Source organism: Coregonus lavaretus (genome assembly GCF_964263955.1).
Source record: "Coregonus lavaretus genome assembly, chromosome: 28".
Classification (NCBI taxonomy): Eukaryota; Metazoa; Chordata; class Actinopteri; order Salmoniformes; family Salmonidae; genus Coregonus; species Coregonus lavaretus.
In genome coordinates, this window is record NC_140015.1 from 26,522,457 (window position 1) to 26,593,205 (window position 70,749).

Below are 70,749 nucleotides of genomic sequence, written 5' to 3' on the forward strand. Positions count from 1 at the left end.
GTTTTTACTTGAAATCAGGACATCTGTTACAATGACAGCATTTGTCTTTGTTACAAAAGACTGTAAAAGAGATGAGAGCTGTGATTGAATATACTGCAGTCGTTGAGATATCAGTCTCTTGAAGAATATTGTGTTACAGGCTATTTGCTCCTAACCTTGTAATAGTTGTGTGCCACGAACACCACCATGTAATAGAACAAAATACTTAACAGATTTTAGCAATACTTGAGTGTCCATGTTGGATGAGGTGTTACTACCTGTGTAGTATGATAGAACATGACGCAGCTAAACATGCCTCTTATTCCAAACACTAACTAACCGTAGAAGTTTAGATTGCGAGATGACATCATTTTACTTAAAACTAAAGCCGATCACTTAACATGTTTGAAGTAATGGATGATGTGCACTTACTGACCACTCAGGTTCACACACATTGATATTATGTGCCTTGTGGAAGCCCTGTGTGTGTCCTGAAACGATTGGGGTGGTATGCTTAACCTGACTAAGGAACTCCAATACAGAAGAAAGAACATTATTTAAACAATATCTTGACAATCTGTCAGTAAGTCAGCGATCATGTGTGCCCTATTATGTAATAAAGCATTTTCTCAGAGTAATATTGTAGATATAATTGATTGTGAACATTATTCTAGCTCTCCATTTCCATACATTTGTTTAGGTGTAACTCAAAAATAAAGGTTTGTAAAAGACACCAGTGTTATGTTGTGATTCAGAACAGAGTTATAAGGGCTCTGGCATTCTAGGACAAACTTGGGGGCTGCTAACTAGTTTCTACCTATTTCAAGACTTGGTACTTTTCAAGTCAACATGTACACTGACTGTACAAAACATTAGGAATGCCTACTCTTTCCATGACAGACTGACCAGATGAATCCAGGTGAAAGCTGAGATGCCTTATTTATGTCACCTGTTAAATCCACTTCAATCAGTGTATATGAAGGGGAGGAGACAGGTTAAAGAAGGATTTTTAAGCCTTGAAACAATTGAGACAAGTATTGTGTATGTGTGCCATTCAGATGGTGAATGGGCAAGACAAAATATGTAAGTGCCTTTGAATGGGGTATGGTAGTAGGTGTGTTTAGAACGGTGACGCTGCTGGGTTTCACACGCTCAACAGTTTCCCATGTGTATCAAGAATGGTCCACCACCCAAAGGACATCCAGCCAACTTGACCCAACTGTGGGATACATTGGATTCAACATGGGCCAGCATCCCTGTGGAATGCTTTCTACACTTTGTGGAGTCCATGCCTTGACGAATTGAGGCTGTTCTGAGGGCAAAAGTGGTTCAAATCAATATTAGGAAGATGTTCCTAATGTTTGGTATACTCTGTGTATATCTTCTGTAGACACATAATACTCACAAACATATGACCATTACATGCTTTATTCCAGACTGTCCCTTCCAAGTGATCAGCCTTTATCTTCTAGGACTAGGTAGTAAACACAACTAGATTGATATCTGTAAGTAACTGAGCCTCCATGGAGCTCTCTAGTGCTCCACATCAGCAGACAACCTGACGGGCAGCAGTCTCAGTGGGTGTTCCTTACAGGCCGTGCAGAAGTAAGGGAACACCCGGGGTGAGATGAGGTCTGTAAACGTATAGAGGGGCGTCCTCTCCCTGGGGTCAAAGAAGGTCACCTTGCCCCTGTCCATGTCCAACACCACCCTGATGACCTGTGGCTCCTTGCTCATCATGGTCAAGGGCGCCCACGGTGCTGTGCACGCCTTGTGCTCGCCGTTGCGGAAGCGTATAGTCCAGAAGCCCTCGGCTGGTGTCAGCACGTTCTTGCCCTTCCTGTTGATGGACTCGCTGGCCACGCCTATCACCCAGTATGTGTTATCCTTTACCTCCACCTCCCAGCTGTGGCGGCCAGAGCAGAACCCCTCAGAGCCCAGTAACTCAGCGCTGATGTCAAACCTCTCAGGGTTGTTGGGGAGCTTGAAGACCTGGGAGCAGCACTGGACCACGGTTAGATCCTCAGACAGGATGAAGCAGCTAGCGGCTGTGTTGGGGTCCAGAGTCACAGGAGCTGGGGAGAGAGGAGAAGAGATGAGCCTCAAATGGAAGAGAGAGGTGATCGAAAGGGCAGAACTGAGATTAAATTAAATATATGGAATAACTTTATTTCCTGTGAGGGAACAGTACAGTCACTTCTACCTACTCATATTTGATTAATACTCACTATATTGAATGATGCTCTTCATCTTGTCCCAGATGTTGAACTTTACAGAACCCAGGTGCTTTGCCACATCAATCAGAGTTCCAGGAATCATCTTTGGATCCAGCGGCATACGCCAGGTTCTGGAATGATGACATTCAGTGATGAGTCATATGTCTATTATACCAGAGAAAAAATATATATTATTTTACCATGAAATGTATGTATTGTATCATATTCATTGCTATTTTGTGTAAAAGTAAAGTTCATTTGAACATAATTATCTGTTTTTATTAAAGGTAGACACAGTAAAATGACTTTGCCACGAGCAGCACCGCAGATATTGCGATGAGTGAGATGCAAGACTTCGCTCTCACACAGTCATACGTGTGCATGGGTTCACGCTGAGAAGTTTAGCCTCGCGCTTCAACTCTCTTAGTTATATGCTGTTTACTTTGTACACCTACGTCATATCGCTGAGTCTACCTTTAAGGGCTCTATTCAATCAGATCCACTTTAGCCAACATCCACATAGCGGTTGTTTTAGCGGTGTCGGAGGTGGAACTGTGTTAGAGCTGTCAAATCCACAAGCGGCTCCTGGCATTATACCTAAAGCGGACATTGCTATTGACTGCTTGAGTCGCCTTGTTTACAATTTCGAACACTGGAGTTTGAGATGTAATCTACACCTCAATTAGGCTGATACAAATGCTCATTATTTAGTTTTATGATTTTCTATTTGAGCGTCATTATTTCTATATTGCCTAAACTTTCTCGTTCTAAACTTTTAACGCGAGTGGGAGGGTGTGGCTTTCTGACTATGATCAAGAGCATCTGCTCACCGCCAGAACATCAGCTATGCAGGTATTGGCTATCGCCGGTTAACGCTTGATCTGATTGATTCTAGGCCTAAGTTAAGGTAATAGTTGAATCTGAAAACACACGTGAGCCTTAGATGTGTCTGCCACATTCACTAGCTAGATCACTGTTTTCATGAGTATATTATGGGCACATGATAGTGAGGCAGTATGGGTCTCTGTCTATTTTTGTATTTTGCCTCTGTTAGCTCATGACATCAACCCATGGGTCAAACCGACGGCTATTCCTGACTCCACTTACCTCTTGATGATATCCTTGTAGTTCTGAAAAGCAAATAAATGTATCGCTTTTAGATGGACAGCCACACTATTCCACATGCATGTTATGTTTTTATATTTTGTTTTGGGAATTCCCTTTGTACTGTAAGTAGGGTTTCACTTCACTTCATACTGTGTATACCTGTAAGAATGGGATGTCCTGAGACCTCATCTCTTGCTCTACGGTTCTGATGGTGTTTGAGAGGGACATCAGTTCGTTGGACATCTCCTCAATCTTCTCCTTTATAAGCAGACTCTTCTGATCCTCCTCTGCCTTCAGAGCATGCAATCTGGCTGCCTCCTCATCTCTCAGGAACTGGCGAAGGGTTTCAAACTCATCCTTTATCTGCCTTTCAGTATGCTCAACCTGGTTCTGGAATTAGACATGTTTAGAAATGAAAGACCTGAAACACTCAATGACCCCAGGTTACATTACTGATGATGTGTTCCATGAGCATTATAAGATGTATTCATCCAAAATGGACACCATCAAAATCTTTCTAAAGCGCTAGAAATACAATACCCTACCTTGATGTGCTCTGCCGTTTGATCACAGATGATCATAGCCTTCTTGTACAGCTGCAGCTTCTCCTTCAATGGCGTCAGTGCAGTCTTAAGTTCCTCCTGGAATGGAATGGCAAGATATTAACACTTTAACACATACTACAGGGTCAGGCTGGCCTCGAGCACAATGTGTTGCTTTCAACTGCCAGGTACCACCGCACTGCAGCCCCATCACAGCATTCAGCTGCATGTGTGAAAGGTCACAATACCTCCTTGACTGGAAGGTCCAGCTCAATTGATAGCTGGACCTAGCTAATGCCACGGCAACATTAACAGAGTTTGGATCATGTGATTGAGTGACAGAGAGGGTGGAGATGATGATGATGAAACAAAATGGCTACACACAGATTCATAAAGTCAACGTGCCAGAGAAAGACATGTAGAAAGTTTGGACATTGAGGTTTCTGCATTGTGAGGCACACTCAAGCTCATGATTCATGCTCTGTTGATGTTGTCTTTGAGTATTACATTCTAAGATTAAAAATGTGTCTTGGTGAAAGCTGCCTTGTCCCTAGAACTGGGTCAAAGACAGATGGTGGGACAGGGGAGGAGTGGAATGTAGAGGGGCACACTTGAGAAGCCTTCTGGGATCTAGTTTCATTCCTCCCAGGGGCCCAAGCAGTGACCAACCCAAAATATGAATCTATTAATAGAGTGATAATAAACTCTTCCAAACCCCCTATTAACCATCCCATTATGTCAAAGGTGATTTCTATAACAAAGGTTTTTACAACACAAAACTGTAAAAAACAAAGTAAAATATGTTACTTTTCATGATGATAGAAGTGCTGCTGGTTTAGCAACTTGTGAAAGTTTTGGGCTAGAAATAAGTAGTTATTTGACAATGCGGGCGGTAAAGGATGACAGCCGGAGGTTAGATGAGACTGAACATACAGATGAAAGTGAGTTTCCCTCTGACAAGCAACGTTAAGAGCAAGGGTATTGATGATGAGAGACACATTCAGTGACAGTGACACTGACAGCACAATGAAGACAACTAAGGTTGTGCTCGCCTACCTTACAGTCGTGTGCACCTTCCCCAATGGGGTAGAGCCTGTGCCCCTTGTGTACCGCCGACGTCTGGCACGCAACACAGATGGGCTGCAGATCGTCCAGACAGAAGAGTGTGAGTATCTCTCCATGTTCCTTACACGCCATAGGGTTATTCCTGCTGCTCATCTCCTTCCTGAAGGACTCGCAGGCCTTCTCCAGAATGGTGTTCACCACAATCTCATTCATGGAGGAACGTCTCCAGCACAGAGGGCAGAAGTGGCAGTCGTCCTCACCTTCCTGGGTACTCCAGCTGTCCTGAAGGCATGTTTTACAGAACCTGTGTCTGCAGGAGAGCACCACGGGCTGGTTGAAGATAATTCCACAGATGGGGCAGGAGAGATCGTCTTCACGGTGCCTGGACGCCATTCTGCCTTTCAGGTTTTTAAGAGCAGCAGCAGGGTCAGATAAGGTTACTATGCTCCTCCCACCCCTGTTGCCGGGGTTCTCTGGGGTCTACCTCAGTTCAACTTTAATACTTAAAGGAAATTAATATGTCCATAGGGCTTCCATCGGCTTGAATAGTGGATATGCAAATAAACACCTCCCACTGCATAATAAAACACAGCTATCCACCAAATATCTTTGAAGGAAGGCCAGAGTGAGTGATAGTCCCACTTCTTTGACGCAGTGTTCTGAGATCAGTGTTGTTGGAGAGGGGGGAAGATTGGCACGTCAGAGTGATGATGCCAGGGGGTCTGCCTTAAACAGCCAATAACATTTTGATGATGGTGATGTAATAATCATTTGATAATTTAATAAGTCACAAGACAAGACTGGTGGGGGCAGCATATTGCATAAGAATGATATGGTCCATCAGAGTCTGGGAAGAAACACAATAACCAAGAAAAGATGGGAAGACGGTGAGTATTAATAGGTGGGGAGAATGTATTAGGTGGGAGGGAGGAGAGTAAGAAAATACCCCTCCACTGACCCCTGAAACATTTTCCAAAGTCCAACTTAGCCTTGACTAAGTGCTGGGTCTAACATTTGACAAACCCCTGTCCTGAAAGCGCCCCATGGTCCAAGATGTCTTAAAACACTAAATTGTTGTGCAAACGGGCCATAATTTACTATTTTTGTATTTTGTCCTAAAGAAGTCAATTTAAGTCACTGTAAATTATTAACCTGCATTTGTTGGTAACACTTTACCCAAAGCCTACAGGTATAATGCATGATGATGTGGTTGTAATGCATTTGGAAGACTTGTCATAAGCAAATATGATGCCCCTATAATGTCTTAAAGGTATAGTTTTTTTAATGTTTTTAAGTTTAGCTCATTTTCGACCTAGGGTGTTGTTGTTTCTGGATGTTACTAAATAACCAGCGAGCTCATTTAAAAACGGTTTGGTGGAAACAACAACACCCTAGGGAAGTTGAAAATATGCCAAACTTTTACAAAACTATCCCTTTAATGTATTAATTGTTTTGTTCTGTCCAGCTTTCTGGTGCCTGACACTCTCATTCAAATCAGAATAATGGGTTTTATAAGAGGAACATCAAAACAACTAATATTTTTGCCACACGTAGGGACTATTTATTGGGGGACAAAGTTGTTAAAGTTTAGTGGCATTTAGCTGAACGTGCATTCTGGTTGCCGAAGCTATTATTATAGTAACCCAATAGTTTGGGTAGTGGGAGTTAGCCCACAAGGATCAAATCCTGCACTGGGAATAGATTTAAACACTAAATAGATTTACTGTCGCAGCTTACCTTGCAGTCCACCACTGCTTCAGCTATTGGGTACACTTTGTGATCCTTATGGTCAACTGACCAATGATAATCACAGATAGGCTGCAGGTCCGTGACACAGAAGATCTTCAGTTTGTCCCTGTGTTCCTCACACGTTCTCTGAGGACCTCTAGCGTAGTCGATGATGCACAAAGGACATATTGCAGAACCCTGCTGCTTCCAGAACTCATCCAGACAGGGATTGCAGAAGCTACAGCCACAGGTATGGCAGCTGAGAACCACAGGAACAGAGAAGACCTCTCTACATACAGCACAGGAGAGATCATCATCCTCCAGGATAGAGGAAGCTTTGGCCTCCATTCTCCCACAGAGCTAGAGCTGGACTCCTGTATGCATCTATAACAGGCCGCAGTGGCTCAGATATGGTTACGCTGGCCTGTGAGCCTTCGCCCCTCTGACATTTATTTTACTCTAAGCTTTGTAAATCAAGAGTGAACTTTATAGTGACATTGAATAGCGGCACAAGTCAATATCTAATTTGTGCCAAAAGAGAATCTGAACAGGAAAATTATTATAATTTGTGATTATAATTAACTACCTTTTGAGAAGAATATTATCACCTCACAGAAGAATTAGAAATCAACTGAGAATCATTTCCCTGACCGATCCTTCTGAAGAGCAACATGAAGTACAGTTGAAGTCGGAGGTTTACATACACTTAGGTTGGAGTCATTTAAAACTTGTTTTTCAACCACTCCACAAATTTCTTGTTAACAAACTATAGTTTTGGCAAGTCGGTTAGGACATCTACTTTGTGCATGACACAAGTAATTTTTCCAACAATTGTTTACAGACAGATTATTTCATTTATAATTCACTGTATCACAATTCCAGTGGGTCAGAAGTTTACATACACTAAGTTGACCGTGCCTTTAAACAGCTTAGAAAATTCCAGAAAATGATGTCATAGCTTTAGAAGCTTCTGATAGGCTAATTGACATAATTTGAGTAAATTATAGGTGTACCTGTGGATGTATTTCAAGGCCTACCTTCAAACTCAGTGCCTCTTTGCTTGACATCATGGGAAAATCAAAAGAAATCAGCCAAGACCTCAGAAAACAAAATGTAGACCTCCACAAGTCTGGTTCGTCCTTGGGAGCAATTTCCAAATGCCTGAAGGTACCACGTTCATCTGTACAAACAATAGAACGCAAGTATAAACACCATGGGACCACGCAGCCGTCATACCGCTCAGGAAGGAGACGCGTTCTGTCTCCTTGAGATGAACGTACTTTGGTGCGAAAAGTGCAAATCAATCCCAGAACAACAGCAAGGGACCTTGTGAAGATGCTGGAGGAAACAGGTACAAAAGTATCTATATCCACAGTAAAACGAGTCCTATATCGACATAACCTTAAAGGCTGCTGAGCAAGGAAGAAGCCACTGCTCCAAAACTCCCATAAAAAAAAGCCAGACTACGGTTTGCAACTGCACATGGGGACAAAGATCTTACTTTTTGGAGAATTGTCCTCTGGTCTGATGAAACAAAAATAGAACTGTTTGGCCATAATGACCATCATTATGTTTGGAGGAAAAAGGGGGACGCTTGCAAGCCGAAGAACACCATCCCAACCGTGAAGCACGGGGTGGCAGCATCATGCTGTGGGGGTGCTTTGCTGCAGGAGGGACTGGTGCACTTCACAAAATAGATGGCATCATGAGGAAAGAAAATTATGTGCATATATTGAAGCCACATCTCAAGACATCAGTCAGGAAGTTAAAGCTTGGTCGCAAGTGGGTCTTCCAAATGGACAATGACCCCAAGCATACTTCCAAAGTTATGGCAAATGACCTCAATCCTATAGAACATTTGTGGGCAGAACTGAAAAAGCGTCAATATATCCACCTAATTTTCTTTCCTCATGATGCCATCTATTTTGTGAAGTGCACCAGTCCCTCCTGCAGCAAAGCACCCCCACAGCATGATGCTGCCACCCCCTTGCTTCATGGTTGGGATGGTGTTCTTCGGCTTGCAAGCACCCCCTTTTTCCTCCAAATATAACAATGGTCATTATATATGGCCAAACAGTTCTATTTTTGTTTCATCAGACCAGAGGACATTTCTCCAAAAAGAACGATCTTTGTCCCCATGTAGTCTGGCTTTTTTATGGTGGTTTTGGAACAGTGGCTTCTTCCTTGCTGGGCGGCCTTTCAGGTTATTTCCATATAGGACTCGTTTTACTGTGGATATAGATACTGTTATGATAAGTTTCTCGGGTATCAAGTAATTCAGGATGCAAGAATATACTTAAACAATTATATGGAGAGTTCATACAAATATTTAATATTGCTCTGCCTCTTGTCATCCGAACTACTGAACAAAGGAAATCTCTTAGTTTATATACTTCCTGTTACACATTTCTTCAACAACATCTGTTAACCCTCAGGTGGCACTCCCTTCTTCGATGGTATTATCTTGTACCCCAAGTCAGTATATTACATCTATCAATCATTCTAAGATAAACCTCAGTAAGCTCCCTCGACATACTGGAATCCAGACTCTGTGGCACCAAGAATTACCTATCTACTAAATGTAACCTTGTTCCCACAACACTGTGAAAAGACATCATAACAGATACTTGTGTACCTGTTTCCTCCAGCATCTTCACATGGTCCTTTGCTGTTGTTCTGGGATTAATTTGCACTTTTCGCACCAAAGTACGTTAATCTCCAGGAGACGGAACGCGTCTCCTTCCTGAGCGGTATGACGGCTGCGTGGTCCCATGGTGTTTATACTTGCGTACTATTGTTTGTACAGATGAACGTGGTACCTTCAGGCGTTTGGAAATTGCTCCCAAGGATGAACCAGACTTGTGGAGTTCTACAATTCTTTTTCTGAGGTCTTGGCTGATTTCTTTTGATTTTCCCATGATGTCAAGCAAAGAGGCACTGAGTTTGAAGGTAGGCCTTGAAATACATCCACAGGTACACCTCCAATTGACTTAAATTATGTCAATTAGCCTATCAGAAGCTTCTAAAGCCATGACATAATTTTCTGAAATTTTCCAAGCTGTTTAAAGGCACCGTCAACTTAGTGTATGTAAACCTCCGACTTCAACTGTAGATTGCAAAATAGTTGGGAAGAGATTTTTGACGTACCGATTCCATGGCATAGTGTTTATGAACTGATACGCAAAACGACGCCAGATTCAAAACTTATAATTTTTCAATTTAAATTTTTATACAAAATTCTTGCTACCAATAGAATTTTATTTATATACAATCTTCCCAGCTCTGCAGATTTTGCTGCGAAGAGACAGAATCATTAGATCAATTGTTTTGGTACTGTCCATTTGTAGCTTGTTTTTGGCCACAGGTCCAGGAATGGCTGAAGGATTGCAATATTTACCTGGAGCTAACCCTGCAGATAGCACTGCTGGGTGATCTGAAAAGTCATAGTCAATCGATCAATAATATAATAATACTTTTAGCAAAATGTTTATTTTCAATTTACAATCTGTAGAAACAATGAGAATAGAAAGGTTCAGAACTTTTGTGAAACATCACAGTACAGTTGAAATATATATGGTAAATAGAAATCCAATGTGGATGGTGTTAAGAGATAGATGGGACGTGTTGAATGGAGCTGAAGGATGGGACTAATAACAACTAACAAAAACTAATAATAACTAATAACTACAAGATAACTAATGTAAAGCATACTGTGTCCATAATAAGTATATAGGTTATAGGTTGAGAGCTTTTGTGAAAGAGCACAGTTCGAAAGATATGGCATATAGAAGCAAACCGAATGGACATCATGAAAATTATCGGAGAGTTTGATGGTAGAGGAAGTTCAGGAGTAAAAACAAACAAAATAGAATTATTGTAAAATTGACTGTGTCCATAAAATGTATATAGTATGTATAAGATGGAAATAGAGGCCTAAGCGTTGTTGTTCACTAGTTTACTACAATTAGGGAAGGGGTGGTGGGGTTGGAAAGTAATAAAGGGAAATATATTTTTAAAAAGGATATGTGTATATATATATGTATGTATATGTATTTATATGTATGTATGTGTATGTATATGTATGTATATATATATATATATATATATATATATATATATATATATATATATATATATATGTGAGAAAAAAAACCATATGGGGGATTGGAAGTGATGCAGACAATTACATTGATGGAAGTTACAATCTATCTGCAATATTAAAGCTGATCTACCCCCCAAAACAAATAAAAAATAAATAAATTATGGAGTTAATTTCATTTGATTTGACTTTGAAATTTAGAAAAACACTCCCATCTAGCGGTGGCTCAAGTTTGAACCATAGATTGTGGTTTCTCTAGGCCCATATACTACTTTCAGGTTAAGGAACCATTTAACATTAAGTTGTAAAATACTGAACTTATCCTTTAAGGTTATGCAGACTTCTGTGAAACAGACCACAACAAACTACTCCTTTAAGCATACCTTGCAGTCCTCCAGAGCCTCTTTAATGGGGTACACCCTGTGGTCCACATGCTGCCCTGTGAGAGGACACTCAGAACAGATAGGCTGCAGGTCCGTGACACAGAAGAGCGACAGTTTGATCCAATGTTCCTCACACTTTCTCTGTGGAGGTTTCTGAGGAGGTCTTTTGATGATGCACATAGGACATACTTCAGAGCCCTTCTGCTCCCAGAACTCATCCAGACAGGGTATGCAGAAGCTACAGCCACAGGTCGGGCAGCTGAGGTCCAATGGGACAGTGAAGATCTCACTACATACAGCACAGCAGGAGAACTTGTGTGCCAGGAGAGTTTTAGCCTCCATTCTACCTCAGAGCTGGAGTTATATGTGCAGCTCTTTACTGCATGCATGTGTCTATAACAGGCTGCAGTTGCCTCAGATATGGTTACAGTGACCTGACACTATGGCCTGTAAGGTCTTCCCCCTCTGACATATATTTTTCTCCAAATATTTGTAAATCCAGTGTTATTTTTATCTCTCTCTCACACAAAAATACACAGACATACAGACAGACAGACAGACAGAAACACACACACACACCCATCCAATAACAGAGACTGAAGAGACCAACTTTAAAGTCATGTTCTTTATCAAAGAATGGGCCTAAAAAAATATATATATATATATTTTTTAATAACCTTTCTCTGCCACAGACGTGTATTCTGGATCATTGGTTACATTGTGGAAGGCAACCTGTCTGTCTAGACTACTATCACTCCCATTGATTTTAAGCCTGTGCCAAAAGAAAATATATATATATATAATTATTATTATTATAATAATAACCTGGATGGAAAAATGTTATCATTTGCACAAGCAATTAATGATCTACCCATGAACAGAACATTATCAATTCACAGAACAAGTAGAAATGACAATCTTTCCCCTGCCATAGAATGACCCCTTTGAAGAGCAGCATCAAGTACCTAGACTCTTCAATGATCGACCAGCTACTATGCAAATTTACACCGATGCTGACACTGGGACCCTTATGATTCCCAGATACTACTGACACACACACTCTCTCTCTCTCTCTCTCTCTCTCTCTATCTCTCCATCTCTATCTCTCTCACACACATTCACACACACACAGACCCATACATAGACACCCCCCCCCCCCCCCCCCCCCCCCCCCCCCAACTGACCCAATTTATGGCAGTTCACCCAAACGACAATATAGCTGACTGAAGAGACCAACTTTAAAGTCACGCTTTGTAAGATGTGCATACCATCAAAGAGTGGGCTACCAACAAAAAAGAGACAGTTGTAGGTTGCTTGTTTTGTTATGATACTTGGCAAAAAAATATATTGTTAAAGTAATCTATGAGCCAGGAGAAACTGCAATTCATGATTCGTTTTTTTTTAAACAGCCACTACAAACTTCAGCTAACATTATCCACCACAGCTAGCTAAAAATCAATGGAAGTGATAGGGGCAACCATGCAACATTATGATTTTTTTTTATTGGTAAATCCCCTTACTAATGTCAAACCACATAATTAAGTTGATTTCATTTGATTTAGCCATACATTGATTTTTAGCTAGCAGAGGCTAGTTTGTAGTGCCTATTTAAAGAAAACCAAACCATAGATTACAGTTTATCCTGGCCCATAGACTTCATTCAGACATCTAACATTAAGTAGTAAAATACGGAACTTCCCCTGAAAAAATACTATAGTGTATACTATGGTAGGAATAGTATAGTAATCACTGTAGTGTTTTTGCAGACTTTAATGTAGTATTCATTGTAGTATTTTTGAAGTATTCATTGTAGTGTTTAAGTCTGCAAAAACACTACAGGGAATACTGTAGTATACTGTAGTATTTACAGTTTACTCTAGTATAAATACTGTAGTAAAAAAATGGTGGTATATACTATAGTATTCACTGTAGTACTAAAGTGTTTTTGTTTTATTATCTTTGACAGACGTGGACGCTTCTCCTTGAGGAAAACTACTGGAGAAATACTAAAAGAGTAAATTTTCCATAACAAAAAAAAGATACATAGGTAAATAGGTAAGTAAGTAAATGAGTCAGTAAGTAGGTAAGTAGGACTGGGTTCTGAACAGAGCTTCTGCTCTTTTCTATAACCTGTAGGGGACACAATACATGGTCTATACTTGGCATGTGGGCTTCTCATTTACGAGTTGCACACATTAGGATAAGGGTGGAGGGAATGGGCAGGGTATATGCAAATTAAATACTGTAGTATTTACTATAGTTTAAAAAATGAAGTATTTTTACTGACTGTAGTGTTTTTGCTAAAATGTCTGTAGTATTTACTACAGTAATCTACCGTATTTCCATAGAGATGTACTAGATAGCTCATCTCCTTTCTTTGCAATGGCCGCTTCGTTGACAGCATGGGCAGCGTCATTGAGGGCTATCGCCATTTAAAAGTAGTCAACTTCTACTTCTATGAGAGTATTGGCTGTTTGTAAATGAACTAAAAAGGTGCTAAACACCACCTACTGTGCTGGAGTCTGAACAGATATGAAGCCAAGGTTGGTGATTTACTGCTACCTGCAGTTATAGAATGTTTGCTCAGGGGTATAATTATTTGGCTTACCCCTCCTGCTGACCTGGATGGAATTCTGTGATCATTCCTTAACGGCTTAACCCATAGCAAGTCCCACCTAGTTTACTACTTAAAAATTGTGAAAGCCCTCAATGGCGCTGCCCATGTTAAAACAGGCTTTGGTCCTAGTGTGCCTTCTAGCCGACTCTATGCGAGTGACTGACTTCATACTGACCCAGGGAGGAATGGTGGCAGGGGCTCTTTTTTAGTGTGAGAGTATGATAAAGTGTATGTTCTGGCCCAACCTTTTAAGTAACTCAACATTGAGTATAAATCATGCATGAGATACAAACAACCCATAACTTAAAGTGATGCTAGAGAGGTTTTGTATAATTTCAGCCACTAGTTTAGAAATTAACGCTAATGAGCCAAAACGGGTCCCCTGACAATTGTGAACAATTGTGTACAACGCCATCCATTTCGTATGATGTTACGTCCTGCATTTTAAAAAATTTGATTCTTAGCAATGTTTTCTGAGCAGGTCCAGGATAGTTTAGAATGCACATAGGACACGTTTGAGAACCCTGCTGCTCCCAGAACTCCCCCAGAAATTGTTTGCAGAAGCTACATCCACAGGCATGGCAGCTGAGAACCACAGGGAAAGTGAATATCTCTCCACACACAGTGCAGGACTCGGACTCTGTCTCCTCCATTCTCTCTGGGACACAAACAGCACAGGACTCGGTCTCCTCTATTCTCTCTGGGACACAAACAGCACAGGACTCGGTCTCCTCTATTCTCTCTGGGACACAAACAGCACAGGACTCGGTCTCCTCTATTCTCTCTGGGACACAAACAGCACAGGACTCGGTCTCCTCTATTCTCTCTGGGACACAAACAGCACAGGACTCGGTCTCCTCTATTCTCTCTGGGACACAAACAGCACAGGACTCGGTCTCCTCTATTCTCTCTGGGACACAAACAGCACAGGACTCGGTCTCCTCTATTCTCTCTGGGACACAAACAGCACAGGACTCGGTCTCCTCTATTCTCTCTGGGACACAAACAGCACAGGACTCGGTCTCCTCTATTCTCTCTGGGACACAAACAGCACAGGACTCGGTCTCATCTATTCTCTCTTGGAGCTGCTGCAGCTAAACTCCTATATCTATAACTGGCATTTGTTCTACATGCACACTACCGGTCAAAACTTTTAGAACACCTACTCATTCAAGGGTTTTTCTTTATTTTTACTATTTTCTACATTGTAGAATAATAGTGAAGACATCAATACTATGAAATAACACATGTGGAATCATGTAGTAACCAAAAAAGTTATAAACAAATCAAAATATATTTTATATGTGAGATTCTTCAAATAGCCACACTTTGCCTTGATGACAGCTTTACACACTCTTGGCATTCTCTCAACCAGCTTCACCTGGAATGCTTTCCAAACAGTCTTGAAGGAGTTCCCACATAAGCTTTTCCTTCACTCTGCCGTCCGACTCATCCCAAACCATCTCAATTTGGTTGAGGTCGGGGGATTGTGGAGGCCAGGTCATCTGATGCAGCACTCCATCACTCTCCTTCATGGTAAAATAGCCCTTACACAGCCTGGATGTGTGTTGGGTCATTGTCCTGTTGAAAAACAAATGATAGTCCCACTAAGCCCAAACCAGAAGGGATGGCATATCGCTGCAGAATGCTGTGGTAGCCATGCTGGTTAAGTGTGCCTTGAATTCTAAATAAATCACAGACAGTGTCACCAGCAAAGCACCCCCACACATAACACCTCCTCCTCCATGCTTTACGGTGGAAAATACAAATGCAGACATCATCCGTTCACCCACACTGCGTCTCACAATTTGGACTCCAGACCAAAGGACACATTTCCACCGGTCTAATGTCCATTCCGTATTGACTGACCTTCATGTCTTAAAGTAATGATGGACTGGCATTTCTCTTTGCTTATTTGAGCTGTTCTTGCCATAATATGGACATGGTCTTTTACCAAATAGGGCCATCTTCTGTATACCCCCCCTGCCTTGTCACAACACAACTGATTGGCTCAAATGCATTAAGAAGGAAAGAAATTCCACAAATGAACTTTTAAGAAGTCACACCTGTTAATTTAAATGCATTCCAGGTGACTACCTCATGAAGCTGGTTGAGAGAATGCCAAGAGTGTGCAAAGCTGTCATCAAGGCAAAGGGTGGCTATTTGAAGATTCTCAAATATAACATATATTTTGATTTGTTTAACACTTTTTTGGTTACTACATGATTCTATATGTGTTATTTCATAGTTTTGATGTCTTCACTGTTATTCTACAATGTAGAAAATTGTAAAAATAAAGAAAAACCCTTGAATGAGTAGGTGTTCTAAAACTTTTGACTGGTAGTGTATATACGGTATGTACATGGCTCGCAGGCCAGATATAGTAACAGGAATGGGAATTCCATACCAAAGCTTAGCCTAATTGCCTCTTGTTGAACCACACTGCAGTATATATTGAAGGTTGTGATAAGTCAAGAACAAAAACTGGTTTAGGGGGCAAATACATGTTATGAGAAGAACTACAGTCCTTCCATTATCCACGGCATAAAGAGGATTAACTTTGTCATCAATTGATCTACTTCAACGTTCATGGAAAAGAGCCTCAAATATAGACACTTAGGAACAACTCCACAACCTTGATTTCATATGGGAGAGACTAAAGGCACTTTGGCTGCATCTCAAGTCAACAGCGACTTCCTCTCATCTCCTTCATCTGCTCTGAGGTAAAGGAGCTGGACAGGTGAAAGCAAATGCCTGGTGGAGGGCAGCCGCAATGTTGTCACCTGTTCAGTGTTTTCAGAACTAGACAAGGGGAGGAAGCCACAGTAGACTAAGTTGGTTGACCAACTTACAATAGTGCTTCGCAAAGATACCTGAGAGCTGTGGAGCTGCAGACTATTTCTGGTGTCACAACATAAAGCTATTTACAAAAGTGAATGCCAATTCTTCTTCAACTAGTGGCCAGATTCTAACTACAGGCCTTGGGTTTATTACTGCTACCTAACGCAAAGGTGTGCACACTGTACATGTACAGTAGATGCTTGCTGACTGACAAAGCATTTGTTTATGATTTATAATTTGTTTGGTGAGTAATGATTGGAGATCTGTGTGGTTATTTCTTCACTTAAAAGTCCATCATGTACAGTACCAGTCAAATGTTTGGACACACCTACTCATTCAAGGGTTTTTCTTAATTTTCTCTATTTTTTACATTGTAGAATAATAGTGAAGACATCAAAACTATGAAATAACACATATGGAATCATGTAGTAACCAAGAAAGTGTTAAACAAATCAAAATATATTTTATATTTGAGATTCTTCAAATAGCCACCCTTTGCCTTGATGACAGCTTTGCACACTCTTGGCATTCTCTCAACCAGCTTCATGAGGTAGTCACCTGGAATGCATTTCAATTAACAGGTGTGACTTCTTAAAAGTTCATTTGTGGAATTTCTTTCCTTCTTAATGTGTTTCAGCCAATCAGTTGTGTTGTGACAAGGAAGGGGTGGTATACAGAAGATGGCCCTATTTGGTAAAAGACCATATGTGTTGTTTCATAGTTTTGATGTCTTCACTACTATTCTACAATGTAGAAAATAGTAAAAAATAAAGAAAAACCCTTGAATGAGTAGGAGTGTCCAAACTTTTGACTGGTACTGTATGTATAGTATATGTAAAATGTCCAGAATTTCAGCCACCTGATGTTGGCACAGAACTTTGGTAGGATCTTATTTTGAGCCAGTTTGCTACAGCAGGAAAATAATCCTGCAGCAACGGGAAATGTGAATTGTTGTGTGGATTATAATTCATGGTCATTTTTGTAGGGGTTGATACATTTTTCGTAACCGCAAATCAAGTTTGACATTTTAAAGTGGAAATTACAAACTTCAGAAGCCTTTTTAAACCTCAAATACACTACAAGTTCAATATTTCCTGCATTGCAGGAAAGTTATCCTGCACCAGGGTGATCAAATTAAGATCCTACATCTGTAGTACCTCTCAGCCATAAAAAAAAACAGCAGTTCCTCATATAATCACTGTCAACATGTGATAAAAGGACCTTGGCTGAAGCTCAAAAACGTAGTACAGTACACCGCTCCCATATTTTATTGTGTGGAGTAACAAGGTGTCAAGGTCTAGGCTAGCCTATTGTAGATAATCAAAGTATTGTCATTCCACACAGTAACGCACTTAAAAAATCTCTAGTCAATGTGTAGGTACTGTGTTTGGCAAAAATCAGAGAATTGTCGGTTGGAAATACAAACAGGTAAAATGTTTTGTTTTCACCTTCAGAATCATAAAGCACGATGAGGCAGCCATATGGACATACAAAAGTCACGTCTGTATAAATAAAGGTAGGGAAATCCATAGGGTACAAAGGTTGTTGATGTGCTATATTGCTTATCACCACTGTGGGTGGGGATGTAGAATACAGGTGCCAGGTCAAGTTTACAACAAGCACCTTCTCAGTAGCACTTAGGCCTAAAAATAAAAGTCTGATATATTTGGTAGAAAAAATCTCTGTATTATCAAAGTATTGCATTGCTTATCCACAGAGTATTCACAAATTATTCACAAAATTGACATAAAACAAACAGAAAGTCCTCACTGAGGAGCATAATTTGAATTTTAAAACGAAATGTTACAAAGAAAAAAGCCCATATGGACAATATTAAAAACGAAATGTACTTGTAAACATTGTGAAATGGACAAGTGAAATGTCCTTATGGGGTTCAGTGCTGCCAAGCCTCCAATTTCTGTTGGACAAAAGATATGGTCACCTCATGATGTCATAGTTGCAACATACAGTCATACTGTAGTTTACATCAGTTTAGATAGATGTCAAAAATGTATCCTAACTCCTAAGATAGACAATTCCTGGTCAACCTAAGCTACTTTGTTTCATGTAGCAGCATATCTATTTCTCCCTCTCAGAAACAGTTTTATTGTTTGAACAGGGCTTGTCTTTAGGCCTGCACTGCCATTCAGTGAGGTTAATGGTTAACTGAAAGATAAAGGAAGTATGTTTCCATTAGATCACACAGTTTCTTTCCTCCTTCACTGAAACTCTGTCATTTAATTTGATTATAAGGAACATTATTGCCTACTGAATTGTGGATCAAAGTTGTGGGCTATTATCAAGCAAAAACAATAGCCTACAATGAAGTTGGCCTATAAAACCTATAATCTATGCACATATTTAATGCAAATTAGGCCTATCCAATAACAACATGTATCCCTAGGCTATATCCTAAATGTCTTACTGATCGATTGGAAATAATAGGCTAACCTTGTGCGCATTGCGCATCATATGGCCGAAGTCTCTGTAGCTGTGTGCGGGACAGGTATGTCAGTGTCCACGGATGCAGACACCGTGTGCACGTCCTCATCACGCGGGCCCATCGCCAATACGACAGGCGGGGGCTCCGGTTGCTGTTGGGCATCCCTCATGTGCGTCGTAGACAGCCCGGTCCCTGCCCTTCTCGCGACCCCTCGGGGGGGGCCTCCATTCCGCCGCAGAGAGTTCCTGATACCGTTGGAGAGACGGCTGGAGAACCGCCTCACCGCACCTGCGATGTCCCGCTCCTTCTTCAAGAGCCCGACGTCATCCTCCAGCTCCTCCGGGGGGACCTCGATATTGCCCGTGTACCAGAACACCCACCAAATGAGGCTGAGGAAGATGATGATGGCCCCGGCGTAGATTAAAAAGTCATAGAAGAATATGTCCGCAAAAACACCGATCAAAAGAACGAGCAGCCCGAATATGTCGAAGGACACTGCCAACCAAAAAGCGCAGGAACAGCGCCCCAGACCGCGGTACGTCGGCTCCATGTCTCTAAATTGGCTTCGAGATAGGCCTCACAAATACTTTGTTTAGACCACCTTTTCTTTTCTAACTATCATTTGCGGTTGGTTTCCTGGTGGAATTCGGTTGGGGTAGACTTTCAAACGGAGCCGTTTGTTTGAAGAGGTAAGGTGAGACAGGTGAGGAAGCTCGCCCCTATTCAGGTTTACCTGTGTCACAGTACAGGGCACAGCACAGAGAGGAGTGGCGTGGTAGCCGTAGACAGGTGTGGGAACTGAGGGCGGGGTAGACGGGGATACTGGCATGACAACAGCCATATTAATACTGTAAATGAGGTAGGAAATGTGTGACATGCATTGTAGAAAGGAGCCATGATGGTTCTGATTTTCTAAATATCTGTCATCCGTTCAATATGCAGAGAGAAGCCAAACATGGCACACTAATGTCTGTTCACAAGCATTATGATATTCCTTTCACCTGTGGAATGACATTCTGGAAAACATCTGACTCATTATGTGTCCCTCTCCCTCATTTTTACAAGAACATAATGGCAGAAATCTATTCACATCAGGATTTTTTCAATAAATTAAAACAGTAATGACACAGACACAAAAGCCTCTAAGGCTGTGTTTACAGAGGCAGCCATATTCTTATATTTTTTTCCACTAATTGGTCTTTTGACCAATCACATCAGATCTTTTCACATCAGATTTTTTTCAGAGCTGATCTGATTGGCCAATTAGGGGAAAAAAATATCAGATTTGGGCTGCCTGTCTTTGTAGCCTTAGTATAATGTGATACACCCCACCATGACATTTCACCTGCCCTCTCACCTGACTGCCAAGTAATGGCATGTAGGTCTATTGCCACCTTGTGGGCTTTTGTACAGAAACATATGGGTCCCCATACAATTCATTACTGTACATTGAAAATGAAAGACTAGTATATCAAATCTAATTTATTATTCATCACACAATTATTGCATAATGTTCATAAATAATATTACACATTTAGAAAGAAGATAAAGGGTACATGAAGACTTGCTTCTCTCACAATGTTGGGAATTACATGGAATCAGAGTAGCCTACATTAATGATTGAATGAACAAATGCACAATGCAATGTAAAACTGTAACATCTCAAGTTTATGTAAACATTCTGGCTAACTTAGACCAAATTCAAATCCCACTGGCCCCCACCTCCCGTAAACATTTGTTTTGCTTTTGACCACTGCCAGATGGACACAGTATTTTTGACCCAGAAACATAAAAGGTTAGATAATACATCCAGCAGAAGTATTTGGATGAGGGACAGAGCCAGGGTGCACCCACTACCACTCAGTGTCCAACTGTCCATCGTGACTTCGACAATCAGCAATAATCATGTCCTGTAGCATTTTCTGCCGCCGTAATCCTGTTTCTAAAGGATTTAGCAATCCACTACAACAGCAGCTACAAGGGAAAACAGCGGCTTATGGTGGAAAAACAACAACTAATACAGATCACAATCAGACAGACAGATGGGATAGCCTGGGCCACAGCAGCAGGGCTATGTTCTGATCATGTTAAAACCCTCCAACAGAGCAATCACATGATGTTCCCTTTTACAGGACGAGGTCATTCAATCCCATATTTGTATTAGGGCCTAGATATAGAGGACAGCTACATAAAGAAGACATACAGTACATTTCACAGAGGTCTCTCTTGCAAAATACAATCTATATGAATAAGACTAACCTGTATAAATAAAGGTTAAATAAATACAAATCCTTCTATGTTATGTTACACCTGCCTCCTCACACATTTATACATATTTTAGGAAGTGTGCTTTTCAGAATTCTGTTGGGAGAAAACCCCACTAACACTGTTGACCTACTCTACAGTACAAAACACAACATCGTTTTAGCTTTAATAGTCCATGGTGCTTCAGTGCTGTTCATGCACCTGAAGCGCCTTGCCATTGACCTTGGTCAGAGCCTTGTAATCCAGTCTCTGTTTCACCACGGGCACCCATACCAGCCCCGTGACCAGGAACATGAGCCCCACAGAGAGGAACACAGGACCCAACAGGTAGGGCACATTCCCCACCTGGGTGAAGTAGAGCAGGGAGAGGGCCGTGCCCAAGCCAAACAGCACCCCGCCGATAAGGATGGCCAGGATGGGCCTGGTGAAGTAGTACCAGCAGGGGAGGTTAGTGCCCAGGGTGACCCCGTCAGGGACAGGGTTCAGTGGGGTAGATGCTTCAGTGTCCTGAGCCTCGTGGCTGGTTCTACGATCCATGTCTGACACAGTGACCACTGTGGATTGCATCCTTGGGTTGTGCTGAGGAAGGGATACCAGACCAGACACCACTTAAAAGTATAGGACTTTATCAAGCACTGATACTTCAGACATACTTTCAGAGATGTACAATTTACTATTTGTCAACCAATCTGCCATTGCAGAACTCACTATTTCAGATCTTTTTATTTGACTTGTTAAAATTGCAATAAAACTACATGGAAAAGGGAATTCCATCCCATTTTTACATTCAATCAAATCCTGTAGTCTTAAATTTTATTCATGAATATAAACTTGGAAAAACAAAAAAACAAACAATGTCCTCACTTACCATTAGGCGTTTCGCCTGTGTTGTCTCTCGCTCTTTGCCCAGTGTTGGTCAGAGGCTGGCTGGCTGCTCCTCTGATGACTACTGTCAAAACCTCTACTCTAGCCAAAGCCACGCCCACAGAACAGTGACCCCACCCTGTCGTTCCCGCTCCTCACCCTCTCTCGCTCGGTGTCCCTCCACCATGTCATGACAATCTGCTTTGCTCCAGTTTGTGCCCTGTTGACATACAGTACATTCTCCCTACATGGCATTTTAGACTATGTAATATGGGAATATGGAACAGTACATTATGATTATTTCTAAGATGTCAGTTGTAAAGGCTATGGCAGGGGCATGCCATCATGACCCTGTTTTTGATGGGGCCTGATGGCCAAATTCTACAAATAGAATCAATAGAATAGACATTGTACATTTGAATGATACAAATTGAGGTTTGAAAACGGCATGATACTTACGGAGAATGGGTAATTTATGGTATGGGAGAGGAATATTATATACATTCTAATTGGATGTCAGCTGTGTATAGATATTTAGGTTAGTGTACATACAGGTAATGTTTGATTTATTAAATTGAGCTGCGATTAAAATGACAATATCCATTAGCGTTAAAGTTTAAAGGGAGAGAAGAGGCGCCACCTGCTGGTCATGTAATTGAGTTCAGTAGAAAGGTACATGCTGTCATTACACACAGGCAAATATCTTGCTGCAAGCACATTTTCTGTACGGGTCGAAATAAAGTATTTTATGCTTTGAAAAGGACTGCCTGAATACACCTGTGCCGTGAAACAGCTCTACTAAATTCCATCTTTCTATGCATGATAATGACGATAAAACACATTTTCCCTCCAACATTACATGCTTCTGTGAAACAGCCCAAATAAAGAACCAGCACGTCTTCTCCAATTTTTTGATTTTATTGTCATAGTAGTTTGCTTTAATAACATGTGAAGGCGCTCGAGCACACTGCCAGAACGCCATATGAGAAGAGAAACCAAAAGTGGGTAAAAGCAATGGGAGACATGTACAACTAAGGTTACAAAAATCCAGTCACTTTCACAAAATTCCCAGGTTTTCCAGAAATCCTGGCTGGAGGACTCTGGATTCCCTGCATATTCCCTCCTGATTCCGCATTTTGGGATAGTTAGTGGATATTTGCAACCCTAAGTACAACCAAGATAATAACATTTTGGTTTCAACTTGTTAAATTCTCAAACATCTTTGTTTTTTTGTAAATAATATATTTTTCTGTATTACAAGCAAATCCTGGTCCTCATCTGGTTACAGATATAACTGCTGCCATTTTACATTTTCATTGATGGAAGAAAATAAAAATACTTTTAAAAAATGCAAGAAAAAAGTTATGGTCATGAGTAGACCAGCGGGTTTGGGGGGAGGGGCCTAACCCAAAAATGGCATAGCTGAGCTCTCAATATGAGAAAGCTGACTTGTGTGTACTTGAATTCGTTTTTCATTTGCTTAAAAACAGGTTTCTTTTTCAGAGAAGTTTTTTTAAGCTGATCTTCGACAGGTCGAGGGGGAGAGAAGAGGGGCGCAAGCAGAGTGGCCGTCACCGCCTCCTGTGTTCCCATCGATGACCCCTGACCCCACTCTTTCCCCCCACCCCACCATGGCGCCGGACTGTGATCGGGTACTCCCATGCAACCGCTTCAGTCCCTCTCAGCAACGAGCTTCAACACCTTACCGATGGCAATGGTCTTACCTGGGGAGAGGACACAGAGACACAGGTTAACAGCAAGGCCAGTCTACTCATGTCCAATGGGCTAGTTTTAAATTAAAATCAAAAATCATAAGTGGAGCCCCTCCACTCTCCGACATCCTCCTACAGACTTTCTCCCTCTTTAGGGTCCCAATGAATGACCCATCCCCTCTACCCAACAGTACTTTTTCACCACGAATGCAACTCAACCACTAACACAGACTAACCTTGGTTTCAGTTTGGACAACATTTAAACCATTGTTCCTTCCAGCATGGCCATTTAGGGGCTACTAACATTTTATATGTACACTTTCGTCATTCAGCAGACGCTCTTATCCAGAGCGACTTACATAAGTAATTAGGGTAAAGTGCCTTGCTCAAGGGCACACCGGCAGATTTTTCAAGTAGTCAACTCGGGGATTCAAACCAGCGACCTTTAGTTTACTGGCCCAACGCTAGGCTACCTGCCGCGTACTAACAGTCCCAGTGATGGCAGAGCCCCGTACCTTCATCCCGTAGGGTGAACCGTCCCATCTGGGGGAAGTCTTTGAAGGTCTCAAGGCAGATGGTTCCGGCAGTGCGCAGACGGGCGATGCACACCTGGTCCTGTTTCACGAAGCGCGGTCGCGTCTTACTTTTCTCTCCAGACTTCTTGTCTACCAGACAGATTAAGGCCTAGAGGTTGAGAGGAACCATCACTAACTATACTGGCATGTCTTTAAAACACTATTTGTCAGGTGCAGTTCAAAGGGAATACATTGCAGATTAAAAATGAAGATGGTTCCTTCTGTAGGTTTATGTTATGGCATTATGACAGTTATCTTTACCGTAATTTGCACTTCTTCGATGCAGGTGTGGATGTGGAGGACTGCATTGTAACCAGGGCAGATAATGGACTTGTGTTCAATGATGACAATCTGAGCGAAACACACGACACAATACTGAGTAAAAACAAACACCAACAAATCCAATATGTTTGCCATTAGGGCGACATTCAAACAGGACAAGGGTCCAACCCCAACCGTCTATGTACCCGTGGTGACTGGCGTACCTGGGCGTCAAAGGTGCGTCCAGAGTGGCAGAGGTTCTCAGCGTTACAGAGGATGAAGCCTGGCAGGATCTCCTCCTCCTCGATGCCCTTCAGTCTCAGCTTCAGGTTCTCTCCAGGAGCAGCATCATCTGTCTCCACGTCATCACTCAGCAGGCTCAACACCTCCACCGTGTGCTGCAGGGAGGGATGGAGGGAGGGGTTAGAGGAGGAACGGGGGCGGGATGGAAGAGATAAGAAGCCATTAACAAACATTCATAAGAGATGGAGGGAACACCTTTACAGTATAAAAACAACAGAGGGAGATGCTGTGTGACAGAGTGAAATGAAAAATACGAGAGAAAAAAAATACCTAAGACTAAACAACTCTGGCTTAAGATACTTGCCAGCCCATTGGCTATGATTAGCTATAGCTCTAATGCTCTGGTGGGCGTTGGAAGTTTCATGGCAGGCAGCTGGGGAACGTCTTACCCTGTTTGGCATCATGACAAGCTGCTGTGCTTTACTGATGGACCCCGACTCCAGTTTCCCCAGGATAACAGTACCCATGTCCTATAGGGTGGGGAACAACAGTAGAAAGAGGCGAGATTGAGTAACCCAGATCAGAAAAGATGTGCTACAGTGGTGTGAGAGGCATTAAAACTAGTGTGGTTTAATAGGCTTTTTATTACCAGGAAATAGGATGTTACATGTACAGTGTAAACAGTGTTGCTGCTGATGTGGGCAGTATGAATGACATGGCTCAGTACAGTTGTTGACCATCAAAATACTGTCATGTAAAGGACAACCATATATAAATAAACACTTAAATATAATGAGTTGGTAAATATAATGAGTTTGTAAATATAATGAGTTGGTAAATATAATGAGTTGGTTGCCATTTTTATCGCAATAGAATGAAAATAGAAAGGTTTCATAATGTGGTCATCTTCACCTTGTATTTGTCTACAATGGGTAATCTGACTGGTCCGTCGCTCGCTCTGTTTAAGTTTGGCAAACTGTCCAGATGTGGAATGAATGGTAACCCTCTGGAAGACAGACAGGGAAGAGATAAACAGGTCAGGACAGTAGTGTCAGGAGAATATTCAATCCATTCACACCGGAAAGTTATAGTACCTTTGGTGTAGCTTCGTTAACAGAGAAGGAGTGTTTCTTAACGGACAAGAACAGATAGTACCTTCCCATTTTGGACTGTTTTCTTCAGTTTGGTACTTAGTGAACAGCCCAGGAACAGCAGTGTAAAAGCTGGTGATACTCACGTATACCAAGTGCACGACTCAACAGGCTCCTTGAGGTTGGCTCCTGTGAGGCCGGAGCAGGGCATGAAGTGAATGTCTTTCTTGGGGTTGAAGCCAACCTTCTTTAAAAATGGCACTAGTTTCTCCTTGCATTCTTCGTACCTGAGGTTTCAGGTTAGACAAGAAATCAATTGTGGGTTAAGCTGGATTTCAGATTCATGAGAATAAAATGTTCAACTCTCGATCAAATCTTGTAATGACGTCAATGTATGTATGATTTATGTTAAGGTTCTACAAAGACCCTACATCAACATAGGATTTCACCCTAGGCTATGACTATCATTTCATATTGACTGTAATGGGTGTCTTCATGTTTATCTACAAACTGAAGCAAGCACTCATGACTACCAGTTTCCTGTAGCCTGATGTGATTTCTGTGCTCTAAGTGGTAACTGCGCACCTCTCTAGGCTCCAGTTCACTGTGGGGTCGTCCATTTTGTTGACGAGGATGATCAGATGCTTCACCCCCGCCGTTTTGGCCAACATGGCGTGCTCCCGTGTCTGTCCACCCTTCTCAAAGCCCGTCTCAAACTCTCCCTTCCTGGCCGAGATCACCTAGGGAGGAGAAATACACATTGAAAATCATTCAAGGAACCATGACATTGCTGTGTGGATTTCAAAACCATGTGTTTTACAATCAAGTAAACAAATATTTATCATTGTTCATTCTTAAATTTAAAATCGTTATTTTTATAATCTTTATATTTACCATTTAAAAAGAGATCTTTGTCTCTCAATAACTAGATATTTTGGTATTTGCAGCAACAAGTTATTTCAGGGGCCTTTTCCTCCCACCAAGAAAAACTAAAGCGTGAGCATATGGACTCACCAGTACAGCCAGGTCAGCTTGCGAAGCTCCTCCGATCATGTTGGGCACAAAGCTTTTGTGGCCTGGCGCATCCAGGATGGTAAAGTGCTTTTTCTCAGTTTCAAAGTACGCTCGGCCCACCTCCACAGTCTTCCCCTTGTCTCGCTCCTCCTGGTTAGTGTCCAGAGCCCAGGAGAGGTACCTGGCAGACAGAGGGAGGGAGAGAGTTAAACCTTTTTTATACTGACAGGCTTTAGTCATGCCATTTAATGTATTTTTTGCAGTAGACCCTGGTAAAAGCAGAGCGTGTAACTCACCAGGTTTCCCTGTTCTTCTCCTTGGCTTCTCTTTCATACTTCTCCAGAGTTCTCTTCTCCACCATGCCCGTTAAATACCTACCAGTGAAGAATGGGATAACCAGAGGGAGCGAGGAAGAGAGGGGGAAGGAGGGAAGAAGAGTGGAGGGGTGGTGAGAAATGCAACAGGTGTTAAAAGCCCCCATTGGACTGAACGAATCACGATTGAAAAGGAAAAATATAAGCACAACAGAAAGAGATCCTCACATGATTTGTCCTCCGATGGTAGATTTGCCAGCATCTAGGGAGAGATGAGGGACAACAGGGAGGGGTGAGAGCAGATAGAAATGGCATGTTGCTCGTCTAGCCTTGTAACGGGGCTGATTAAATGAAATGTTTCCTATTAATGCAAAAGCATAATTTCCCCTGGATATGTTTCTTTGTCAGAGACCACCATCAGCATCCAGGTGTGACAGTGGCACAACTATACACCATGGATGTTATATAGGGCTGCCAACAAACATTTTCTATTGAATCAAATGAAACCCCAATAAATAGCAACAGAGCAATGCAGAGATGACCCACACACCTAAATGATAGTAGGTGAAACCACTGCAATAGTCATGAAAAAGAGGGACAAGAAAGAAGCAGATGTGCCCCCACTCACCAACATGACCGATGAACACCACGTTCACATGTTCCTTCTTGGGCGCGTCTGGTGGGAGGGCAACCACTTTAGGCATGATTGGCACTTCTTCCTCCTCCTCCTCCATGACTTCCTCCTCCAGAATCTCCTCGACAACTATTGGTCCCCCGTCGCCACCAGGCCCTCCTCCTGGTTCTTCCTCATTGGGCTCCGCCCCTTTCAGGTCCCACGACTCCTCTGTGGTCATTTCAGAGTCGCCATTCTCCACCGGGGCTGGCCAGGGACAAACCGAACAGAGGATTGGAATAAGTAATCATGATTTGAGTTTGAAACTTGATCCCTCTAGTCTCAGGTGTCTGATGTGAAAAAGCTTACCACCGTAGCTAAGAATTTGGAAAATTATAAAATGTTTCTCTACAAATGTTTTGGTAGATAAAATAAATGTAATTAGATTGACATAAGATTTCATAATCAAAGGGGAAAACCTAACTAGGGCTACACTACAGGCTGCCAATGATGCAGAGTACTCATACAGTACAGTTAGAGCCAATTAATTAGGCCTGAGGGTATTGTTCTACGAGTCAGCTTGTTAATGTTTACTACAGCAAAACCTTTGGCATCAGTTATGACAACAGGTTTTACCGCCAAAACTACCAAATCTATAGAAAGTTAGAGCTTAAGGTCATCGAGTTCATTCCAATAACAGTGTTAACAAATTTCCCTTCTTCGATTTCCAGAAATAGCAGTTTGACACCTGAAATAAAGTGTAACCATTCAGCACCCTATAGGCTTTAAAGACCGTGGTAGTGATGACAGACCATGTTGACAGTTGTAGAGCATGGCTCATCATTCCAACTATGAGACAGTGAAATCAGTAGCGTTTCTTAATCCTGGTCCTGGGGACCCAAATGGGTCCAAATTGTTTTGCCCTTGTCCTACAAACCTGATTCCACTTATCAAAGGTAAAATTAGTACATTAGTGGAATCAGGTGTGTGGTGCTAAGGGAAAAAACTAAATGTGTACCCCTTTGGGTCCCCAGGACCAGGAAACACAGGTGTAGTAGAATATGGGTTAGTGGGGACAGTGAGTGCTCCAAGGCTGCCTGGGCCCAGAAATATTTGCAACTTCAAGCCTTTCTTCAATCCTGCACATTCACAACTTTTAGCCGAATGTAAATTATGTAAGACCTCAACCGTAAGGATGGCTGAAGTCATTTTGCTAGTCACAGGAAAAGTCAGACTAACTGAATGGAGTGGCTGTGGATCATTCTGGACCCTTCTTCCCAACAGCGAAAGGTCCCGAAGCTTCTGCGCATATGCCGGATTCTCTACTTTACCCTGCACAGTCTCTGCTCTACTCATAGAGAACAAGCTACTTTGACGAATGGTGCTTGTTCAATAAAATTAGATCAAAGCTGAATAAATGTCTGCTAGATCACAATATTATTCTACATAACAGAATGTAATAGCTAGTATAACATTACTGTAAGACAAAAAACACCACTTTATTTTTTTTAATGAGATTTTAGGATGATTGTGCAAATGGTCTTATTTCTCGCTCTCATCCAAAACTCAACAGTGCACACCACTAGGCAAAATATGGGCTTTGATTGAAACTAAAAACACAGGTAGGCTATGCTACAGTTTAACACCATCTGCTCTAAAATTGGCTCACTAGCTAGATTACCATCCAATTGGCGACAGATTTTCATGCTAATATTCTAAAATCTGTATAAAAACAACATGCGCATTTTCCCACCACATATGTGTTTCCATCAAATGTACATGTTGCAGATAAAAGGCTGTGTGTGATGACGTAGTGCACATAAAAATACCTTTTGCGGTTAAATTCCCCATGTCCAAATACAAGTTAAATGGGTTTCCGTCACATTTTCAACAGATGTTTTCTCACACAAAAAACTGCGTTATAGTGTGTGTGTGTACCAACTCTGGAATTGGCATGTGCGGGCTGATGGCCAGAGTGCACGTATAGCCTACATTATATTATTATTATTATTATTATTATTATGGACAAAAGAGCAAGATCATTTTAATTTGTCAAACAGCAGCCAAGCAGCGATTATCATGTCACCAGAATAAGACCCTCAATATTTATTGGAAAGGAGTATCAAGCTCATCACCTGGCAGCGGAATCACGGAGTGAGCGAGCACTGAGCAGCAGCTCGAAGGACTCGGAGGGGGAAGCACGCAGTGGATCCTGCACATGCGCAGAAATCTCTGGTCAAAAACTTCCGGGTTCGAGAAAATTAGGAACTGCAGCCACTTCGATTGGAATAAGGCAGCAAGTTTCCACACCAGACATCAAGTTCGGTCTTTGTCTGCACCAAAGCTATGGGCGCAGACAGAGCTAGCCAGCATCATCAATCTGTTTATTATGACACAGTACAGCACCCTCACAGGATTCACAACACACCTTAGTTTGTACTTATTATAGAGGGTGGGTTATTGTCTAAATATAATGTAACAAGACATTAGCTAGTCAAATGGCGGTCACCTACACATGAGACGACAAGGGACACACAGCGGTCAAAAATAGCTGACATACACAACCCTTCCACGGCAACAATGAATGTGCACAAAAAATATGTTCTAGAAGCTGTACTAGAAACATGTCAGAACATTGACTACCAATTGAGAAAATGTAGGGCCACAAGCATCAATTAGTGATTCTTACCAGTGACACAGTCGTTTTGGTGGACACTGAACAGTGGGTTGACAAGACTTACGGAGTTCTTTGTTAGAGGCCAGAGGCTGGGCCCGTAGATTGTGAGGCCAGCTAGGCTATTCAAGGACAATGCTGGACAACAGGGCAAAATGACCACAGGTGTTAAACACACGTATACATACCTGCAGTTTCTGCGGCCTCCATGGTGGCAACAACTGGTTGAACGTCCGCTGAAAGAAGTAGAGCTTATTCACATTAAAGCTTCTTTCATCACGTTTTTCATCAAATAAAATGTAAGGTGGGATTGGTGTGAAATCTACCGACCAGCGCTCTTCCAGTCAACCACAACGGTCTCAACTAATACAGTTCTTATGAGGCCAATCAAGGTCATTACAAACTGCAGCATCAGTTCCCCCAGTTATCTGGTTCTCAATATGTACTATAGACAGGTTGGTTGTTTAGCAACAACCAAAGCCTGCGCATCTATGGGGCAAAACATACGGGGTTGGCTTAGATTGTTGACAACATGCAAACTATATTTCTCCAATGTTTATTGAAAACAAATTTGCACAATGAGCACTTGTGGTTTCAAATACATTGTTACAGTTGTTAGTTAGCGAATTTTAGCATTAACATTAAATCAATTAAAAACACCTCAAAACAAGACATGGTATCAAGAACAAGATGCAACTAGCTAACACTAGTCACGATTCCCCACATGGCAATTTCTTGTCATTGTTGGTAGCTATCTGGCCATCCAGAATCACAACATCTGACTTCTGCCCCATTGAAGCATCAACCATTTGTGACATTGTCAGCTAACCTATCTATACCCAACAACACTCCACTGGAAGAGCTTAACCCACCAACAGCTTCAAATCAAATCAAATTTTATTGGTCACATGCGCCGAATACAACAGGTGCAGACATTACAGTGAAATGCTTACTTACAGCCCTTAACCAACAGTGCATTTATTTTAAACAAAAAAAGTAAGAATAAAACAACAAAAAAAGTGTTGAGAAAAAAAGAGCAGAAGTAAAATAAAGTGACAGTAGGGAGGCTATATATACAGGGGGGTACCGTTGCAGAGTCAATGTGCGGCTAGTTGAGGTAGTTGAGGTGGTAGTTGAGCTTGATGTTTACTATACTTTTACTGGACTGCCATTTTCCTCAAGAGCTGTTGAACATCTTTTGTATAAACACACATTAGTGATGTCCATCAACAACAGAAAGCCTGCACAGACGTGTTCGGCAGGTTAACTGTAAGCTAAGGTTAAAGGATAAGAAAACTCTACCTTAGGTAAAAAAATATCACACTGCAAAAATAGCTATATTTGAGTCGCCTCATGACTTACAAGTTAGTATTGCCTAATAGATCATCCATAACCACCACAACCTAAGGGCTTTTCTAGAGAGAATGGTCATTTAGGTTTCAAGGCAAAGCACCTTACATATTCCCCTCCATATTGGATTTGGCAAAAGACAGAACTGACCAAAATATGCCACAGCTCATTTTCATTACATCAAAAGTCAAACAAATCAGTTGAGATGGCTTTTGATCTGGGCAAGACTGTAGATACATAACATATCTATGTAAATAGCTAGCTAGACTTACATGTATGAATGGCTCTGACTAGTTATTTCTGCTTTCTTGGTCTGCTCAAATGGGACACATTGTTCACAAGTTTGTCTTCCACTTATGGACTGTACATAGTTAAGATCATCCACGTCACACCAATAATGACAACACTAGCTACCAGTTCCTCAACAAGTTGTAATGTCTTGCGATTTATGCGGGGCAAGGTTGTACCCGTTCAAATAATGACTAGTTAGCTATCTACAGTAGCTAGGTACATGGCTTGAATTCCTAACTTACATTGTGGTAAGGGTATAGACAAAAAAAAGCATAATTGCCCAAGAACGTCTTAGCTAGCCATTTCTGACTACAAAGCCCACGTAGATGGAAAGACAAACCGTCCCCCAAAAACAGACTATCGTTACGTACACAATTGTCACACGACTGACATAGTATAGGATTTGCTAACTAACGTTCACTTAGTTATGCCAGTAACTAACAGTTGGTAAAATGATAACTAGGTAGAGACTAGCTAGCTAACGTTAACTAAAACCTCGAATGTCCAAAACCTCATATGGTTAACATTAGCTAACTAGCCATCTAATTAGTGCAGACACTGTCGTCGACAGTTGGCTAAAATCAAGCTAAGTTAGCTAACCGGCAAATAGCTTGTAAGTAGTGGTTAGAAAGTTAACGTTCGCTAAAACCTACCGAAAATATTAACTACAAACAAGCCATTAACAATCCAACCATTAACTACCGAATATAGCTTAGTTACAGTAGCTAACTAAAAAAACTCGGTTGCTAGTTAACTAGTCTAGATAAATAACGTTAATTTGGTATCTAATGCTTGCCTTTAACGTTAACTAGCTACTTTACGCGGTCTCTAACGTGTATACGCATGTGTGTTGTGGAGCTAGTTAGCGAACTAAGTTATCTTGCTAGCAAGCTAGCCAAACGCAAACGTGAGTGACCGCGAACTTACCACCGGAATCAGGATCTTCCGAGGGGCCTTTCTGAAAGAAGGACGGGACGAATTCGACAGCATTTATGTTGGGGACAAACGGTTTGGCATTCACGTTGAGGGCAGCGAATTCGGAATCGAGTTTCCCGTCGACCGGGGCCTCAACATCATCCTCTTGTTCCCAGGAATCAGGGGCAGCGTCTCTCGGGTCCATCGTGGGTCTTTGCTAAATGTTCACTACTGTGGATAAAGACTTGCGTTACGCAGTTGCTGACCTGGCTTGTGTCCGCACCTATTATTAACCCGTTGTTGAAGTCACCCGATAAAATTGATAAAACTCCCTCGCTAATGTCTAATATGTGCTTGATTTACTTAAAATAAAACAGCCGGTTTCTCTCGGTAAAGGGATACACGAAAGCAAGATTAGACTCAGCACTCCCAGCAAGTCCTCGTGTGCTGCTGACTCTCCCCAACCGATGGGAGCGACAACCAGCTGCATACTGGGAGATGTTGTGCAATGCAGGTGTCGCCATTATTCGGAAGAACGTAATGGTGGAAGCGAGAAAACTACATTTCCAACACACGAAAAGCACACTTTTAACGTCAACGTTCCTGACCGATCCGCACGTTCAAATAATGTTTAGTTCCGATTCGGCAAACGGTTGAACGGGATCGTCAAAGGCCAAGGTCTGTGATAGTATGAACACTGAAAATGATTAAACCTCGATTTTATTACCTCATATGAACATCTCGTACAAAAATCGAGAAGTGCATCTGCAACAAACTTTATCATTGGATATTTTTGCATAGGCCTGTCTGTGTGAGTGCATGAGTTTTTCCACAGTGTAGGCCTTCTCTATTGACAGACAGTGGGTACCGCAACAAGTTCAAAGATTTTACTAAGTTATAGTTCATAGAAAGATATCAGTCAATTGAAATAAATAAATTAAGCCCTAATCGATGGATTTCACATGACTGGGCAGGGGCCCACTGGCCCAGCCAATCAGAATAGGTTTTTCCCTACAAAAGGGCTTTATTAGACAGCTCTGTTGGACATTCCTGCAGTCAGTATGCCACTCGCAGGCTCCCTCAACTTGAGACATCTGTTGCGTTACAAAATTGCACATTTTAGAGTGGCCTTTTGTCCCCAGCACAAGGTGTACCTGTGTAATGATCATGCTGTTTAATCAGCTTCCTGATATGCCATACCTGTCAGGTGGATGGATTATCTTGGCAAAGGAGAAATGCTCACTAACAGGGATGTAAAGAAATGTGTGCTTATTTTTTTTAGAGATTTTTTTTTTGTGCGTATGGAACATTTTAGGGATTTTTTTTTTTCAGCTCATGAAACATGAGACTAACACTTTACATGTTGCGTTTATATTTTTGTTCAGTATAAAAGGACTGGTGCAAAGTACTCATTTTGCCACTAGGGAGAGACAATGTCTAGCAGAATGTCCAGCAGCACAAAAAGGTCCATCCCAGGCAGGGCGAAATAACCCTGAGAAAAAGGTTTGAGAATTGCAGTGTGTATTTGGGTTATTTTATTCATTCCCCATTCTGATTGCATTGGTAATTTCTGACAGGGAGAAACGCATCATCAAGCTGACATTGATACTAAATCAGGATTTCAATGAGGTTGACTGGAATTACTGATTAATTGGTAACTAACAATATGATTAACACCTTTTACCTGTAAATTCAGTCCCTGCAAATGATATATAAAACAGTTGTGTAATCAGTTTTAATAAAGGTGATTGGATTCTTCAATACATCCCTCTTTCCATCCCATTAAATTACATTTCAAACAGTGTTTTTTCAAAAATCTTTAAACAGGCATTGAACTTCAGTGAGACTAGTGCAGTACTTCAACCACCTACAGTGCATTCGGAAAGTATTCAGACCCCTTCCCTTTTTCTACATTTTGTTACAGCCTTATTCTAAAATGGCTTAAATAATTTCCCCCCTCATCAATCTACACACAATACCCCATAATGACAAAGCGAAAACAAGTTTAGAAATATTTGCATATATATACATATATGCATATATATACATATATATATACATATATATATATATATACATATATATATATATATACACATATACACACACACACACACACCTTATTTACATAATTATTCAGACCCTTTGCTATTAGACTCGAAATTGAGCTCAGGTGCATCCTGTTGTTTCCATTGATCATCGTTGAGGTGTTTCTACAACTTGATTGGAGTCCACCTGTGGTAAATTCAATTGATTGGACATGATTAGGAAAGGTACACACCTGTCTATAAGGTCCCACAGTTGACAGTGTATATCAGAGCAAAAACCAAGTCATGAGGTCGAAGGAATTGTCCGTAGAGCTCCGAGACAGGATTGTGTCGAGGCATAGATCTGGGGAAAACATTTCTGCAGCATTGAAGTTCCCCACAGTGGCCTCAATCATTCTTAAATGGAAGAAGTTTGGAACCAACAAGACTCTTCCTAGAGCTGGCCGTCCAGCCAAAATGAGCAATCGGGGGAGAAGGGCCTTGGTCAGGGAGGTGACCAAGAACCTGATGGTCACTCAGAGTTCCAGAGTTCCTCTGTGGAGATGGCAGAACCTTCCAGAAGGACAACCATCTCTGCAGTACTCCACCAATCAGGCCTTTATGTTAGACTGACCAGACGGAAGCCACTCCTCAGTAAAAAGGCACATGACAGCCCGCTTGGAGTTCGCCAAAAGGCATCTAAAGGACTCTCAGACCATGAAAAACAAGATTCTCTGGTCTGATGAAACCAAGATTTAACTCTTTGGCCTGAATGCCAAGCGTCACGTCTGGAGGACACTTGACAACATCCCTACGGTGAAGCATGATGGTAGCATCATGCTGTGGGGATGTTTTTCAGCGGCAGGGACTTTGAGACTAGTCAGGATCAAGGGAAAGATGAACGGAGTAAAGTACAGAGAGAGATCCTTGATGAAAACATGCTCCAGAGCTCTCAGGACCTCCGACTGGGGCGAAGGGTCACCTTCCAACAGGACAACGACCCTAAGCACATAGAAAGACAATGCAGGAGTGGCTTCTGGACAAGTCTCTGAATGTCCTTGAGTGGCCCAGCCAGAGCCCAGACTTGAACATCTCTGAAGAGACCTGAAAATAGTTGTGCAGCGATGCTCCCCATCCAACCTGACAGAGCTTAAGAGGATCTGCAGAGAAAAATGGGAGAAACTCCCCAAATACAGGTGTGCCAAGCTTGTAGCGTCATACCCAAGAAGACTCGAGGCTGTAATTACTGCCAAAGGTGCTTCAACAAAGTACTGAAAGGGTCTGAATACTTATGTAATTTCCTTTTTTTTTTTTTTTTACACATTTGCTAAAATTTCTAAACCTGTTTTTGCTTTGTCATAATGGGTTATTGTGTGTAAATTGAGGGAAAAAAACAATTTCAGCATAAGGCTGTAAGGTAACAAAATGTGGAAAAAGTCAAGGGGTCTGAATACTTTCCAAATACACTGTAGGTCCTTAAAACATTGTTAAAGCATTAATCTATTAAATATTTTCACTTCAGAAAACTAAATTAATGGTGTATCAAAAATAACGCTCCCAGTTCAACAACATTAAATATCAGTTATTTTCTCCTTTGCTATGAGTGGATTATTGCACCAGAATTGCTGATTAGGAGCATAATAAAAAGTAACATGTACGTAACCTGTTTTAAAGAATATGATAACAGAAAGTCCTCGAAGGTGATAGACCTAAAGCCTTACGACATAAAAAAGATCTACAACAGATGGAAATTATATCAGAGTACAGTGAACCAACATCTTTATAGTATCAAATTCAGAAGAGAATTACAGTTGTATTTTCAAGTTAAGTGCACATCCTAAATTAAGAAAAACTAAATTAAAACGTAAAAGTATAAGCTCATTCTGTCTGCTTTGGATATAAAAAAAAATCAAAAACGGCAAAGTGTTGTACAGTGGATGCAAAAGCAGTCTTATAAGCTAATTATTGATTTCATTTGAAAGTCATGATGCCAGTAGTCTCCGGACACCCTAGGACATTAAAGTTCTCCCAAATGTGTATTACTACATAGCAGAAACATGATTGGTCAACGAGAATGTAACACCTATCATTTCAATAATTACAACTGTGTACAAAACATGTCTTAAACCACCTTAGAGCTGTAGGTCGATAATAGTGGGGAAAAAAGTATTTAGTCAGCCACCAATTGTGCAAGTTCTCCCACTTAAAAAGATGAGAGAGGCCTGTAATTTTCATCATAGGTACACGTCAACTATGACAGACAAATTGAGAAAAAAAGATCCAGAAAATCACATTGTAGGATTTTTAATTAATTTATTTGCAAATTATGGTGGAAAATAAGTATTTGGTCACCTACAAACAAGCAAGATTTTTGTCTCTCACAGACCTGTAACTTCTTCTTTAAGAGGCTCCTCTGTCCTCCACTCGTTACCTGTATTAATGGCACCTGTTTGAACTTTATCAGTATAAAAGACACCTGTCCACAACCTCAAACAGTCACACTCCAAACTCCACTATGGCCAAGACCAAAGAGCTGTCAAAGGACACCAGAAACAGAAATTGTAGACCTGCACCAGGCTGGGAAGACTGAATCTGCAATAGATAAGCAGCTTGGTTTGAAGAAATCAACTGTGGGAGCAACTATTAGGAAATGAAAGACATACAAGACCACTGATAATCTCCCTCGATCTGGGGCTCCACGCAAGATCTCACCCCGTGGGGTCAAAATGATCACAAGAACGGTGAGCAAAAATCCCAGAACCACACGGGGGACCTAGTAAATGACCTGCAGAGAGCTGGGACCAAAGTAACAAAGCCTACCATCAGTAACACACTACGCCGCCAGGGACTCAAATCCTGCAGTGCCAGACGTGTCCCCCTGCTTAAGCCAGTACATGTCCAGGCCCGTCTGAAGTTTGCTAGAGTGCATTTGGATGATCCAGAAGAGGATTGGGAGAATGTCATATGGTCAGATGAAACCAAAATAGAACTTTTTGGTAAAAACTCAACTCGTCGTGTTTGGAGGACAAAGAATGCTGAGTTGCATCCAAAGAACACCATACCTACTGTGAAGCATGGGGTGGAAACATCATGCTTTGGGGCTGTTTTTCTGCAAAGGGACCAGGACGACTGATCCGTGTAAAGGAAAGAATGAATGGGGCCATGTATCGTGAGATTTTGAGTGAAAACCTCCTTCCATCAGCAAGGGCATTGAAGATGAAACGTGGCTGGGTCTTTCAGCATGACAATGATCCCAAACACACCGCCCGGGCAACGAAGGAGTGGCTTCGCAATAAGCATTTCAAGGTCCTGGAGTGGCCTAGCCAGTCTCCAGATCTCAACCCCATAGAAAATCTTTGGAGGGAGTTGAAAGTCCGTGTTGCCCAGCGACAGCCCCAAAACATCACTGCTCTAGAGGAGATCTGCATGGAGGAATGGGCCAAAATACCAGCAACAGTGTGTGAAAACCTTGAAGACTTACAGAAAACGTTTGACCTGTGTCATTGCCAACAAAGGGTATATAACAAAGTATTGAGAAACTTTTGTTATTGACCAAATACTTATTTTCCACCATAATTTGCAAATAAATTCCTAAAAAATCATACAATGTGATTTTCTGGATTTTTTTTTCTAATTTTGTCTGTCATAGTTGACGTGTACCTATGATGAAAATTACAGGCCTCTCATCTTTTTAAGTGGGAGAACTTGCACAATTGGTGGCTGACTAAATACTTTTTTCCCCCACTGTATAGTTGAAGTCGGAAGTTTACATACACTTCGGTTGGAGTCATTATAACTCGTTTTTCAACCACCACAAATTTCTTGTTAACAAACTATAGTTTTGGCAAGTCGGTTAGGACATCTACTTTGTGCATGACACAAGTAATTTTTCCAACAATTGTTTACAGACAGATTATTTCACTTATAATTCACTGTATCACAATTCCAGTGGGTCAGAAGTTTACATACACTAAGTTGACTGTGCCTTTAAACAGCTTGGAAAATTCCAGAAAATTATGTCATGGCTTGAAAAGCTTCTGATAGGCTAATTGACATAATTTAAGTCAATTGGAGGTGTACCTGTGGATGTATTTCAAGGCCTACCTTAAAACTCTGCGCCTCTTTGCTTGACATGATGGGAAAATCAATAGAAATCAGCCAAGACCTCAGAAAAAAATGGTAGACCTCCACAAGTCTGGTTCATCCTTGGGAGGAATTTCCAAACGCCTGAAGGTACCACGTTCATCTGTACAAACAATAGTACGCAAGTATAAACACCATGGGACCACACAGCAATCATACCGCTCAGGAAGGAGACGCATTCTGTCTCCTAGAGATGAACGTACTTTGGTGAGAAAAGTGCAAATCAATCCCAGAACAACAGCAAAGGACCTTGTGAAGATGCTGGAGGAAACCGGTACAAAAGTATCTATATCCACAGTAAAACGAGTCCTATATCGACATAACCTGAAAGGCCGCTCAGCAAGGAAAAAGCCACTGCTCCAAAACAGCCATAAAAAAGCCAGACTATGGTTTGAAACTGCACATGGGGACAAAGATCGTACTTTTTGGAGAAATGTCCTCTGGTCGGATGAAACAAAAATAGAACTGTTTGGCCATAATGACCATCGTTATGTTTGGAGGAAAAAGGGGGTTGCTTGCAAGCCGAAGAACACCATCCCAACCGTGAAGCACAGGGGTGGCAGCATCATGCTGCGGGGGTGCTTTGCTGCAGGAGGGACTGGTGCACTTCACAAAATAGATGGCATCATGTGGAAGGAAAATTATGTGGATATATTGAAGCAACATCTCAAGACATCAGTCAGGAATTTAAAGCTTGGTCGCAAATGGGTCTTCCAAATGGACAATGACCCCAAGCATACTTCCAAAGTTGTGGCAAAATGGCTTAAGGACAACAAAGTCAAGGTATTGGAGTGGCCATCACAAAGCCCTGACCTCAATCCTATAGAACATTTGTGGGCAGAACTGAAAAAGCGTGTGCGAGCAAGGAGGCCTACAAACCTGACTCAGTTACACCAGCTCTGTCAGGAGGAATGGGCCAAAATTCACCCAACTTATTGTGGGAAGCTTGTGGAAGGCTACCCGAAACGTTTGACCCAAGTTAAACAATTTAAAGGCAATGCTACCAAATACTAATTGAATGTATGTAAACTTCTGACCAACTGGGAATGTGATGATAGAAATAAAAGCTGAAATAAATCATTCTCTACTATTATTCTGACATTTCACATTCTTCAAATAAAAGTGGTGATCCTAACTGACCTAAGACAGGGAATTTTTATTAGGATTACATTTCAGGAATTGTGAAAAACATAGTTTAAATGTATTTGGCTAAGGTGTATGTAAACTTCCGACTTCAACTGTAACTTCTCTAGATAACATCTCCCTTTTGAAGACAATGGTATGGAAGAAACATACAACTGGATCCTTGACCAAGAGCTTAGAGAAAATGTGAAATCAAATAGAGATTGTAATGGAAGCAGGACGGAAATATCGTTGTGTCATTTCAAGTCAGGAATCATAATTCTTCATCAAAGTAGTTATTGCGACAAATTATAGATTTTTCTTATTTTGAGAATAAAAAATACAAAATAAATGTATTATTGAAAAGGTTTTCATTAAATTAAGACATACTATGTGCAATATTAAATAAGGTAGTGAACACATGGAATACATCTGTTTTGATCTTTCCTTTTTTTTTTTAAACAACCCTGCATTGAAACCAAATCCTTTAACCTGCAAATATGCTATCTTCAGTCTAGGTATTATAATAACTACTAGGCTACTGCATGTCTGTCTCACAGGAAACATCAACATACAGTATAGCCACTATACGTATTTCCTCAGAATGCATGTTAAGCAAGACTTTGCTTATGGACGTAAGGAAACGTTAGCCCCATTGGTCATATTATTAAAAACATACATTTATATTGTAAAAAAACAACAACATTGTACACCAATCAGACCCAAGTATGTGCAAATGTTAACAGGAGGGTGTTTGACAAACCGTGGAGGGTCTATCGGGGTAGTGCACATATACTGTGGGAGTGTTTAAAGATCAGAAGCAGGTGGATGCGTGTATTCTTTCTTGTTCAAGTCATATCACAGTATGCTTAAATTGTTCTACTACATTTCCCTCTATACAGAGCTGGTTTTACTGATCATTATGGTGATTGAGTGGATAGAAATAGAAGGTATGTATACAATCTAAAATTGTTTCATTTCCAGTGTTAGTCACACGTTACTTGGCTTGCATATAAGCTGCTTTACCTCCGGGCCATGACGAGACTGACTGAAGTAGAGTGGAGGCCATGAACCAGGAAGTCCTCAGACAACCCTTCACCTTTGACTCCCAGCCCCAGGTGTAGTTCCTGCTTGACCAGAGTTCTTAGGTCCTATAGGGTGTCTGAATTCTACTCCTACATAATTATTTATTAACCCATTGAGAGATCGAGTCCTCAGACAGTCAGACACAATCTCTGGACTGCTGTGGAAACAACCCTAGAGACTAAGGCTGGATTCCATTCTGAAATCCTGGTTCCTTCCCTCAGCCCTTGACCTCTCCCTCTCACAGTCATCATGGGACTGGAAAGAAAGAATAAAGAAGAGATAAAATGACAATAGCACTCCCTACCCTTCTGGTAGTCTAAGTGAACCCTTTGCTATCTAATTATCTTTCATCCCAGTCTCCAGTCCCTTCAGATCTACAAGGAGACAGTTGTCAAGAAAAGAGGCAAGGGAGAATTATTTGAGAATGGAATGAATCCCTGCTCTGCAACACCTGCTGGACTGGCCTGGAACCTCTCGGAGCCTGTTTCAAAGAACCCTGCCCTGGGGGCTGTCCTATCTGCCTATCTCCTCCACTGGTGCCTCCCCTGTTGCCTCCTGGCCCTCAGGCTGTCTCTCCTCCTCTTCCATACTCTGTTCCCCTTCCTGTGTACCCACCTCGCTCCCCTCCTGCGTGGGCTCGGGTTCAACCGGCACCTGGGAGGTCTCTGGGCTCTCAGGGCCCCCGGAAACCACCTCGTCTGGGACAGGGGAAGGTGGGGTGGGTGTGGAGGGTTGTGGGACCCCCTCCCTGGAGAGATCCTCAGCATGGCCCACAGAGCTGGTCTCACTGTGGGAGTCAGAGCCCCCCGCACCCTCGCGCCGGAACAGCCTCTGTCCTGCAAGTGGAGGAGGAAAAGGAGGAGGGGGAGGAATCAGAGAGAATAGTAGTCTGTAAGATTTCCAGTATTTTCAATAAATAAAATATGCCCCTTGATTTTAAAGAGTGACTGCGAAAGAACAGGAATATCCCATTCTACAGATTCTGTGAGGCCATACCTGGCAGTCTCTTGGCAGAGGAGGTGGGGGTTTCTGGCGATGCCAGCCCACCTGTCTGGGCCTTCATGGAGTAGGTGGGCTCTGTGGAGTCCAGGGAACCTATGGGAAACACACAGTCACTTATTATACCATCGGAATGCAGACATACAGGAGCAACCTAGGAGCAGGCACAGACGCACACAGTTGTGTACCTGCAGCCAGGTTAAAGGTCCTGCCCTTCACAGTGCTCTGGAATGGAGAGAACCAGTTCAACACGGAGCCGACCAGAGGAATCTGTCTCAACACACCCTGAGAGAGAGAGAGAGAGATGATGGTGCAAAACAAATACAAATCAGTCCATAAAATGTGCATGTATACAAAAACGTGCACATGCACACACCTCCTCCATGAGTTTCTCCTGGTTGTCTTTCTGGAGCTGTAGCTCTGCCTCCTGGATGCCTTTCCTCACCACCTCCGTCATGTTCTCTAATAGCTAGTGACAAGATGGGACAGAAGAAAAGAATCATTTACAACTGAATCAATGCAATGGGATTGTAGTTTTACATAGATTTTTGATTGCATTTTATAATCAAAAATCAATATAATCCGGAAGTACCAGCCATGTTAGAGGCATTGACAGACTGTAGGTAAACAGAGTAGAAGGAGATTGCGTTACCCTGCCGTTCTCCTCTATGTCCCTCCCCAGGGCGGCTATCGTATCCACTAGCTCTGGCACGTCTAGGTCCTCCATTGCCATGCCAATAAATATGCAGTCCTTCTCGGGTCCGAACTCCGGGCCTGAGGGAGGGAGAGAGGTTAAGAGGTAAAGCAGGCTGAATCAGAACCAGGTCTGAGTCATTCCTTGATTTGAGGGGAAGATTGAAACCTTGAGGTCCAGATGTGATAAAAGGAGCTCTGTGCTGTGGACAGGCACAGTACTGACCGGTGGAGAAGATGAGGTCTGCGTCCAGATCCCCTAGTTTCACCAGCAGCTCACCGTTGATCTTCTCCACCTCCAGCTGTCTCTTACGGTCGTTCATCTCCTCAATCCTCGGCTCATACCTGAGTGGACACACACACATACTTTCATTTTGTGGACAAGTCACATTGCTTTACATAAAACATTTTGGTTGCAGTTGCACATTATTTGACTGTACAGAAATGACCAGGTATTTACTATGAAATGGCATGGTAAAATGGTAATTACATAGCTATTAATAATACTAATACTGAATAAATAACAGTGTATTCCTACCTGACGGCTCCCAGGCCGGGCCAGCTGAGGTCCTCTATGTAACTGAGGGCAGAGTGGCGGTACACCTCCTCTCTGAAGTCCAGTCTGAGACGCAGCGTACAGTTCAGCACAGGAACCAGCTCAGTCAACCGCTCCACCAGGAGATCCACGTCACACCGCTGGGTCCCCAGGGCTGGGAGGGAACAGGTCAGAGGGCAGAGGTCAGGGATCAGAGGTCAACAGTTACAGGGTCAACATAAGGAGAGTTGTGCCTGACTAACATCCACTGTGGTGGGTGGATTGACTGACGATGATCAGGTGTTCTTCATTAACTGTACAGGTGAATGTGTGTAATAGAAATTATGGTATGTCTAACAGGTGAATGTGTGTCTTTCTTTATGATGCGTGTGTCTTACAGGTGAGTCTGTGTGTGTGTGTGTGTGTTACCTGCGGCGGTCATAAGAGGGGTGAAGCGGACACAGGTGCCCTCGTCCTCCAACTCCACTATGTCTACCCCGCTGGCAGGCACAAGCTGTGCCAACCGCTCACACAGCTACAGGCAGACAAAATCAATCAACCAATCAATCAATCTTTATTGTCTCACCCATTAAAATGTATACAAATGCTCACCCATCTGTTGAGGGTATCTAGCACTTCTCTCTCTCCAGCAAAGTAGCCCTCCACAGAACCACCACTGGATTCTGAGTCGCGGGGGAGAGCATAGCATTACGACCTATTACATATAACTTGCCAAATTCAAATACATAGTACATTTACATGATACTCATTTGAATGCATTAAATACATAATTTGAATGCACAAATTGCAACTAAAGTAAGTAGGATATAGCTGAATAAGAGTTTCTGCTTAGTTGTGAGATAAATGTGTAGGAACAGGAAGAGTAGTGTTTACCACTCACCTGCACTGGTCTCCTGGGAGAACCTGAACACTACTACTGGAGAGTTCAGTTCATCCTCCACCTGCAGCACAGGAAAGGTGAGACAGACACACAGGTGAGGTTCCACACATCCAGGGTCATAACCTTTGACCTTTAAAACTGTCATTAACATGCAAACAGGTGTACTATGTGAGAATGGTCCTGAGAAGCTGTGTGATGTGATGCTATGGAGATGCCTGGGTTTGTGACACACATCCTCTGTTTGAGCAGTCAAACTGGTCTGCATGGGGATTGTTAAATCATGCAAGTTTAAAAAGTTAAATGTTTGTGCGTAAATGTCAATGCCTATGACTTCCATTCACAATGGACATTCCTCTGTTTTCCATGGACGTTATGTATATGACTAACTCTTAACCATACAACCTACGACAAATCCACAACTCACCATTATATTGTATGTACTGTGTATACTTTGTACATAAACCATTGGGTCGGGCAAATTTTTGTTTTGGAGAAAATCTCAGCACAGGAAAGACACTACTCTTTCCTTCTGGTAATTTCTCTCCATCTCTAACAATTCACAGTAAGGGTATGTACTACCCAGTTACCCATAGCATAACTTTTGTACCCTAACAGGGTAGTTATGTAAACACAGTGAGGTCCATCTTTGATGACGCCTGGGTCAAAGTTCAACTTTAGAGTCATCAGGATTCTGTGAAGAAGTGGTGGTGGGGGGACAGGACATTCCCTGATGTGCTTAAAACATGCTTGTAGTGGTGATTGGACAGGAACCAGGAAGTGGACTGATGGCCGTTTTAGCCAATGGGTGCCCTCAATTTGAGCGGTGTCTCAAATACAGTGCCTCTCAGGGCATTCAGGTGGACAAACATGGTCAGGTAGAGAGTGAAACAGAGGAAAAAGGAGAGGAGGAGGAGAGGAAGGGGGGAGCAGGCAGGGGGAAGAGGGTTGGTCCCACCTACAATAGACAGAATGAGAGAGCCCAGCAAGTCCCGTAGAGAGCCCCCCGAGATCGGCGGGATCCGAGAGAGAGACGCCACACCCTGTAACCAAGGCAACCCAACAGCTCACTATCTACAGTATACACACACTTACTACACACAAACAGCACACGACACTCACTACGACAAAAGGTACTCAAAGCCACCATCAACCCAACACGGTAACCAGACCCACACACTCTGCTTGTTCACCGGATCAGCTTCAGCAGTTACTGCACTGCACCGTTCCAATGATCTCTATATCATCTACATGTGTCAATCTTATTCACACTTTATCTAAAGATCACTACAGTGGGGAGAACAAGTATTTGATACCCTGCCGATTTTGCAGGTTTTCCTACTTACAAAGCATGTAGAGGTCTGTAATTTTAATCATAGGTACACTTCAACCGTGAGAGACGGAATCTAAAACAAAAATCCAGAAAATCATTGATTTTTAAGTAATTAATTTGCATTTTATTGCATGACATAAGTACTTGATACATCAGAAAAGCAGAACTTAATATTTTGGTACAGAAACCTGTGTTTGCAATTACAAAGATCATACGTTTCCTGTAGGTCTTGACCAGGTTTGCACACACTGCAGCAGGGATTTTGGCCCACTCCTCCATACAGACCTTCTCCAGATCTTTCAGGTTTCGGGGCTGTCGCTGGGCAATACGGACTTTCAGCTCCCTCCAAAAATGTTCTATTAGGTTCAGGTCTGGAGACTGGCTAGGCCACTCCAGGACCTTGAGATGCTTCTTACGGAGCCACTCCTTAGTTGCCCTGGCTGTGTGTTTCGGGTCGTTGTCATGCTGGAAGACCCAGCCACGACCCATGTTCAATGCTCTTACTGAGGGAAGGAGGTTGTTGGCCAAGATCTCGCGATACATGGCCCCATCCATCCTCCCCTCAATACGGTGCAGTCGTCCTGTCCCCTTTGCAGAATAGCATCCCCAAAGAATGATGTTTCCACCTCCATGCTTCACGATTGGGATGGTGTTCTTGGGGTTGTACTCATCCTTCTTCTTCCTCCAAACACGGCGAGTGGAGTTTAGACCAAAAAGCACTATTTTTGTCTCATCAGACCACATGACCTTCTCCCATTCCTCCTCTGGATCATCCAGATGGTCATTGGCAAACTTCAGACGGGCCTGGACATGCGCTGGCTTGACCAGGGGGACCTTGCGTGCGCTACAGGATTTTAATCCATGACGGTGTAGTGTGTTACTAATGGTTTTCTTTGAGACTGTGGTCCCAGCTCTCTTCAGGTCATTGACCAGGTCCTGCCGTGTAGTTCTGGGCTGATCCCTCACCTTCCTCATGATCATTGATGCCCCACGAGGTGAGATCATGCATGGAGCACCAGACCGAGGGTGATTGACCGTCATCTTGAACTTCTTCCATTTTCTAATAATTGCGCCAACAGTTGTTGCCTTCTCACCAAGCTGCTTGCCTATTGTCCTGTAGCCCATCCCAGCCTTGTGCAGGTCTACAATTTTATCCCTGATGTCCTTACACAGCTCTCTGGTCTTGGCCACGGAGAGGTTGGAGTCTGTTTGATTGAGTGTGTGGACAGGTGTCTTTTATACAGGTAACGAGTTCAAACAGGTGCAGTTAATACAGGTAATGAGTGGAGAACAGGAGGGCTTCTTAAAGAAAAACTAACAGGTCTGTGAGAGCCGGAATTCTTACTGGTTGGTAGGTGATCAAATACTTATGTCATGCATTAAAATGCAAATTAATTACTTAAAAATCATACAATGTGATTTTCTGGATTTTTGTTTTAGATTCCGTCTCTCACAGTTGAAGTGTACCTATGATAAAAATTACAGACCTCTACATGCTTTGCAAGTAGGAAAACCTGCAAAATCGGCAGTGTATCAAATACTTGTTCTCCCCACTGTATCTGCTCAGAGCTGATGCCTGTGAACAAGGTCTTAGTTTTGTGACAGTATGATGGCGGTCTCTGTTAGTGAGGCTCAGTGCTGTTTCTTTACCATAGTTAAAGCATCGAAGAGAGAGATCTCAGAGTCAAGCTCATCCTGATGATGATGACATAAAACACAGACATCAGAAGCCCTCTTCATAGCTGTGTGTTATGTGTTTGAGATGAGTGTGATCTTATCATTGTTTTCTTAAGTTATCCCATCTTAAAACTCAACAAGCAAAAGCTCACATGGGGGGTCTTTGTCCTATGACCCACCTATGTGTAATGGCTTTATAGTGCCTTCGTTTACACCCATAGTGCATTATTAAATAATGGAATTAACAGCTTATGGCTGCTTAGAACAGCCTCAATGCATAAATGCTTTACAATGCATTACATATACATTAATAGTAGTAGATAGTTAATAGTTGAACAACAAGTTGTGGACCTACTGATGTCTTTATGGAAGCCAGAGTCTTCAGTTTCTCAAGAAGCTGTTGGCTCTACAGACAAAAAGAGATACGACACGGGTCAGTTTGTTAGCAGTAAGGTGATAGAAATTAACACAGATCGCTAACCCATATGCTTATTACTAACCCAAAGTACTTACGAGCTCTGCAGCGTGTCTGATCTTCTCCACTATCCCATCATGGCCAAGGTACTGCAGGGAGAGCCAGAGAGGCAGGGCACGCAGCTTCTCTACTGGCTGACTGGAAGTCAACCCGGCTGCCAGAGACTGAGACAGAAGAGAGAACTCAAATGGATAGGTGAAACCAAGGATTCCACCACAAACTGTAGCTTTCACCAATCCAGTCATATCAGATCCGTAATAACTCCAAGGGAGGCAGGAAGGAAGGATGCATGTTTAAAGTACTAAACAGAGACCAGATAGGCCCTACAGCTAGAGTTGAAAGAGGATACCAAAGAAGAGAGCCCAGGAAGGAGAAAGAGGATACCAAAGAAGAGAGCCCAGGAAGGAGAAAGCGTACCAGGGCTGGGTCCTCATGTCTGTAGAGGGTGACAGCAGGAACAGCAGGCAGGCCCAGCCACGGACCCAGGGTCAGGGTCATACTGTCACTCCTGGTGGCCGCCTGGGGACGGAGGAGGGGGCAAAGACACATACTGTAGTAGACATATTACATTACTATACAATACAGGCATCTTACAGTGCATTCATTTCAAGTTCGGAGGGTCACAGAATGGGAGAGCATATCCTATACGTACCGTCACGGGGGACGAGACCTGCCCCAGAGCCAGGGTGGCCAAGTTGACACTGAGAGAGACAGAAAAGACAAAGTAGTTATAAAGCATTTACAAACCCCTCCAATATGGTTGGTTAAAGACATATCAGAAGTATTACAAGTATGTGTAATGTTGTTACCCACCCTTCTATGTGGAGCCACATGCCATACTGTTCACACAGCTCCTTTAGACGGCCCAGCTTGTCTGTGTGGCCCGCCCCAGGGGTGCCTGGGATGACAAGGCAGTGAGTACGCTCTGAGCCACTCTGCAGTACGTCTTGGTAAATACGTCAGTGATAGAGGGACTGACATGTTCATTTAACCTTTATTTGACCAGGTAAGTCATACAATAACATCCTGGTTGGTCAAGGGTTAAACATTGTTTCATTTTAGAGTGTAATACCATGTTTCACCATGCAAAGTTTTGCAATAAGCACACAATCCATCTTGGAGAAAATAAAACACCTTTAAAGAGTAGATGTGTGCCCTTAGCTACTAATTTGGATTATAATTGTATTAATGGTGATAGAATTCCCCACTGACCGGCGTTGGCTACCAACAGCAATGGAAGCTTCCCAGTCTCCACGTCCTCTTTGATCAGCTTGTCGAGCAAGGCAACGTCCTGCAACAGGAAAACACCAAGGGAGACAGATCATATTATGTTTTCCATTAAAAATCAGGGTAGTATGATGGGTAGTACGCATACAGGCACCCCAGTATGACCTAAATCAAATCAAATGTTATTTGCCACATACGCCGAACACAACAGGTCTAGACATTACAGTGAAATGCTTACTTACAAGCCCTTAACCAACAATGCATTTTTTAAAGAATAAAAAAAAAAGAAGTGTTAAGTAAAAAAAAAAAAAAAAGCAAATAACTAAAGAGCAGCAGTAAAATAAAAGAACAGTAGGGAGGCTATATACGGGGGTACCGGTGCAGAGTCAATGTGCGGGGGCACCGGCTAGTCGAGGTAATTGAGGTAATATGTACATGTGGGTAGAGTTAAAGTGACTATGCATAAATAATAAACAGAGTAGCAGCTTCGTAAAAGAGGGGGGTGGGGGGGCAGTGCAAATAGTCCGGGTAGCAATGATTAGCTGTTCAGGAGGCTTATGGCTTGGGGGTAGATGCTGTTGAGAAGCCTTTTGAACCTAGACTTGGCGCTCTGGTACCGCTTGCCGTGCGGTAGCAGAGAGAACAGTCTATGACTAGGGTGGCTGGAGTCTTTGACAATTTTGAGGGCCTTCCTCTGACACCGCCTGGTATAGAGGTCCTGGATGGCAGGAAGCTTGGCCCCAGTGATGTACTGGGCCGTACACACTACCCTCTGTAGTGCCTTGTGGTCAGAGGCCGAGCAGTTGCCATACCAGGCGGTGATGCAACCAGTCAGGATGCTCTCGATGGTGCTGCTGTAGAACATTGAGGATCTGAGGACCCATGCCAAATCTTTTCAGTCGCCTGAGGGGAAATAGGCTTTGTCGTGCCCTCTTCACGATTGTCTTGGTGTGTTTGGACCATGATAGTTCGTTGGTGATGTGCATACCAAGGAACTTGAAGCTCTCAACCTGTTCCACTACAGCCCCGTCAATGAGAATGGGGGCGTGCTCAGTCCTCTTTTTTTACCCTGTAGTCCACAATCATCTCCTTTGTCTTGATCACGTTGAGGGAGAGGTTGTTATCCTGGCACCACACGGCCAGGTCTCGGACCTCCTCCCTATAGGCCGTCTCTTCGTTGTTGGTGATCAGGCCTACCACTGTTCTGTCGTCAGCAAACTTAATGATGGCATTGGAGTCGTGCCTGGCCATGCAGTCATGGGTGAACAGGGAGTACAGGGTGGGACTGAGCACGCACCCCTGAGGGGCCCCCGTGTTGAGGATCAGCGTGGCAGATGTGTTGTTACCTACCCTTACCACCTGGGGGCGGCCCGTCAGGAAGTCCAGGATCCAGTTGCAGAGGGAGGTGTTTAGTCCCAGGATCCTTAGCTTAGTGATGAGCTTTGAGGGCACTATGGTGTTGACCACAGAGCTGTAGTCAATGAACAGCATTCTCACGTAGGTGTTCCTCTTGTCCAGGTGGGAAAGGGCAGTGTGGAGTGCAATAGAGATTGCATCTTCTGTGGATCTGTTGGGGCGGTATGCAAATTGGAGAGGGTCTAGGGTTTCTGGGATAATGGTGTTGATGTGAGCCATGACCAGCCTTTCAAAGCACTTCATGGCTACAAACGTGAGTGCTACGGGTCGGTAGTCATTTAGGCAGGTTATCTTAGTGTCCTTGGGCACAGGGACTATGGTGGTCTGCTTGAAACATGTTGGTATTACAGACTCACTCAGGGACATGTTGAAAATGTTTAGTGAAGACACTTGCCAGTTGGTCAGCACATGCTCGGAGTACACATCCTGGTAATCCGTCTGGCCCTGCGGCCTTGTGAATGTTGACCTGCTTAACAGTCTTACTCACATCGGCTACGGAGAGCGTGATCACATAGTCATCCGGAACAGCTGGTGCTCTCATGCATGCTTCAGTGTTGCTTGCCTCGAAGCGAGCATAGAAGTGATTTAGCTCGTCTGGTAGGCTTGTGTCACTGGGCAGCTCGCAGCTGTGCTTCCTTTTGTAGTCTGTAATAGTTTTCAAGCCCTGCCACATTTAATTTTAATTTTACCTTTATTTAACTAGGCAAGTCAGTTAAGAACAAATTCTTATTTACAATGACGGCCTACACCGGCCAAACCCGGACGACGCTGGGCCAATTGTGCGCCGCCCTATGGGACTCCCAATCACGGCCGGTTGTGATACAGCCTGGAATCGAACCAGGGGGTCTGTAGTGACTCCTCAAGCACTGAGATGCAGTGCCTTAGACCGCAACGCCACTCGGGAGCCCCACATCCGACGAGCGTCAGAGCTGGTGTAGCACGATTCAATCTTAGTCCTGTATTGACTCTTTGCCTGTTTGATGGTTCGTCGGAGGGCATTGCGGGATTTCTTATAAGCGTCCGGGTTAGAGTCCCGCTCCTTGAAAGCGGCAGCTCTACCCTTTAGCTCAGTGCGGATGTTGCCTGTAATCCGTAGCTTCTGGTTGGGGTATGTACGTACAGTCACTGTGGGGACGACGTCATCGATGCACTTATTGATGAAGCCAGTGACTGATGTGGTGTACTCCTCAATGCTATCTGAAGAATCCCGGAACATATTCCAGTCTGTGCTAGCAAAACAGTCCTGTAGCTTAGCATTTGCATCATCTGACCACTTTTTGATTAACCGAGTCACTGGTGCTTCCTGCTTTAGTTTTTGCTTATAAACAGGAATCAGGAGGATAGAGTTATGGTCAGATTTGCCAAATGGAGGGCGAGGGAGAGCTTTGTATGCGTCTCTGTGTGTGGAGTAAAGGTGGTCTAGAGTTTGTTTTCCTCTGGTTGCACATTTAACATGCTGGTAGAAATTAGGTAGAACGGATTTAAGTTTCTCTGCATTAAAGTCCCCGGCCACTAGGAGCGATGCCTCTGGATGAGCGTTTTCCTGTTTACTTATGGCTTTATACAGCTCATTGAGTGCAATCTTAATGCCAGCATCGGTTTGTGGTGGTAGATAGACAGCTACGAAAAATATAGATGAAAAGTATCTTGGTAAATAGTGTGGTCTACAGCTTATCATGAGATACTCTACCTCAGGCGAGCAAAACCTCGAGACTTCCTTAGTATTAGATTTTGTGCACCAGCTGTGGTTTACAAATAAATACACTATATATACACAAAAGTATGTGGACAACCCTTCAAATTAGTGGATTCGGCTATTTCAGCCACACCCGTTGCTGACAGGTGTATAAAATCGAGCACACCGCCATGCAATCTCCATAGACAAACATTGGCAGTAGAATGGCCTTACTGAAGAGCTCAGTGACTTTCAACGTGGCACCGTCATAGGATGCCACCTTTCCAACAAGTCAGTTCATCAAATTTCTGCCGTGCTAGATCTACCCCGGTCAACTCTAAGTGTTGTTATTGTGAAGTGGAAAGGTCTAGGAGTAACAACGGCTCAGCCGCGATGTGGTAGGCCACACAAGCTCACAGAACAAGACTGCAGAGTGCTGAAGCGCGTAGCACGTAAAAATAGTCTGTCCTCGGTTGCAACACTCACTACAGAGTTCCAAACTGCCTCTGGAAACAACGTCAGCACAATAGTTATTTGTTGAGAGCTTCATGAAATGGGTTTCCATGGCCGAGCAGCCGCACACAAGCCTAAAATCACCATGTGCAATGCCAAGCGTCAGCTGGAGTGGTGTAAAGCTCGCCGCCATTGGACTCTGGAGCAGTGGAAACGCGTTCTCTGGAGTGATGAATCACGCTTCACCATCTGGCAGTCCAACGGATTAATCTGGGTTTGGTGGATGCCATGAGAACGCTACCTGCCCCAATGCATAGTGCCAACTGTAAAGTTTGGTGGAGGAGGAATAATGGTCTGGTGCTGTTTTTCATGTTTCGGGCTATGCCCCTTAGTTCCAGTGAAGGGAAATCTTAAAGCTACAGCATACAATGATATTCTAGATGATTCTGTGCTTCCAACTTTGTGGCAACAGTTTGGGGAAGGCCCTTTCCTGTTTCAGCATGACAATGCCCCCAAGCACATAGCGAGGTCCATACAGAAATTGTTTGTCGAGATCGGTGTGGAAGAACTTAACTGGCCTGTACAGAGCCCTGCCCTCAACCCCATCGACACCTTTGGGATGAATTGGAACTCCAGGCCCAACATCAGCGCCCGACCCCACTAATGCTCTTGTAGCTGAATGGAAGCAAGTCCCCGCAGCAATGTTCCAACATCTAGTGGAATGCCTTTCCAGAAGAGTGGAGGTTGTTATAGCAGCAACTCCATATTAATGCCCATGATTTTGGAATGAGATGTTCAACGAGCAGGTGTCCACATACTTTTGGTTATGTAGTGTATATTGTATGAGCCTATCTAAATGAGGCTGATCTTCCTACCATTTGGTGCTGGGATCCAAACATGGTGTTACAGGGGACGGTGCACAGGCTGGACAGAGGCAGACCCAGCTGAGGAAGAGAGGATTTCTGTTAAAGTCAATCTACATTGAATAACTCCTGAAATATCTGCTCTTACAACACCAAAATAACATCAGAAAGGTCTGTCTGTGTGTCTTCATGTAAGTACACGCAATGCGTTTCTATGATTGCTTCTACTCCTACTTGGCTGCAGAGGTGCTGTCCCAGGCCAGGCCTGCAGGTGGCGCTCTGGTAAATGACAGGCTGTCTGGAGTTGAGCACCGTGTAGCCCTCTGTGGAGTAGTCCTCATAGCGGGCATTGATGACCAGGCGACACACCTTCAGCAGGCCCTCTCGGTCATCCTCATGGTAGTATGCTGAGCCACTCTCATACCTGGCAGGACATCAAAATCAAATGAGCAATGCACCAGGAACAAACACACACATGCACTCGACAGACAGACCCAGACACACCTGAAGAGTCTGCAGAGCCAGAGTGTTGTGTCAGACGCGATGCGTGTGATCAGCTTCCTGAGTCTCTCCCTGTCCAGCACTGAGATGTAGGCTGCTAGGCTGTGTCCTAGCAACGCCATGTGACCCTGCTCCCCGACGTTCTGCATCCTGCTGGGGGACATTTACATTTTAGTCATTTAGCAGACGCACTTATCCAGAGCGACTTACAGGAGCAATTAGGGTTAAGTGCCTTGCTCAAGGGCACATCGACAGATTTTTCACCTAGTTGGCTCGGGGATTAGAACCAGCTACCTTTCGGTTACTGGCACAACGCTCTTAACCACTAAGCTACCTGCCGCCCCGGGACGAGACACACACAGGAAGTGAGGTCACAAAGATGTGATGATGTTGATAAACTGTATTATACTGATAGTAATGGGAATATTTAAGATGAATAAAGTTCATATACAGTGAAGAGTGATTAACACAATCCTTAGCATATTTATATGTTTACATGTTCTGTTTGTGCAAGGTTCTGTTGATAGTGATTGACGCCAGACTGGAGGTACAAGGACACTGATTATTACTGTATTCTGTAGCAGCTGACAATGTCACTGCAATTTGTTTTGACTTCCTACAAGCCTTCTTGGGCTGGTTTTTACAGAACACTTGGTACTGTCTGATTAGAATAGAAAGGGCCTGTCTCCAAGAGGCCAGACAGACATTTTCTCTGCCTCTGTTCTGGAGGCGTCTCCCTGTTGCAACTTGTAATATACCGGATAGATCTTTTATTGATATTATCAAAGACTTCTCTTCTTTTTGTTCACCTGGAAATTCCTATTACCCTGATTTTTTAAAAATTCTAAGAAGGACTTCTAACTGACATATGCTCTCAGTAGTGGTGTTCTAATGTTAAACCTACCGATGGCTTGGCTTGTCTTCCTCCTCATCTTCATGCATGAGATTCTGGACCAGCTGGAGTATACTGGCCACATCCTGCCCACTGGAAGTTAGGAACAAAACACACAATGTGTTGTTTGAGGGGACTCATTGCTTCTGTGAAATACCATCCACATTTGTTTGTGTGAGAGGGAGAAAGAGAGACAGACAGAGAAAGACACTAGATTGAGAGTGAGTAACAGGGGTATCTGCTGTACTTACTCTCCCTGTAGGGGTCCGGGGATACTACTCCTGCTGAACTGGCGTCTATCTGCATGCGGTTCTGATGCACTGGAGAGAAAGAAACGGCAAAACAAACAAGTCAGATAGTCATTCAGGTGTGTGCATCTGACTTGTGTAAACATGCATGCATACAGTATGTGCGACAGTATGTACGTCATTAACAGCCAGTGTAATACTCGTCAATATATCTTTACGAACAAACACCAATTCATAAAAGCTTACTTTCGGCCATCCTCCAGGATCTTCATGGCCTCGTTGAGGTTCTTGCCCATTTCAGCGAGTGTGGGGTCGACCATCATCTAGGGTCAGAGGTCAGAGACTGAGGAAAAAGACACTAAACCAGCTGGACACCTCATTCCATCTCAGGGTTACAGACAGAGCCATAGCCAGAGGCTAGGTAAAAACACAGCTTATCATTCAGTTCTTTTGCCCCCTAATGCCTTATATTAACACTCTAATCCTCCCTTAACCCTCCTCTGTCATCTATTGGACTGCACATTGAGGCGGATCAGAGGTAGAGTAGACAGAGGTCAATCTAATTGTTAACATTAGTCAAATATTGACATTGGCAAGACGTAACAGACTCTACCCTGGTCTAGCTCATGTTATTGCCAATTCCAGGCGACTGGAGAAGCAGTTGAAAGTAAATACAGTCTGACTATAACTTCCATTCATTACCAGTGGTGCCTCAAGGCCCTCATTTCTGTCTGAAATGATAATGGTGTAGTTATGGATACACCCGTTATGTGATAGAGTTGGATTGCCTGTGTAATTTAATAAAACCGGATTTTCTGCTACTACACCATGCCACTCAATAGATTTATGATGCATGATCTGCCTAAATATTTGTCTTAAAGTAAATGTCAGTTAACATCCTTGATCATAATGACTCTCTCTGGCTGTCTCTTACCCCATTCATAGACGTTAACTGCTTTAGCGCCTCCTGAAGTATATTCTGACCGGGGTAGTTTTGTTAAGAGCCTCGACACTTGCTCTATAACACGCATCGTTTGCGGTTCGGTTTTGGAAACATAAGGAACGTATCTTTCATATCAAAGAAAAATACTACAGTTGTATAGGGTTATTGTTCCCACACAGTCATATCTCCAAGTTATATCACTTGTTTACGGAAGACATAGGTGGCCACCTGTGTTAAATAGCCATCTAGCATGCTCCGAACACCTGCGTGTAATCGTAACTGTGGAGAAAGTGTAGTTCGTCAACTGGAGGCACACACATCTTGTGGATCTGTGCAAAACTGCTAAAGTTAGTGTATATTTTTTATTTGAAAGATTATAAGGGGCATATCAGCATGTTTCGAAAACCGGTTTGAAAGCCATGATTATTGTCTCTATGGTGCTTTCAAGACAACTGGGAACACATGACGGCAGTGATCTTCAAATCGGAGTTCTTGAATGATGCCCGAGTTTTCGACTTGGAATTCCGAGTTGGATGACCGTTAAACGATTTTTCCCAGTCGGAGCTAGTTTTCCCCCCGCGTTCCCACTTGTCTTGATGGCGATGAAGACGGAGATTTCAGAGTTCCCAGTTGTTCTGAACGCGGCAACTGTGCTAGTCAGTCAACTAGCCGTGACCATCCATAACAAATTAGCAGCATCGTCATCACGATGATAAGCAGTTTTATAAATGGAAGGTGGCAGCTTCTTAATTGACGACATTATGCCAAGAAGAAACAAGGACATGCACTGGTTTAATGCCACATTGCATTGCGTTTATCAAGGAAATAAATCTAGTTCCGCGTAATTCTTAACAATGACATCTGATTTACCGCTGTTGGTGCTGCTAGCATTGCTAGCCATAATTTGCCTAGCGTTACCGCTTGGACCACACCAAGATTGACTGCTCGTCCGTGCTTACCTTGTGATGCGGTGGCTCCGGACAGTTGGAAAGCTTGAGAAAATGATACGCCGTCTATCCCCTCTGTATGGGCGTGGGGAATATTATAATATTGACAGGTAAACAGCTTCGTTATCCCGCTAACTCCTGTAAATGTTCACTTCCTGGACTGGCGCTCCGTATTCCACGCTGGCAGAGCTGACGTTTCGCTACACCACCAATGTGGTGCTGTGTGTATCTTGATTGGCTGATAGGTGCTTAGCTGACTAGCAGGCAGTGGAGTGGAGGGTTTTTGAATTGGGCCCCAGTAATACTTTGAAATAGCCTAATAATTAATTCCTCCATTAATTGAAGGAATGATCTATTTGGATAAATAGATGAGAGCAGGGCCTCTAGTGCATAATGCACCTGTCCATCAGACAGATAAGTGATTATTTCAGTGAAGGGAGGATGTATCCAAACAGAGGGAGAATCTCAATTGCGCTTCCTTGATTCCTCACGTCCTCTCTCCAGTTTCCACTAGATAAAACGGCCACAAAGTAAAAATTGGCTTTATTTTACAATTTATCTTATTAAAATCTGATTTTAAACCTAACCTTAACCCTAACCGTAACCACACTGATAACCTTATGCTTAACCCTAACCTTAAATTAAGACAAAAAGCTGATTTTTGTTTTTAATGAATTTTTACGATATAGCCCATTTATACTTTATGTTTGTGTTATCTAGTGGAAACCACTCCCAATTGGATGAGGTCAGAGAGGAGGGGACGTGAAGAATCAAGGAAATGCAATTGAGATTCTCCCAGAGTGTGCAATACACGTTCTTATTATTTTACCTCAGTGGTAGTACCCTAGAATAGATGATGATGACTAATAATAAATATGGATGTACACTCCCCTATGTAATTATTTGGACAGTGAAGCTAAAACTTTTAATTTGGCTCTATACTGCTGCATTATGGATTTGAGATAAAAATGTTTTACGTGAGGCGAAAGTACAGAATGTAATTTATTTGAGTTTTTTTCATACATATCTGTTTTACCATTTAGAAATGAAAGCGCCGTGTATCAAGTCCCCCCATTTGAAGGTGCCAGAAGTACACTACATTACCAAAAGTATGTGGACACCTGCTCGTCGAACATCTCATTCCAAAATCATGGGCATTAATATGGAGTTGGTCCCCTCTTTGCTGCTATAACAGCCTCCATTCTTCTGGGAAGGCTTTCCACTAGATGTTGGAACATTGCTGTTGGGACTTGCTTCTATTCAGCCACAAGAGCATTAGTGAGGTCGGGCACTGATGTTGGGCAATTAGGCCTGGCTCGCAGTCGGCGTTCCAATTCATCCCAAAGGTGTTCGATGGGGTTGAGGTCAGGGCTCTGTGCAGGCCAGTCAAGTTCTTCCACACCGATCCCGACAAATAATTATTGTGCTGACGTTCCTTACAGAGGCAGTTTGGAACTTGGTAGTGAGTGTTGCAACCGAGGACCGACGATTTTTACGCGCTACGCGCTTCAGCACTTGGCAGTCCCGTTCTGTGAGCTTGTGTGGCCTACCACTTCACGGCTGAGCCGTTGTTGCTCCTAGATGTTTCCACTTTACAATAAAAGCACTTACAGTTGACCGGGGCAGCTCTAGCAGGGCAGAAATGTGACAAACTTACTTGTTGGAAAGGTGGCATATAATATAATATGCCATTTAGCAGACACTTTTATCCAAAGCGACTTACAGTCATGTGTGCATACATTTTTACGTATGGGTGGTCCCGGGGATCGAACCCACTACCCTGGCGTTACAAGCGCCATGCTCTACCAATTGAGCTACAGAGGACCACATCCTATGACGGTGCCACATTGAAAGTCACTGAGCTCTTCAGTAAGGCCATTCTACTGCCAATGATTTTCAATGGAGATTGCATGGCTGTGTGCTCGATTTTAAACACCTGTCAGCAACCGATGTGGCTGAAGAAGCCGAATCCACTAATTTGATGGGGTGTCCACATACTTTTGTATATTCAGTGCATTCGGAAAGTATTCAGAACCCTTCCCTTTTTCCACATTTTGCTACGTTACAGCTTTATTCTAAAATTGATAAAATACATCTACACACAATACCCCCTAATGACAAAGCAAAAACAGGTTTTTAGAAATTTAGCAAATGTATTAAAAATAAAAAAACAGAAGTATTCAGACCTTTTTCTATGAGACTCGAAATTCAGCTCAGGTGCATCCCGTTTCCACTGATCATCATTGAGATGTTTCTACAACTTGATTGGAGAACCTGTGGTAAAGTCAATTGATTGGACATGATTTGGAAAGGCACTCACCTGTCTATATAAGGTCCCACAGTTGACAGTGCATGTCAGAGAAAAAACCAAGCCATGAGGTCGAAGGAATTGTCTGTAGAGCTCAGAGACAGGATTGTGTCGAGGCACAGATCTGGGGAAGGGTACCAAAACATTTCTGTAGCATTGAAGGTCCCCAAGAACACAGTGGCCTCCATCATTCTTAAATGGAAGAAGTTTGGAACCACCAAGACTCTTACTAGAGCTTGCCATCTGGCCAAACTGAGCATTCGGGGGAGAAGAGCCTTGGTCACTCTATAAACATGGCAGCATCCACATTAATTTAGAAGTGTTCAGAAACATATTCTATTCTTATTTACAATAAAAGTGACTCCAATATGACACAATACATTATTTACCATTCATTTCTATTGGGCACAACATAATCCGAAACACAACGAAAACAAACTAAAAATGCATCTAACACGTTGGTAGAGTCACAAGCTTGATGTAGTCATTGCGTCCTAGTAATATGGAACCAAATATTAAACTTGTGACTAAATTGAATACACTATAAGCGAATTTGTCCAAATACTTATGACACCTTCAAATGGAGGAGACTAGATACATAAAGTACATTCATTTCTAAATAGTAAAACAGATATGTATAAAAATATCCTAAAATAAAAGGATATTTGATCTCTAATCCAAAATGCTGGAGTATAGAGCTAAATTTAAACGTTTTAGCTTCACTGTCCAAATAGATATGTAGGGCAGTGTATATAGCTGCACCGTTGAAACATGCAGATGCAGATGAGCCAGTGTTCATTCAATGGTTGTAGGTAGCCCAGCGGGAGTTGGAACTGTAGCCGAAAAGTGTCCAGTTCATGTCCCGGGCCGGGTGCTGGAAGAAGGGCGGAATTGATCGGGCAACTGGAGAGCTGCTGGGTTCACATCCTCAAGATATTCCCCTACCGTTGAGCCCTTGAGCAAGGTCCTTAACCCCACAACATGCTCTCCATCCAGGGATGCTGCACTGCAGCTTGACCCTGTGCTCATCTCAACTGTACAGTTGAAGTCGGAAGTTTACATACACTTAGGTTGGAGTCATTAAAACTCATTTTTCAACCACTCCACAAATTTCTTGTTAACAAACTATAGTTTTGGCAAGTCGGTTAGGACATCTACTTTGTGCATGACACAAGTAATTTTTCCAACAATTGTTTACTGACAGATTATTTCACTTATAATTCACTGTATCACAATTCCAGTGGGTCAGAAGTTTACATACACTAAGTTGACGGTGCCTTTAAACAGCTTGGAAAATTCCAGAAAATGATGTCATGGCTTTAGAAGCTTCTGATAGGCTAATTGACATCATTTGAGTCAATTGGAGGTGTGCCTGTGGATGTATTTCAAGACCTACCTTCAAACTCATTTGCTTGACATCATGGGAAAATCAAAAGAAATCTGCCAAGACCTCAGATTTTTTTTGTTGTTGACCTCCACAAGTCTGGTTCATCCTTGGGAGCAATTTCCAAACGCCTGAAGGTACCACGTTCATCTGTACAAACAATAGTACGCAAGTATAAACACCATGGGACCACGCAGCCGTCATACCGCTCAGGAAGGAGACGCGTTCTGTCTCCTAGAGATGAACGTATTTTGGTACAAAAAGTGCAAATCAATCCCAGAACAACAGCAAAGGACCTTGTGAAGATGCTGGAGGAAACGGGTACAAAAGTATTTATATCCACAGTAAAACGAGTCCTATATCGACATAACCTAAAAGGCCACTCAGCAAGGAAGAAGCCACTGCTCCAAAACCGCCATAGAAAAGCCAGACTACGGTTTGCAACTGCACATGGGGACAAAGATTGTACTTTTTGGAGAAATGTCCTCTGGTCTGATGAAACAAAAATAGAACTGTTTTGAGGAAAAAGGGTGGACTTGCAAGCCGAAGAACACCATCCCAACCGTGAAGCATGGGGGTGGCAGCATCATGATGTGGGGGTGCTTTGCTGCAGGAGGGACTGGTGCACTTCACAAAATAGATGGCATCATGAGGAAGGAAAATTATGTGTATATATTGAAGCAAATCCTCAAGACATCAGTCAGGAAGTTAAAGCTTGGTCGCAAATGGGTCTTCCAAATGGACAATGACCCCAAGCATTCTTCCAAAGTTGTGGCAAAATGGCTTAAGGACAACAAAGTCAAGGTATTGGAGTGGCCATCACAAAGCCTTGACCTCAATCCTATAGAAAATGTGTGGGCAGAACTGAAAAAGCATGTGCGAGCAAAAAGGCCTACAAACCTGACTCAGTTACACCAGCTCTGTCAGGAGGAATGGGCCAAAATTCGCCCAACTTATTGTGGGAAGCTTGTGGAAGGCTACCCAAAACATTTAACCCAAGTTAAACAATTTGAAAGGCAATGCTACCAAATACTAATTGAGTGTGTGTAAACTTCTGACCTACTGGGAATGTGAAGGAATAAATAAAAGCTGAAATAAATCACTCTCTCTACTATTATTCTGACATTTCACATTCTTAAAATAAAGTGGTGATCCTAACTGACCTAAGACGGGGAACTTTTACTAGTATTAAATGTCAGGAATTGTGAAAAACTGAGTTTAAATGTATCTGGCTAAGGTGTATGTAAACTTCTGACTTCAACTGTATGTGTGGTGATGTACACATACGTGTATGGAGCAGAAGACACATTTCCGTTGTTTGCTGTAACATATGGGCAATAAAGCTGTATTGTATAATATTTTCTCAACCTCACATGTATCAGGTATTGATTCTGCCCACTGGACACAAACTGGTTGAATCAACATTGTTTCAATGTAATTTGTCAACATATTGTGTTGTGGAATCTACGTGGAAAATACAATGGATTTGCAAAAAGTCATCAACGTGAACTGTTGTTTTGAGGGTGAAATTTCAACCACAGAATTGTCCTCATGGTAACACATTTTCAACATAGACAAACCTTGTATAAAATATGTTGAATTTGTACCTTTGAAACACGGCAGATCTTCAATGTTATATCCACTATCAGAAAAAATAGGCTGGGTAGCACCTCCTACTGGAGAGTTGATCTATCTACAGCTATCAAGTTGATCTCCCATCCAGGGCTTTAACCAAGCCCAGCCCTGCTTAGCTTTGTCGCTGACTACTACCAATGTGCTATCATGAGAATGATTACTGAGAGATATCTTATTAACTAAAAAGATTCACGGTTGCTATTGAAGTCAATCGAAAGGGTAGGTTTCATAGAGCAAATGAAATGTAAGCATACTCTATAAGTCATTACATTTACGTCATTTAGCAGACGCTCTTATCCAGAGCAACTTACATTGTGAGTGCATACATTATTTTTTTATACCCCCCGTTGGAATTGAACCCACAACCCTGGCATTGCAAACGCCATGCTCTACCAACTGAGCTACATCCCTGCCGGCCATTCCCTCCCCTACCCTGGACCAATTGTGCGCCGCCCCATGGGTCTCCCAGTCGCGGCCGGCTACAACAGAGCCTGGATTTGAACCAGGATCTCTAGTGGCACAGACTAGCACTGCGATGCAGTGCCTTAGACCACTGCGCCACTCAGGGAAATTATACTATTTAGGCCTATATCGAATTTGTGAAGTCATCAACAGCTATTGTTTCAATTCAACCCAGGGTTCAACAAAAAATAGACAATACATGTGTTTCATGCTTTGGTTGATGTCAAATGTAATCTTCAAGTTAATAATGAATGTTGGATTCAGGTCTCCATTTCAACCAAAAATCTAAGTTAAAGAATAGGACATTTAAAGTTTTATTTAGTCCCATTCTTTAACTTAGATTTTTGGTTGAGATGGAGACGTGAATCCAACATATCAATTACTACGTTTTAGACAAACTGGAATTAAAGTCAGACTAAGTCAGTAGCACAAAATATGTCTCCTTCAAATGTTGATATTTGGTTGTGTTGACAACCAAACACAATTCAATATAACTTTTGCAATACAGTAAACAGCCTATTAACCTGTCGACAAGTTAACAAATGACATGTTAGATTCACATCTCCAACTAATTTAAGTTAAAGAATAGGATTAAGGCAGTGGCTCAGATGTAACTGTCCAAGCATTAGATGTTGATATTTGGTTGCGTTTTCAACCTAACACAATTCAATATGACTTTTGTAATACAAACTAATGTAACAGTTTTAAGGTTGAATTAAAATGAGTAACTCATCCATGGCCACATTTTGAGGGTACTATAACTATAAAAATCTTATTATGTAATCATAGAATTTCAAGATGCATGCAAAGGTCTCAGGTGGAGATCTTCACAATATAAATATCTGCGCAGAATCTTGAACAGTATTGATCACTTGCATTATGTACTTTGAATGTAATCTCAACTGCAATCCAGGTCATTTGGTTGTGCTATTAGATGATGTAGTGATAATACATTAAATTGCTGTATAAATACAAAATATCTGACATTGTATTTCCATTTGAACTTTGTTGACCCTTTAAATGGTTGAAAGTGCAGTGATAACACATTTGGATGACAACTAAACCAAAAATCCAACATTGTTTTTCCACTGGAATTTGGTTGTGCTTTTAGATGGTTGAAAGCATAGTGATAACACATTGGGAATTTAACAAACTTATTTTTGAATAAAGGTTGAAATCTCATTGATCAACATCTCATCCAAAAATTACCCACAATTTCCACGATGAAATTCCGTGCCCAGTGGGTGAGCACATAGAGCAGGTTTCGACATTCTCATTATGTCAATAGAATACGGGCCTATAAGTGGGAAAGGTTTGACAGACAGTGAATGGAAAATGAAAGCAACTGCAAAGAAAGATGACTTGAAAATAGCTTTATTTGTAGCAATTTCAGAATTACAGGATCTGTACCTATAAGAGTATGTACATCTTATTGACATATTATGCAGATATACCGTATACAGTCAGAGATGCACAGGTATCACCTCATGCAATAAAATCCTATAAATCAAAAATGATGTATTTATTTGTAGATATACCATTTTGGGCCAACCCAATCCACCACATTCACCAGACAAGGTAAATAGCAATTTCCTTGAAAATAAAAGTGCCGTACGAGCAACCATGGCATGGCAATGCATTTCTATTGACAATAACTACAGTTCTGTATCATTTTCTACACATACACAATAGATCATTTTAGAAATAATACTGATCATAATAACCGCAGAGTATATGTAATGCAGAGTTCAGTAAACATATTGTAGCAACCCTGTGATACATATACTATGGCCACTGCCAAGAGGGATAGTCCTATTGGCACTGCAGCTACAGTAGTGTACATGCCCAGCATGGGAGTTGGTGGTTTCATACCAGACAGAACCAACAACACCGTGAATTCTCTACAATACAGTAGCCCTCAAAATATCAAGCAATGAAAAAAATAATAAAATGTGCATTTGCTAGTCTCCCATTTTTTACTTCTGGGTACAATCTACGCCCGCATGGATGTCTTATGAAGACGACGATTAGATAGTGAATATTATTACTTAGAATAAAAAGGTAGGTAGGGGGTGGTAGCAGCTATATTCTAAACATATATCCAGCAAATATGTTATAGGTTTGTAGATGAAGTAAATATAATATAGATTTAGGAAGATAAGTACACACAAAACTTAGAAAATGGGTGCACCTGGATATGGGGACAAGTGAACAGAGCAGCAGCCTTAATCACTGCAAGAGGTCCAGGGAACATTAACAATGACAGACTATCATTAAGCAATTACAACTCATACAATAAAAAAAGGTTACTTTTACTTAATGGCTGTTCATAAAGTGCAGAGAGAGAACAAATGGATGTTACTGAACAGGAATGACTGTTGACGAGTCATTGAACGGAAATTACGAGTGCATATTTGAAATAGGGGAGAACTTGAGGGTTTTCCACCAGTAGCCTTTATAAATTGCATATATTATCATATTATAAAGAAGAGGGTTAGACTGTACAGTTTTCTAAAGGGTGTCAATAAGTATAATTATTATGAAAGACAGAGCAGTCTAATGACATAAAAGCCAGTTTGAGTCTAATGTTTTTGTAAATATACTAGCATGCACTAGTCATGCTCATGACATATTCTGCAAATTCAAGGCATCCCAACACTAAGAAGCATTCAAGCAAGCATTCAAAGTATTTTGAAAGAAAATATGATCTTACAATCCTATGTGAAGCAAGCATTCACAAGCATAGCTTGCGATATTATCAATATATAACATTTCTACAATATTACATTTGTTTACTACGGAGGTTACACTCAATTCATTTGTTATCCAAAATACAGGAGTTGCTTTCAGTATTTTCCAAGTAAATGCATCACTCATCTGTCTGCAGTTATCTCTTACCCTTCATCTATCCTTTTCATTCCCTTTTTCCCTTTCTATTTCATTTCAAGGAACTACTATCTAAAACTCCCTTTCACATATTTCCCATCCTGTTAAAAAGTGATACAAGTCTGGCCAAAGAGCCAGCAAAGATATAAAGGCTTAGGAAAGACATTTGAAAATGAATCACCAGTTAGTTAGGCAAATAGATGGCTTTCATGAAAATAGAACTCTTTAGCCACACACACCAGTGGTGGATTTTGCGTCGACAGAAAGATGTCTATGCAGAAAAGAACCCCATACCTACTGTAAAATATTGGGGTGGATATTTCATGTTATGGGGCTATGTTGCTACCACTGGTGCTGGGGCCCTTGTTAAGGTCAATGGCATCATTAATTTTACCCAGTAACAGGACACAAATGTGGTTGCCTCTGCCAGGAGGCAGGAGGCTGAAACTTAGCCGCAAGTGGATCTTCCAGCAAGACGATAACCCCAAGCACACATCAAAAGCCACAAAGAAATGGTTCAAAATCAACATTTTGCAATGGCCATCTCAGTCTCTGGACTTGAACCCCATTGAAAACCTGTGGTATGGAGGAATGCTCTAAGATCCCTCCCAATGTGTTTTCCAATTTCATAAATCATTTTATAAAAAGGCTCAGTTCCGTTATCCTAGCAAGGTTTGGTATTGAAAGGTAATGAAAACAGGGGCCAATAATTTTGACCCCTTTTTAAAATGTTTTTAAAAAATTGTTAAAGGAAGAATCCTTAGTTGCTACATCAATTTTTGGACTTAAAAATTAATGATGTATACCCATAGACTTTTGAAGAATATAACTTATAAATGCCTCATGAGCTTAGTTCAACTGTCCTACCCCATCAGAACCCAAAATATAAGCTTGTTTTACTCCAATGTTTGTAAACAATGTAAATGTAAACAAACACTGTATAGCCTCAAAACATGGTTAACATTTCAGAGTGGTTACATTTCTCCAGGACCATCACTCCAGCTTTTTACCAAAAAAGTGTCTGGTTGACCGCTTTGTTATTTAAGGATTCTAGCTTTAAACAAAATCTCTTTCTCTGAGCAATTGTATTAGTATAAAATAATATAATGTTCAAACTTTTTGGAGCATACAATATAGCTCAGTATTTGTATTATTTAGTATTTTTTTGCTAATCTTTATCAAGGGTGCCAATAATTTTGGACCTGACTGTATGTATATATAAGTGCCATCTTTGGAGAAACATTCCCTTTTTAAAAACTGCAAAGCCATTCATGAGGAACAGATCTGTATAATACTCTGTATAAGACCCTGTATAAGTATCTCTTCCAAATGTATTCAGAATCTTTCCCTTACAAAAATATATATCAATACATCATGTAAACGTGAAAAATGTTTCCTCGTTTAAGAACTTTATAAACTCCCCATTAGAATGTACGTTTTTGAGAATAGCAACTGAAGACAAATATAATGCATGTAATCCATTTCTAATCTCTTTTGACATCTATATTGAAATAAAGAGTGGGGTACTTTGGCTTGGTAGTGTTCTGGTAAAAGCACACTGTGGAACAACCTCACGTATTCTGATGTGTAGTAAAGAGCGAATATACAGTATATGTCAAGGTCATTTGGAGGAAGATCACTGACCTTAGATAAGTGCCTACATATAGGTCTACAGACTGTACTGTATGCTTCCCTGTGTTTGGTTGGAGGGCAACACACAGACTTACTGTGGAGATGTGACTATAATGGGGGTTGCTGTTCATAAGCAAAGAAGTAGAATGGCCCAGATTCTGCTGTGACTCACTCACTCCCTCAATCCACTGCTGTCTACCTCTCCTCCATCATGAAATCTAAGAGCTGCACTCTATATCCCTCTCTTCTCTCTCTCCCTTCCTCTCTCTACGAGCTCACCCCCAGGGCCTTCTTCATGTGTTCGTATACCACGTACGAGATGCTGACAGCAGGAATGACCTTCAGGAAGTTGGGGGCGATGCCGCGGTAGAGCCCAGGTACCCCGTCATGTGATATGATGTGCTTGAACTGACCGACCATGGACAGCTTGGGCCCGCCCTCAGTGGAGGCTGGTGGGAAGAGGGAAAGAGGGAGAAAACGTCTGTTGTTCAGTTCAGTTATATCCGTTAGTTAGCTATTAATAGATAACTAATGACTATGAACAACTGATAACAATATTGATTCAGTTATCAAAATGCTACTGCATATAGTTTATTTAGCAAATTTTTTGTGACCAAGTTTTTAATTATATTTTCTGTTTGGATAGCCCATACAGTAATATATATAGGGTAATAGGTTGATATGGTAGGTAGTAATTCATTTGTTATAGAATGTTATAGAATGTAACAGAATCTATATTATCTATGTAATATAATCTATGTTATGTAGTAAGGTAGAAGTTAGAATTGTAGTTCAGTTGTACACCAGTCTCACCCTGGGCCTGCATACGTGTTCTAATGAGGGCCAGGGGGTAGGAGGCCAGTTGTCCACAGGTACTAGACACAGTACCACAGCCCAGCAGCACCAACACCCCCGGGTCAGCAGAGCCCTTACAGTACCGCTGGAGCCAGGCATTCTTCAGAGTCTGAGATGGAAAGGGGGATACCTAGTCAGTTGTACAACTGAATGCATTCAACTGAAATGTGTCTTCCGCATTTAACCCAACCCCTCTGAATCAGAGAGGTGCGGGGGGCTGCCTTAATCGACATCCACGTCTTAAAGGGGGAGGGGAAGAGAGAGAAGAGGAGGGGGGGAAAGGAAAGAGACAAGGAAAAAAGAAAAGAAAAGAGAGAGGAGGTGTAGAGGGGTGTGAGAGTGGAAACGAGAGAGGAATAAGCAAAGGGATAGATGGATCATTCAGTTAATTTGACAGATATTTTATTGCGTCCAAAAAATGAGGACATAGTAGAGAGAACCACAGCTCATTGACAGCTAGTAAATGTAAAACCCAAAGTTCACTTAAACACATAAAAGTCATTTTTACGAGAGAGCTGGGACACAGTAACAGCAGCATACATACTGACTGGCATTCCCCTGAGTACAAGGGACAGAGACAGTGATGAGGATTAGCTTTCCCAGAAAACGTCAAACACAGCTGGCAGACACACACACACACACACACACACACACACACACACACACACACACACACACACACACACACAGGGCTGACCCCATTTAGTCGACTGGTTGATTGTTTGGTTGATAGGCTGTTGGACGACATTTATTTTATTTTATGGCAGACGAGACACCTGTCTGACTCACACCTGTCTCGGTGGACTAATCCATTACAGAGGCCACGGTTATCTTGATCTCTGGCTCCCTCTTGAGTCATTTGTGTGTCTTAATTATTTAATAAAAGCAGTGCACTTAAAGCATCAGACTAGCTCAGTGCATATCGTTGATTTTATTAAAACATATAAGGTGTGTCTATACATGGAAAAATAAAAGTTTAAAAATGTTGACCAATCGATAGACGACGGTTGATAGACGACAGACAACAAATATTTTTGGGGGTCAGGGACAGCCCTACTCTCTCTCACACACACACACACACACACACTTTCTCACACACACCTCGTAGACGGCCAGGTCTATGCCAGCATACGGTATGATGCCGAGTGTGTTGGGCACGTAGCCCCTGTAGAAGGCTCGGACCCCCTCCTTCCTCAGGATCTGACGGGCACAGTCTGCCATGCCAGAGTACTGGCCAGTCTTCCTCAGGGTCAGACGAGTCTTCAGCACCTGGGGAGGGAGAGAGGGGAAAGAGAGAGGGTGTGCAAGGAAGAGAAGGAAAATGAGAGAAAAGTCCTATGTTTCTTTATGCGATAAAACATCTGTCTATCTTTCTGTCTGTCTGTCTCCCCTCGCTCACCTCCATAGGGTAGATGATGGTCTGTGCGGTGGCTCCAGCCAGAGAGCCAGCGATGAACCTCTCCTGCACCCGCAGAGTACCCGCTTCATTTCTGCCCCTGATCAACCACTTGATCTAGGATGGAGGAGTGAGGGGAGACAGGGGGAGAGGAGAGACAGGCAGGTGGAAGAGAGGCAGGGATATACAGGGATTAAGGGGTGAGGGGGATAGATTGTGGGAGGTGGGGGAGGCAGGGATACAAAGTGAGGGGGGGGTGTAGATTGGGGGAGGTGTGGGAGGTGGGGGAGACGGGGGTGAGGGGGGAATATGTGAGTCACACTGGGGTGGAGGAGGAGAGTCAGAGACATAACACGTAGAGATACAGGGTGTGTGAGGGTGTGTCTGACAGGGTGAGAAACAGAGTGTGTGTGTGTGAGCAACATTTCACACCTCATTGTGTGTGTGACTCCTTCATTCCTATGCTTCACTAATGACTACCCCATACACCAGAACTTGTAGCAGGTAGCTTAGTGGTTAAGAGCGTTGTGCCAGTAACCGAAAGGTCGCTGGTTCTAATCCCCAAGCCGACTAGGTGAAAAATCTGTCGATGTGCCCTTGAGCAAGGCACTTAACCCTAATTGCTCCTGTAAGTCGCTCTGGATAAGAGCGTCTGCTAAAATGACATAAATGTAAAATGTGTGTATCAGTGTTCTCCTTACATTGGTCCATAATAAATCCAAATCAACCTCTGGGGCCTCTTACACTCACATTTGTATACATTTGTATCCCTCACCTGTTCGTAGGCCATGAACTTGATGGCAGACTCTGGGGCTATTTTGAGGACGTTGATGCCG

The 70,749-nt window shown here is 42.4% G+C and overlaps 7 protein-coding genes across 10 annotated transcripts in view; 1 reads left to right on the forward strand and 6 right to left on the reverse strand.

Moving 5' to 3' along the window:
* LOC311103942 (long-chain fatty acid transport protein 1-like) overlaps nucleotides 1-712 on the forward strand; it is an 11,861-nt gene extending 11,149 nt beyond the window's left edge. The window contains exon 13 of the mRNA XM_084145576.1: nucleotides 1-712. This exon is cut by the window's left edge and continues 1,013 nt beyond it. The gene's annotated coding sequence lies outside the window, so the exon portion shown is untranslated.
* An 800-nt stretch (nucleotides 713-1,512) lies between these two features.
* On the reverse strand, nucleotides 1,513-5,302 carry LOC311103204 (zinc-binding protein A33-like; the record flags this gene model as incomplete). The annotated part of the gene is made up of 6 exons (XM_084144751.1): nucleotides 1,513-2,054; nucleotides 2,208-2,326; nucleotides 3,303-3,325; nucleotides 3,462-3,692; nucleotides 3,848-3,943; nucleotides 4,901-5,302. The coding sequence occupies 6 exons, from the start codon at nucleotides 5,300-5,302 to the stop codon at nucleotides 1,513-1,515; spliced, it is 1,413 nt and encodes a 470-aa protein (XP_084000877.1).
* A 12,943-nt stretch (nucleotides 5,303-18,245) lies between these two features.
* LOC311103774 (transmembrane protein 238-like) lies at nucleotides 18,246-19,755 on the reverse strand. The gene is made up of 2 exons (XM_084145425.1): nucleotides 19,029-19,755; nucleotides 18,246-18,495 (listed from the first exon to the last, which is right to left on the reverse strand). Exon 1 carries the CDS (start codon nucleotides 19,568-19,570, stop codon nucleotides 19,046-19,048), a length of 525 nt encoding a protein of 174 aa, XP_084001551.1. The 5' UTR covers nucleotides 19,571-19,755; the 3' UTR covers nucleotides 18,246-18,495; nucleotides 19,029-19,045.
* An 834-nt stretch (nucleotides 19,756-20,589) lies between these two features.
* LOC311103803 (phosphoinositide-interacting protein-like) lies at nucleotides 20,590-22,212 on the reverse strand. Its single transcript, XM_084145452.1, has 2 exons — nucleotides 22,154-22,212; nucleotides 20,590-21,864 (listed from the first exon to the last, which is right to left on the reverse strand). Exons 1-2 carry the CDS (start codon nucleotides 22,154-22,156, stop codon nucleotides 21,469-21,471), a joined length of 399 nt encoding a protein of 132 aa, XP_084001578.1. The 5' UTR covers nucleotides 22,157-22,212; the 3' UTR covers nucleotides 20,590-21,468.
* An 834-nt stretch (nucleotides 22,213-23,046) lies between these two features.
* On the reverse strand, nucleotides 23,047-33,664 carry LOC311103323 (eukaryotic peptide chain release factor GTP-binding subunit ERF3A-like). 2 transcript variants are annotated; one of them, XM_084144872.1, is made up of 14 exons: nucleotides 33,215-33,664; nucleotides 30,835-30,882; nucleotides 27,988-28,239; nucleotides 27,588-27,621; nucleotides 27,342-27,419; nucleotides 27,046-27,226; nucleotides 26,617-26,771; nucleotides 26,178-26,318; nucleotides 25,853-25,946; nucleotides 25,390-25,470; nucleotides 24,922-25,095; nucleotides 24,698-24,787; nucleotides 24,377-24,545; nucleotides 23,047-23,873 (listed from the first exon to the last, which is right to left on the reverse strand). In XM_084144872.1, the coding sequence occupies exons 1-14, from the start codon at nucleotides 33,405-33,407 to the stop codon at nucleotides 23,821-23,823; spliced, it is 1,743 nt and encodes a 580-aa protein (XP_084000998.1). In that variant the 5' UTR covers nucleotides 33,408-33,664; the 3' UTR covers nucleotides 23,047-23,820. The 2 variants fall into 2 exon arrangements, with proteins under 2 accessions (XP_084000998.1, XP_084000999.1); XM_084144873.1 differs by lacking the exon at nucleotides 30,835-30,882 and having other exon boundaries at nucleotides 33,215-33,633.
* Nucleotides 33,665-40,829: 7,165 nt separating this feature from the next.
* Nucleotides 40,830-57,562, reverse strand: LOC311103546 (pyridoxal-dependent decarboxylase domain-containing protein 1-like). Of its 3 annotated transcripts, XM_084145134.1 has the most exons (24): nucleotides 57,368-57,532; nucleotides 55,712-55,788; nucleotides 55,469-55,537; nucleotides 55,230-55,310; nucleotides 54,329-54,478; nucleotides 54,059-54,248; nucleotides 53,837-53,905; nucleotides 49,403-49,481; nucleotides 49,004-49,088; nucleotides 48,843-48,891; nucleotides 48,608-48,709; nucleotides 48,229-48,354; nucleotides 48,071-48,121; nucleotides 44,709-44,769; nucleotides 44,420-44,490; nucleotides 44,237-44,342; nucleotides 43,811-43,982; nucleotides 43,499-43,617; nucleotides 43,232-43,353; nucleotides 42,956-43,048; nucleotides 42,768-42,864; nucleotides 42,577-42,675; nucleotides 42,196-42,416; nucleotides 40,830-41,835 (listed from the first exon to the last, which is right to left on the reverse strand). In XM_084145134.1, exons 2-24 carry the CDS (start codon nucleotides 55,786-55,788, stop codon nucleotides 41,752-41,754), a joined length of 2,373 nt encoding a protein of 790 aa, XP_084001260.1. In that variant the 5' UTR covers nucleotides 57,368-57,532; the 3' UTR covers nucleotides 40,830-41,751. The 3 variants fall into 3 exon arrangements, with proteins under 3 accessions (XP_084001260.1, XP_084001259.1, XP_084001258.1); XM_084145133.1 differs by lacking the exon at nucleotides 40,830-41,835 and having other exon boundaries at nucleotides 42,018-42,416; nucleotides 54,329-54,475; nucleotides 57,368-57,562; XM_084145132.1 differs by lacking the exon at nucleotides 40,830-41,835 and having other exon boundaries at nucleotides 42,018-42,416.
* Nucleotides 57,563-67,929: 10,367 nt separating this feature from the next.
* LOC311103622 (mitochondrial adenyl nucleotide antiporter SLC25A23-like) overlaps nucleotides 67,930-70,749 on the reverse strand; it is a gene marked incomplete at both ends in the record, with an annotated part of 15,551 nt that continues 12,731 nt past the window's right edge. Inside the window, 5 exons of the mRNA XM_084145220.1 lie at nucleotides 67,930-68,111; nucleotides 68,476-68,626; nucleotides 69,619-69,786; nucleotides 69,917-70,030; nucleotides 70,689-70,749. The exon at nucleotides 70,689-70,749 is cut by the window's right edge and continues 92 nt beyond it. Of these exons, the coding sequence (XP_084001346.1) occupies nucleotides 67,930-68,111; nucleotides 68,476-68,626; nucleotides 69,619-69,786; nucleotides 69,917-70,030; nucleotides 70,689-70,749 (676 nt within the window). The remainder of the gene's footprint in view (nucleotides 68,112-68,475; nucleotides 68,627-69,618; nucleotides 69,787-69,916; nucleotides 70,031-70,688) is intronic.

Excerpts from the sequence above, each read along its gene's own strand:
- LOC311103546 (XM_084145132.1), bottom strand. The coding sequence starts at position 55,788 with ATGATGGTCGACCCCACACTCGCTGAAATGGGCAAGAACCTCAACGAG. Across the intron at positions 54,249-54,328 it reads TGGCTCTGCAGACTCTTCAG|GTATGAGAGTGGCTCAGCAT; the intron begins GTGTGTCTGGGT and ends ATGTCCTGCCAG. Across the intron at positions 44,343-44,419 it reads TAGATACCCTCAACAGATGG|CTGTGTGAGCGGTTGGCACA; the intron begins GTGAGCATTTGT and ends GTCTGCCTGTAG.
- LOC311103774 (XM_084145425.1), bottom strand. The coding sequence starts at position 19,570 with ATGGAGCCGACGTACCGCGGTCTGGGGCGCTGTTCCTGCGCTTTTTGG.
- LOC311103323 (XM_084144872.1), bottom strand. The coding sequence starts at position 33,407 with ATGGACCCGAGAGACGCTGCCCCTGATTCCTGGGAACAAGAGGATGAT. Across the intron at positions 27,622-27,987 it reads GGTGTTCATCGGTCATGTTG|ATGCTGGCAAATCTACCATC; the intron begins GTGAGTGGGGGC and ends ATCTCTCCCTAG. Across the intron at positions 25,947-26,177 it reads GAGTCGTGCACTTGGTATAC|AGGGTTACCATTCATTCCAC; the intron begins GTGAGTATCACC and ends TCTGTCTTCCAG.